General features: G+C 29.2%; 2 protein-coding genes across 2 annotated transcripts; both read right to left on the bottom strand.

The window, feature by feature from the left end:
* Positions 1-21,244: 21,244 nt before the first annotated feature.
* On the bottom strand, positions 21,245-28,434 carry LOC148302227 (phospholipase B1, membrane-associated-like). The gene is made up of 7 exons (XM_088271982.1): positions 28,306-28,434; positions 27,264-27,552; positions 25,165-25,391; positions 24,495-24,657; positions 23,064-23,215; positions 21,512-21,668; positions 21,245-21,402 (listed from the first exon to the last, which is right to left on the bottom strand). The coding sequence occupies exons 1-7, from the start codon at positions 28,432-28,434 to the stop codon at positions 21,245-21,247; spliced, it is 1,275 nt and encodes a 424-aa protein (XP_088128108.1).
* A 6,917-nt stretch (positions 28,435-35,351) lies between these two features.
* LOC148302226 (phospholipase B1, membrane-associated-like) lies at positions 35,352-64,946 on the bottom strand. Its single transcript, XM_088271976.1, has 8 exons — positions 64,642-64,946; positions 44,476-44,646; positions 43,269-43,551; positions 42,176-42,402; positions 40,736-40,898; positions 38,903-39,054; positions 36,435-36,591; positions 35,352-35,570 (listed from the first exon to the last, which is right to left on the bottom strand). Exons 1-8 carry the CDS (start codon positions 64,642-64,644, stop codon positions 35,395-35,397), a joined length of 1,332 nt encoding a protein of 443 aa, XP_088128102.1. The 5' UTR covers positions 64,645-64,946; the 3' UTR covers positions 35,352-35,394.
* Positions 64,947-72,089: the final 7,143 nt, after the last annotated feature.

Raw genomic sequence — 72,089 nt, 5'->3', positions numbered from 1 at the left:
CGTTAAATATTATGCAGTGCTGTTATTTAAATAACCTTTATAACTTAACAAAACAGGCCTATTTTTATTCTTTATTAATGTCTCTTTCAAACCCTTATCCGCACCCTAATGGTGCATAAGGGACTGCATCATATAAAAGCAGTGTTATCTTGATCGTTAAATGAAGGAAAGATGATCAGCCCTCCGCTTCAGGGACCAGTCCAAGCAAATATTGAATAAATATTAGAGTGGAAAAATCACTTATAATAAGACCCACACCTGGGGATCGAACCCGGGACCTTTAGAATGGTAGCCGAGCGTGCTGACCATTACACTATGAGGCGGAATAATGTACAATAAATATCAATTCCCAACTTATACTTTATTTAAGTTAAGTTATTATTTTTACTTAATTTAAGAACGTTACAACAATAATACAATACTGAATATAACTCACGAAATATAGTTGTTGTCACTTAGTTTTTTAATGTTTATTTTTAATGTTTCATTTTTTTTTAAATATTTTTATTGCTACACAAACACTAGGAAATCAAACATATTTGAAATGTGTTTTCTATTTTCTTTTTTTTCTATTTAACCTGACTGAATTACAGCAACTGATACGGTTACAGATAATTAAAAATAAAATTGAATTTTTTAACGTATTAACGGGAGTATATTCTATTCAAAGAGGAGTTTTCATATTCATAACCAGAATCATAGAATTATAAGTTGAATATACCAGCCGTGATTTACATGTTGCTATCATGACGTATTGAATGAACTTCAACATTCACCAATTAACATCTTTCTCTTAACATAAAATTAAGCAATCCTGAGAAATCTCTTAAAAGAGCATCGCACACAAAAGACTACCACGGAATTCATTCCATTGGATCGTTCCTAATAACCCAATCGATAACCAAATCATTTGCTTATTTATTGTTACTGCAGAAAGATGGTAGAATTCCATGTTGAATTGTTGGGTAATATATGAAAAATTAAACACTGTTATTGGATTGAATTCTACTTTTATTTACATACATATCACTCACTCCTTTCAACAACATCATATATCAAAAATCGTCAAATTTCAGTTGTGCATGTTTTCGGAATGCCCAGATTTTGTAACATTTTGAGTGTGTCCAAATACTTGTTCACAAAATCTGGATTATCTCCAATTACAGGAGTTATTTTCATATTATTTTTTGACATCTCATCATAGATGACGAAAAATATGGAAGTCTGGGCATTTACGGGGCTGACGACCGTCATCGGCTGGTTTAAGTGATCACTTTACACACGTGTAACATTCACCAATTCTATCCATTATTGACAACCACACTACTGAAATTCTTGGAAGTTCTATATATATGAACCAATTTCCAAGAAACCTTTTTCTTGAATCACTAGAACTTCACTAGAGACATCTATTGGTGAGATGTAAAGAAGCTTTTTACTAAGCAGAAACTCTTTTTTAAACCCAGATTTTGTACTATATCCCAGTAAAAGTGGCATATTTTAAACTTAATATTTACCCGCTGCAGGGCAAAAAGTGTTGTTTTTGCATTTTGAAGAAAGGGTATTGTATAATTATTTTTTTTAATAAACTAAATATTTTTCAAATAGACAAAAAAACTTCAGGTTTTACCTAAAAAGATCTGTTGCACATTAAAAAGTTCAATAAGTGGCTTGATATCTAGGCACTATCGATCAAATTTAGAAATGTGTGGTGAGATGGTTTGTGCGTGTATGAGGTATGCATGAAAATAAAATTAAAATAACATAAAATAAAAATATAATATCATAAGTAAAAGATCTAAGATTATTATGTAATATTTGCATAAAATGAAGCCGAATGCAAATGAAAAGTGTATAATATTTCATATACCGTTACGATTACGTTTTAAAATGTCTGACCAAGGGCATTGTATCTAGTTCTACCAATTTATATCCACCTACCTAGATAAACGGGTATTAATGAGAATATTGTGAAATGTGTATTAGAATGCTGATTAAATTATTTTACCTTGGGCCTTAAGTTTTTAAAATAGGGTTTTAAAATGTTTTTTTTCTTCTTCGAGTATCTTCCGGATGAATCCATAGAATTTAACTAACATTGTAATACATGAAGGCTCTATTATTCATTCTTCTCTATTCTTCTATTTTTCACGATTTATATGTTTAAACATAGTAAAAACAGACAATAAATGAATCCTTGATATATCACACTGTTTTGACTTGCTTTGTGTCGTTTATTTTTCACAATTTAGTTTACATATGGCATATGTTTGACGTTTTTAGAGAATTAAACAACGTTTATCCATCGTATATTGATGAAAAATCATAAAAATTTTAATAAGTATCAATCGTTTGCTCTAGTAACAAAATTTAACTGTGACCAAAGGAAACATTCTTTCGTACAAAAAATGTCATTTTTAAACATAATTCATAAAACATAGAGCAATCATAGAAATTAATTACTTCTTTCATATTTTTTACTTATTGTCGTTGAAAATTTCGAAAAATATACCGAAACTGGTTCCGTTTACGTTGATTTTTTTTAACAACATTTTGAGTGTGTCCAAATACTTGTTCACAAAATCTGGATTATTTCCAATTACAGGAGTTATTTTCATATTATTTTTTAACATCTCATTAAAGATGAAGAAGAATATGGAAGTCTGGGCATTTACGGGGCTAACGACCATCATAGGCTGGTTAAAGTGATCACTCAAACCAGCCTATGATGGTCGTCAGCCCCGTAAATGCCCAGACTTCCATATTCTTCTTCATCTTTTAGGAGATGTTAAAAAATAATTTTTTTTTATACAACATTGGGTACGAAGCAAAGGTTATTTAGTAGGCAAAGTTAATTTTAAAAAAATATCTAAGGGGAGGATAAAGGGGATGAAAATCTGATCAATATTTTTTTGAATGGACTTATCGTTACAAAGCCAAACTTTTAACAAAAACACGGAATCGCACCATATTTATGATATCAGATAAATTATTTCAATTGAAAAACATTCTGCATTTTTAAAAATGAATAAACATTTCTGATCGATCAATCTCACATATATATTTTAATTACTGATGACATCGGTAACGACTAAGCCCGGTCACTGGTCAAATAAAATAATTATGAAAATACTAAAAAGTAGTTTTTATGTTTATAATTACTGTTTCATAAATTGATTTGACAGTCACCTTGTGGTAAAATCTATCCATTTTTAATTTTAGTTTTACTTAGTAATTAACTTAACATCCATTTATCTACATTTAATTCGTAATGCAACGTCTAATAAACGATTTACAAACTTCTTTGTTGTCATAGTTTACCACTGAAATTATGCTGAAATACTATATCCTTAATTCACTGTCATTACATACTACTCCTATTTTTTTAAAATAAAATAGCATTAAAAAATTCATGTGCTGTCCCCATTTTTTCGCATAAGTAGATTACAAATCACTGTTAATCATGCATCAGGCATTTTTGAAATTGTCACTTTTGTGATTTGAGAAATATGACGTTCACATAAAACTTGTACAATAATAAAAATGAACTAATACGTTTTTTTAATACAAACCTTTTTTACCGGTCATCTTTAAACATTAAAATTAATTTTAATAATAATAAAACCCTTATCCGCACCCCAATGGTGCATAGGGCACTGTGTCTTATAAACGCAGTGTTATTATGATCGTTTTACACATGAAGGAAAGGTGATCAGCCCTCCGCTTCAGGTACCAGTCCATGGTAATATTGAATAAACATTACAGTGAAAAAATTACTTATATTTATTTTTACCCCCCTTGGGAATCGAACCCGGGACCTCCAGAACGGTAGCCGAGCGTGCTGACCATTACACTACGGAGGCGGACAAAAATTAATTTTAAATCAAGGTTTTTTATTGGTATCATAACAAAGATGAAGAAAAATATAGACGTCTGGGTATTCACAAGGCTCACGACCTGTCAACAAATAAAAAATAATAATAAAAATAAACCTGTTAATACTTAGACTCCCATAATTACCTTCATCTGTATTTATATATCAATAAATAAAAATCTTGATTTAAATAGCTCCTTCGTGGATAAAAATCCAGAATTAGAGTATAAACATTTTGACACACTTAAAATGTAGTAATGAGCATTATTTAGTAAAAACATTTTAACCTTTGGTCTCCAAAAGTCAAATTCAATTCTAAATTATGTATTGATGCATTCATTGATTGCCTTAAATATATTTTCCAGATGTAAATACCTTTTTTATAAATTAAAAAAAAAACTGAACACGGAAATAAAAACACGGCCTTAATATTTTGTTCAATTTACTATAATTTATTGTAAAAAAATATTGTCTTTCTTATATTAAAGAATTTCGTAACTTCACTGCTAACTTAAAATCAATGAAATGTATAAAATCATGCCTCTAGTGAGATGGCGAGTGATTTGCCTAGAATTTTCACTCATGAATTAAATGAAATTATAGTAACTTTAAACATAAAGAGTATATCCACTCACGAGTAGGCATAGGCTATGAAACTTAAAAAGTTAAAGCCTGGGTAGGGTCATGATAAGCGGTGTTCCATAAGCCGTCGCTAGATTTCAGAGTCACTTGGACGTTGGGTAGTTAAAAAAAACAATTGTTGCAAATTATTTGTTATTTTAATGTTTCTTTGATGCACATTTTAGCAGTGTTAAGATTATTTAAAAACGTTTTTTTAATTAATTTCAAAATGTTATTTTATTGCAGTTCACTTTATATATAGATATATAAATGTTGGTCATAATTCTAAATACTTAACTAATGTACATCATTTTAAGTGTGTCCAAATACTTGTTCAAAAACCTGGATTATCTCTTATTTATTTATTAGTTGTTCTCGAGTTATTTTTTACATTATTTTTTGACATCTCATTAGAGATGATGAAGAATATGGAAGTCTGGGCATTTACGGGGCTATGACCGTCATCGACTGGTTTAAGTAACCACTTTACACACGTGTAGCATTCACTAATTCTACCCATGATAACTTTTTTACTGTTTAAAAACTTTTTAAATAAAGGTGTCATTTATTGAAATTAATAATAATTGACTGCTCATGTAATAAATCATGTTAGTACATTATTTCAACGAGTGGTTGTAGAAAACCTTTCATGCTGAATTATTTTTACTTACTTTATCCACATTATTTATTTAAAAAATAATTAATAATAAAACAAATTATGAGGTGAACATTATGAAATGTAATAGAAGCAGAGGAAGACCAAAGGAAACTGGGCATGATCAAGTATTCCAAAAGTGGTCAAGATCAGGAGTCGGAATAATCGGCGAGTATGTATGAGGAGATGTATTACATATATTTACATATATCGCTCACTCCTTTCAAGAACGTCATAAATCAAAAATCGTCAATTTTCAGTTTAGCATATTTTCGGAATGCCCAGAAAATATGCTATATCCCAGAAAAAAAGGCATATTTTTAACTTAATATTTACCCGCTACATGGCAGAAAGTGTTGTTTTTGCATTTTGAAGAAAAGGTATTGTTTAATTATTTTTTTAAATAAACTAAATATTTTTCAAATGGAGAAAAAACCTTCAGGTTTTATCTAAAAAGATCTGTTGCACAGTAAAAAGTTCAATAAGTGGCTTGATATTTATTTTTAATACATTGTAATATATTTTTAAACTTTAAAAACGTTCTCCTGAAAAATCAAGTTTTTTGATTTATGACGTTCTTGAAAGGAGTGAGCGATATATGTAATATATCTAATAATACTACAAATATGTAAAACATGTAATACATCAAATACTTATATATGTGGAAAAACTGGAGATTGTTTTCAAAGAAAGATTGATAATGCGTTTTTCCTATGCCTACCGCTGCGGGGAAGCGGTGTAATGGTTAGTGAGATAGTTGTTATTGTATAATTTATATTTGAAGCACTAACATTGTGATTTTCTATTTTATAATTAAAATGTAACTTTTTAAAACCAAGTTAAATTTTATTTATAGTTATTGCTTTAAACACTGAATTGTAATTAATTTTCTAGACATTTCTACTTTTACGATCTTAAAATTAATAACGCATTTCTCTCCAATTAAGAGATTAAGCTCTTGTTCTTGTAAAAGGGCTTTGACTTATTAATTTTTGTGTATGTTTGTTGGTAACATAATACAAAAATCTTGAATTAACATGTATTTAATTCAATTAATTTATTTTTTTAGCATTATAATGCCTTCAATTTTTTTTTATATCTGTAGGAAGGTTATTTAAGTACCTGGTTCCCAAATAGTTCTATTGGAATCATTAAGTATTGTTATGACATGTTGATATCTCGAAGATGAAATTTTATTTAGACTAAGTATATTTCACCGTTAAATAGTTGGAGAGTAGCTGTTTTTTTTTTTTTGAAAATGGTTTCTACTTTTGGGACTTGGAATATTGAAAATAAGAAAATTACTGCATAGGTTTTTTTAAATGAATGTATAAAAACGGTGATTCATCTTATAATAATATGAGTCGATAAACTATTTAGTTCACCTCGTAATATATTTTAATACATAATACCTATTACTATATTCTATGAATTATGTAATATTTGCAGTGTTACAACTTTAAGTTACATAGTAGTAAACCCGTTAAAATTACTTTTATGAGGATTACCCTATTCGTCTAAGGATAGTGGATCATATTTGCGCAACATTTTATTTTAATCACCTACTTTTCAGTTCATATTATGGAAGTACTGCTGCATTATTCTATCCAAGAACTGGTCCTGTAAAATATTAATGTCACCTGCGAGTTGCTCGCTTAACGAGCAAAGATAAAATTAAAGTTTTTCTTAAAATAGTTTTATAGAAATTAGGTAAACGATTGCATAATGCTAAATTACAAATTATTCAAGGCTGAAAATACAGTAAGAAGTTTTAACGTTAAACGTGATTCAGATATACATGTATTATTTATCGATTCGGCATTAACTTTGTGGAATGATACGTTGATTTTTTTTTTTTAAATTAACACTTGAATAATACTACTTAATGAGTTTTATTTCATTACACACGTCTAGTTTCGAAAACTAACAGATGTTTTCGTCTACAGTTTTACTTTTCACCTGTAGATGAAAACATCTGTTAGTTTTCAAAACTAGTCGTGTGTAATGGAAATAAAACAGATTAAGTGGTGTTATATGTCAAATTTGTTTTAAATAGTCGGATATATACGCTTTTAAATTTTTGTTAATAAATTCAATATTTTCTCTACCTATTTTTTTGTATTTCAAAGTATATAAAGAATTGTAAAATAAATAACAAAGCTTTAATATTTTATTAGTAGGGCTTTTAACTTAACGTAGCTCGAAAAACGTGGTTTTTAATCAAGAATAGAATGTTAAATGTCACAAGTGTGTAAAAAGGTGATAATTTTAAATAGCGATTGGTAACTACCTCAAATATCCATTTTTCCAATAATTGATTCGCCAATTCCTTTCAAATCTATCAAAACCTTAATTAAATTTTAAATATATATTGACTTTTCCTTTGACATTTTGAGATTTTGAAACCGTCGATTGATATTATGTTAATGATATCGAAAAGCAAACTGCCTAGTATTTTTATGGAATATAAGTTAAGTGTCAAAGTTAATATTATCGTTATCATTCATCGATCACTTTGTGTAAGATTATTTTTTAAACGCTTTCATGACTACCGGTTTCGGAATAATCATTCCATCATCAGGTCACATGTAGACCTGATGATGAAATAATTATTCCAAAACTGACTGCCGTCATGAAGTAGTGTTTTTTTCTAAAACTGCTATAACACAAAGTGAATGATGAATGATAAAGAGAGTGTTATATTACCATACCACAAAGTCAACAATGCTTTAATATATTTTACAAAAAATACTGTTAAAAATATCCACATTAGATAGTCAATATTAACTTTTCACGACAATTCTCAATAATACATAATAATAAATATTTATATTTATATATGTATTTAAATATAAATATTTATTATTTATACACACACACAAATAACATGGCAGTTACATCTTGTTACAATACATTTTTGCTTTTAAAACAACCGCAGAAAAAGAAATACATAAAAAAAATTAAGTAACACATAATATGAAATTTTAAATAAAAAAAAACTATACGACATCATTTTATAAAATAAAGAAGTTTTGAACAAAGGTTTTAGTTAATAGAATTTTTTATTGAGATTTCTATACTTTTAATAAAAACAAAAGCTTGAACTAACAATTAGATCTTTTGTATTATCAATTGTATTATCTCATATTGATCAGAAGGAAAAAAGTGACACTTACCGTAAAATGAACGCCGTTAACAATTTGACACAGCTTTAAGCTCATAAAAATAAAGCACTCCTTGCAGTTAAAATTGCAATATATTTAAACACCGTCTTTTCATAAATTTTAGTACATTTTGTATTTTTAATAATTTTTATACTAATTTCAGTAATCCATTTTTTTCACACAAACACAAAGTTTTTATTTTTTACTTTTTTTTATTTTATTTCTATGAAATGTTTTGTAACGTTAACTTAACTTGCCGTTGTTACTAGCATATATGCGTCCAGTATGTCACCTCGGAGGAAACAGGTGACTGGTCCGACATACATGCGGCGTTTGAATGCGCGTTGGCCGACGTCTATACAAGTCGAGCTAACACTAGGTTAGTATCAAAAATATTTCATTCAGGTAACCTTCCGTGCATACAGATGGGGGTAAACATCACACACTTAGCTTCTAGTGACGAAATCCTTCATTCCGCTTGATTCTGGTAATCCCATGAAATAAAATTCAACGCACCGATAATTCAGGGAATTTGTAAACTCTTATACGCAATTAATTTAAAAACTTTAAGTTAAATCTGTATGCCCTCACATACTTGAACTTTTTTCAATATGCCTTTGTGTAAATATATTAAATTAAAAAATTATAACATAAATAATTACACGTTAATAATTCAACAATTTAAATTTAAAGTTAAAATGTTTTTTTTTAAGAATGGGAAATTTATTGAGAATAAAGCAATGTTTTAATTGGGATATTTTATATATATGATTGTTGAATTACTTACTTATGTTATTAATTTATAAATTTATTTTAAACTATAAAATCAACGACAAACGTTGTTGTAAAGTCCTTTTTTTAAATCAATTATTTGAAATGACAACTTTCACTCACACACATATATATATATATATATATATATATATATATATATATATATATATATATATATATATATATATATATATATATATATATATATATATATATATATATATATATATATATATATATATATATATATATATATATATATATATATATATATATATATATATATATATATATATATATATATATATATATATATATATATATATATATATATATATATATATATATATATATATATATATTTATATATATATATATATATATATATATATATATATATATATATATATATATAATATATATATATATATATATATATATATATATATATATATATATATATATATATATATATATATATTTATATATATATATATATATATATATATAAATATATATATATATATATATATATATATATATATATATATATATATATATATATATATATATATATATATATATATATATATATATATATATATACATATAAATATATTTATATATCTATATATATATATATATATATATATATATATATATATATATATATATATATATATATATATATATATACTTATAAATTTATTTATGTAAATAAATATACATATATGCCCTTGGGGTAGTATTTACGAAAATGGCGCTTTATAAATTATCCAAATTTATTATTACTAGATTATAATAGACTTTTCATCAGCAGGTGAATACATACAAATATTCACATTCAAATATTGATTAGAACATCTGTAGATCCCAAAACTAGTTGTGTTACCATTAAAAAACTGTCTTATACAAATATTAAATTTTTATACTTACATCATCATGTTATTCCACAAAGTTCATCCTCAATCAATAAATAATTATATATTTTTTTATTTTCAATCTCCAGACTGCCCCACTGCAATTCGTGGCTAGATACAGTATTTTGAAATAAATAAATTTGATGCACATAAATCAATGGTAAGTTCAGTCCACCTCCGGTTGAAACTCGCCAAGTGATCGTTCTGATTTATAATATTTCACTATCCTTAGCTGGATGATTTTATTACTATGCACGCGCTTTATGGAAACGTGTAAGTGTTGATAAGTCAATGATGGTTCGGTAATAGCTACCAAGTCTCGGCGAAAGTGGTACGTTATTTGGTATTGGAAATGAGGGACGCACAATAAATTATAATTACCGAATTACGAAAGGTTTAGCTTTGAACGAGCGTGGTTAGTTTAACAATCGTAGGTTATAAAACACTCGTGACGGCCCTGTGCTGTTGTGGTAATTATATAATTTTAACAATAATTCAACACCTGATTAACAATTAATAGTATATTATATTTATGACATCTCATCAAAGATGAAGAAGAATATGGAGGTCTGGGCATTTACGGGGCTGACTTTACACGCGTGTAACATTCACCAATTCTACCCATTATTGGCAACCACACTACTCAAATTCTTGGAAGTTCTACTCGTATATATGAACCAATTTTGAAACATTATCCTTGAATCACTGGAACTTCACTAGAGACATCTATTAGTTACATGAAAAGAAGCTTTTTTGAGCAGAAACTCTTATATTAGTATGTGAGGTAAGGTGAGAAAACATATATGTTTGGGGTTATTCATTGATAAAAATCCATTGTATAATATATTAAGATACTCTGTATCAAAAATTAATTATTGTTAAAGTATCGATGATATTGAAGCAACAACCTGTAACCATTCTGAAGATGCCTTCTTAGGCGAAAGCGCTCGGTGCTTGAATTTATTTTACATTATTTTAGACTGTTCATTTGATTTGATACTTTCATATCTCATCTTAATTAATTTTTTTATCTATGTCAATATACCAATAAATAAAATAATTGAAGCTTTATCTATATTCGCATAAACATGAAATACTATGACGCAAAATATAATTTATTTGACAATGTAAAATATGGGATAAACAAGATCATAAAATTAGCAGTTTTTATGTTAAATAAAAACCTTTGGTTCTATGACATTTATGTTATATTTCGTAATTATAGAAAATAAAATAAACTCTTATGGCAAAATAATATCATGTATAATATTCAAAAAATATAAAAATAATTAATTGGACAAGAGAATAAAGAAATTAACCTGAAATAAAATTTTGATTCAAAAATTTAAACGATTACAACAGAGCCTTTTAATCATGTTTATTTTATTATCTTATTTCCTTCTATTCTCATGAAGGTTTCTGATAATTAAAACTTTGTCAACTCAACCATAGATGTTGCTGGGAACTCATATGAAAAAGAATGGTCAATCATAGGATTTTTTCTTTTTTTAAAAAGATAAATATTTGTGTTTTTATTATTTACACAAATATTTCAATTTCATACTATTTCTGTGAGCCATAGATATCAAATTGTGTCAGAGTGGGTTCGAACCAAGAAACTGAGTTAAGAGTCCGCGACACTAACCACGGGACCACAACCCGACAATGAATTTTAATAAAACATCAATGAATTTGAGTGGTGTAGTTGTCAATCGTGGGTGAATGATGAATGAACCCAATGGTGAATGTAACACGTGTATAAAAAAAGCACTTTAACCAGCCTATGATAGGTCTTAAGTCCTGTAAATTTCAATGTGTACAGATGTTAACAGAAAATTCTACCTTGAAATTTATGTAAGTTAATGGAAAATATTTTTATATCTTTAAATATAATACAAACAACTTTTGAAATCAAAGTACTATGGTTGTAAATCATAAGTAGAATGATAAATGAAGGATGATGAAAGAATGATGAATGAAAGATGAAAGTAGACTGAATGCAGTCGAAACACGATCTCTCAGAAGAATGTGTGACAAAACGATGTATGATAGATGTACGAATAGTGAAATAAGGAAGGAATGCAAAGCTGAGATAAGCATTATCGATAAAATTAAGAAAGGTGTGTTGAGATGGTTTGGACATGTAGAACGAATGATTGAGGAAAAAACCCTAAAACAAATTTATGAGGCGAATGTTAGCGGGAAAAGAAGCAGAGGAAGACCGAGAAAAACATGACACGATCAGGTATGCCAAATACTTGAAAGTGGTCAGGTTAGGAGTCGTAACAATCGGCGGGTATGTATGAGGAGATACATGAACGTGGAAGAGGCAAAGAATGTTTGCAAGGACAGAGTGGTGTGGCGCTCTATTCTCTCTGCCTACCCCTGCGGGGAAGCGGCGTGATGGTTAGTTAGTTAGTAAGAATGATAAATGTTTCATATTTTATAAAATGATCACTAAAGCAAGCCAATATACTGGTCGAAAGCACTGTAATTATTTTAACTCACTTATTCCACTCAATAACTCGTTCGTCTATGTTTAGGAAATCAATAAAAATCTTTATCTGATAAATTTTATATATTTTTCAGATTTGTGTATATTTTATGATTTTTATAAAAATTGTGCAAGATTTTTTAACTTATCCTAAAGTCTTGCAAAAATATTAAATATTATAAACCATAAGATTTTAACATAACCTAAAAAAATTGTGAAACTGGCATAATTTTAGTTGCGTGAATTCACATATATTTAAACATTCATAGGCACCCAATTTCTCCCGCGACGAATTTCAGAAATCGCTCTTACAGAATCTTATTTTAAAATTTATGTCAAAAACATAAGAATAACACTATAAATTTGTAACAAAAATAATCAAAAGGACTCAAGTATATAATAAAAAAATTATAAGAAGGATTTTTTTTTAAATCAATGAGCGTGGCGAAATTAATTTAGCATTTTACAAGTGTTATATGGATGGTTGAATATCTTATTGGGTCATTAAAATTTGCAAATTCTATCATAATTCGAAGGTCATATTTCAAGCAAAACTTCTCTTGAACTCTTTACGTAATCAATAAAGACAAAAGATTTTATAGGCGCAAAAAATAGTAGTTATTCAAAATATAATTATTCATCAAATTGCAAGACTTATTTTCTCACAAATCAAAGTGTGTATTATCCATTTTTACTTATGTATATAAAAAAACCTTTTTGGTTCTTATAGTATATTATTTTACTCCTATCTGGTTAAAATAGAAAATAAATGATGATATTAATAAAACTTTCTGACTTAAGTTTTGAAATGTGGTTTAATAAATAAAAATCACAAGAAAAAATGTCTTGACGTTGGTAAAAGGAATCAACATTAAAGCAATCAAATTTCTTTCGTAGGTAATCTCGGCCCTAGAAAAATTATTAAAGTATAAAGGAATCAAATCAATTAATTAAATAAATTTCGTTCGTTATCTTGGTCCTAGATCCTCTTCAAACAGGAGTGTTCCTTCCAAATTAGTTTATTCAAAAGTTTTATTTTATATTTCATTTAATTTCAATACTGATATCACAATTTGGCCTAAGCAATAGATAGACATTATTTTATCTTTAAGAAGATTTAAAACAATATAATTTTTTTTGCACGTGCCTTAAAAATAAGGGCAGTTTTATATGAATTTGTGTATAAAAAGATTATGTATTCATAAATGTTTTTGAAAAAAAAAACAACAGTCGCAGTTCATTGACTTTCACATGTCTACAATATTTATTTCCACCACACGAACTACTTTTTGAATAGTATTAAAAGGGTGGAAGACAAATATTTCATGCTGAGATTAATTTTAATTTTAGTAACAAGGAGATGAACGATAGTCAAATTGAGTATTTTGAAGGTAAATGCAAATATTTCTATATTTTCGAGCACATCTTCTTTTCACCAACGGACCTTATCACGATGTAACGAATAATTTAATTGCGTAACGCATTTAAAGCCAATTATTTTATTATTTCCACGACGGTTGTGTAAGACCAATCAATATTAACTGAATTGTACTTAGAAGATACCATTTTATTAATAAATCACGAAATATTTCAAAACATACAAGACACGGCCGGATATAAATGGCGTGATTAGTTTTAGAGAATATACTTTTGCTTATTGACAGGATAAAAATATTATTATTAGATGCATATATACATATACTTGACATGTTATAATCCCTCTGTATAATGATCTTAATTATTTCATTGATATCTTAACATACAAGAAGTGTATATACATATATAACCATTACTATACATATATAACCTAACATCATCTCTTTTTATTTCCATACAATATGTCTTTGAAAACACTATAGTAAATAATCAAAAAATCTGTTACAACATTTTGAGTGTGTCCAAATACTTGTTCACAAAATCTGGATTATCTCCAATTGCAGGAGTTATTTTCATATTATTTTTTAACATCTCATCAAAGATGAAGAAGAATATGGAAGTCTGGGCATTTACGAAGCTGACGACCGTCATCGGCTGGTTTAAGTGATCACTTAACACACGTGTAACATTCACCAATTCTACCCATTATTGACAACCGTACTAATTACATTCTTGAAAGTTCAATATATACATATGAACCTATTTAGAAACCTTGTTCTTGAATCACTAGAACTTCACAAGAGACATCTATTGGTGAGATGTAAAGAAGCTTTTAACTAAGTTCTAGTGATTAAAGAACAAGGTTTCTAAATTGGTTCATATATATAGAACTTCCAAGAATTTGAGTAGTGTGGTTGTCAATAATGGGTAGAATTGGTGAATGTTACACGTGTGTAAAGTGATCACTTAAACCAGCCGATGACGGTCGTCAGCCCCGTAAATGCCCAGACTTCCATATTCTTCTTCATCTTTGATGAGATGTTAAAAAATAATAAAAAAAAATCTCTTATTTGTAAATTTACCTTGTATTTATTTTATAAGCACAGTACAGATTATAAAGGAAATGAAACAAATTAAAATTAAACTCAAAAGCATCACCCCCTTTATTATAATTTTTATTATTGACGTCAATAGTTTTGAGATGAATTAAACCTGCATTAAAAAAATAAGTTTCTTCTAAAAACAAGTTTCTATCTTCTCCTGTTACGCAGTATACGAATTGATCACTTAAACCTGCCAATGGCAGGTTGTAAGTCTTGACTTTTTCCCATATTTTTCCTTGATGAAGATTTGACATGAATCTGAAAAAAATCCTTACTAAGACTATGTGATGCTTATAATTTTTCTAAAAAATGTATGACATATAAACTAGGTTAAATCAAATGTTGGTTGACCTTCAAATAGATACCGTTTTCATAGAACATGAATCGTAAAATGAATGTTTGGGAATAAGTTTCAAAATTATCAACCATAAACCATATTCTCAACATTTTGAGTCTGTCCAAATACTTGTTCACAAAATCTGGATTATCTCCAATTACGGGAGTTATTTTCATATTATTTTTGACATCTCATCAAAGATGAAGAAGAATATGGAAGTCTAATGTGTTACACGTGTGTAAAGTGGTCACTTAAACCAGCTTATGACGGTCGTCAGCCACGTAGATGCCCAGACTTATCCCAATGGTGCATAGGGCACTGCATCATATAAATGCAGTATTATCTTGATCGTTAATACATGAAGGAAAGGTGATCAGCCCACCGCTTCCGGGGAGAGAGAAAAGAGTGAAAAATCACTTTTATTTATTTGACCCTCCCTGGGAATCGAACCCGGGACCTCCAGTACGGTAGCCGAGCGTGCTGACCATTATTACACTACTACCTTTATATCGCTAACTCCCTTCAAAAACGTCATAAATCAAAAGTAGTTAATTTTTAGCTGTGCATATTTTCAGAATGCCCAGAAAATGTACTATATTCCAGCAAAAAAGGCATATTTTTAACTTAATATTTACCCGCTACAGTGCATAAAGTGTTGTTTTTGCATTTTGAAGAAAAGGTATTGTTTAATTTTTTGTTCAAATAAACTAAAGATTTTTTAAAATGGAGAAAAAACCTTCAAGTTTTACCTAAAAAGATCTGTTGCACAGTAAAAAGTCCAGTAAGGGGCTTGATATGTATTTTTAATACATTGTGTCATATTTTTAAACTTTAAAAACGTTCTCCTGAAAAATCAAGATTTTTTTATTCATGACGTTCTTGAAAGGAGTGAGCGATATGTACACACTAACCTACCTTCGTTTTGACTGGATTCTACGTAATTCGCTGAAATGGCATTCCATTCTGTAACTTCTGTTAATATTTTAACAGATGTTAAAATAATCGAAAGTAAGAGGCTATTTTATACAATCTCTTTAACATTGACCTGGCTTAGATTATTAAACTAGATAACTACCAATACATTTATACATTTGACCACATTTTCATAAAATTAAAATACAGGTAGATTCCATTAAAAAAATGAAATGCTGGTTCTCCATTTTAATAAAATTTAAATTCAGGTAATCCATTTTATGACATTTTAAATGCAGGTAATCTATTTTGAGAAAATTGGTACGAGAGAAAAAGTTCAATATTTGGAATAGTCAATAATCCATAGAAGTATTATACCCTTATCCTTATCCACTCCCGAATGGTGCATAGGGCACTGCATCATATAAACGCAGTGTTATCTTGATTGTTTTTACACATGAAGGAAAGGTGATTAGCCCTCCGCTTCAGGTACCAGTCCATGGTAATATTAAATAAATATTACAGTGAAAAAATCACTTATATTTATTTTACCCCCCTTGGGAATCGAACCCGGGACCTCCAGAACGGTAGCCGAGCGTGCTAACCATTACACTACGGAGGCGGACAAAAATATTTATGATAGACACTAATCCATATTTATGATAGACACTAATTATTTAAATTTGTTTCAATTTAAGATTTTGCTGATTTTTTTTATACAGAAATATTAAATATAATATAAGAGTGAAAAAATCACTTATATTTATTTGACCCTCCCCCCTTGAGAATCGAACCCGAAAATACAAATACAAAGAAATATCCTTAAATAACAATTAAACCCACTCTTTTGACTTTTATTTTATCTTTATGCAAATTCGATTGAAATCATTATTTTTATGACCACTTATTACAAAATGCACAGTATATTAAAGAATTGTTTTTGATATTCTGCAAAATTTAGGTCACGATTTTCTCACTAGAGAATTTAAAATTTATTTCCCAAACTTGACAATTAAATTAACGATTTTATATTCTCATTCAAATGTTAACATGTTCTCAAAACAAATCTTGATTCAGATCCATGTTTTTTCTTAAAGATTTGGTTAAAATTAATTTTTATTTTTAAAAACGTTTTTCCTCAATCAAAAAATATACAACTTTAATTTTTGATTATTGATATTAGATCACATCACTGTAAAGTGATAACTTAACTAGCCTATGACAGGTCGTAAGCCCTTTAATATCCAGACATCCTTTTTCTTCTTCATTTATGTTGAGATGTCAAAAATGTTAAAATAACTCCTCAGCGTAGAAACCCAGATTTGTGAACAAATATTTGGACACACTCAAAATGTTGTGAATGAAATAATAAAAAATCTAATCGTGTTTTCAGACGTTTCCCAGTATGTAGGGATGAAAGGATTAATAATGATATAGTAGAGTGAATGCTGGGTACAGTGAATGGTGCTCTTAGTTTGTTATCAAAGACAGATTGGCGTGGCGTTCTATTCCCTCAGCCTTCCCCTGCGGAGAAGCGTCGTAATAGTTAGTAACTTTTTAGTATTAATAAAAATAAAACTTAAAATCAAAAGAAAAAAATCAGAAAATATTATAATAATACTAAGTTTATTAGACAACTATACTCAAAAGTTCGTAATAAAATTATCAGCAAAGAAAAACGATGTATTTTTTGCCCAATATAACGCCTTTAAAAAATACTAGTTTTCAATAAATTTATTAATTATGTATTATAAATATTAATATATTGTATTATGATACACTTTTATATAATTTTTTGACATCTAATCAAAGATGGAGAAGAATATGGAAGTCTGGGCATTTACGGGGCTGGCGACCGTCATAAGCTGTTTTAAGTGATCACTTTACACACGTGTAACATTCACCAATTCTACCCATTATTGACAACCACACTACTCAAATTCTTGGATTTTCTATATATATGAGCCAATTTAGAAACGTTGTTCATGAATCACTAGAACTTCACTAGAGACATCTATTGGTGAGATGAAGAAAAGCTTTTATTAACTAGAAACTCTTATAGTAGTATGTGAGGCCCGAATCCTGGATTATGATCACACACGTGAGAAACGTCAGAAAATATCATTTAAATTTTTTATATTTATAAGTTAATTTATTTACAACATTTTGAGTGTGTCCAAATACTTGTTCATAAATCTGGATTATCTCCAATTACAGGAGTTATTTTTCATATTATGTTTTGACATCTATGTCAAAAAATAATATCAAAAATAACTCCTGTAATTGGAGATAATCCAGATTTGTAAACAAGTATTTGGACACACTCAAAATGTTATAAATGATTCACTTTGTAACAATCCACTTCTCGAAATTTATGACGAATGTTTTTTTTTATGGTCACATTGTAATTTCGTATGAACGGAGATCCAAATGACTTGGCTGTATAATTCTGACCAATAGTGTTTTTCCATATTGCGAAATGGTGCAGGCATATTACTATATTTTCCTCATATTGCTTAAGATTTTACAAGTTACCAACAACTTTTAGAATAACCTTTAATTATTTGTTTTTTATATGTATCTGAGAAATAGATTTGAGAAATATATTTAGATGATAACGACCCCGAAAGAACTTAACTTTTAACTTAACGTTTATTTATTGTTTCGGCATTAACTTTGTGGTAAGACATGTTACAATGATTAAAGAAAACACTTGTTTTTTACCACTTGATGGAAGTTTAACTTCTGAAACATGTAGTCTATAATAAAACTCAAGTGGTAAAAAACAAGTGTTTTCTTTAATCATTGTAACTTAACAAAGTACTAGCAATGCATACATTATATATATTACAGGTAACATTTTGCTGAGATGAGATTTGATAAGATGTAAAGAATAATTTGAAAAATAACTCCTATAATTGGAGATAATCCATATCTGTGAACAAGTATTTGGACACACTCAAAATGTTGTAAATAAATTAATTGGTCAAATGATAAATTAAAATTTAAAAAAATTAAAATGATATTATCTGGCGTTTCTCATGTATGTGATTATAATACAGGATTCGGACCTCACATACTAATATAAGAGTTGCTGCTTAGTAAAAAACTTCTTTACATCTCACCAATAGATGTCTCTGGTGAAGTTCTAGTGATTCAAGAACAAGATTCTAAATTGGTTCTCATATTTATTGATTTGGCATTCAATTTGTAGAACTCCATTTTAATTTATGCATTCATTTTAAATCAAACACAGATTTTTTGAGTCTACTAAGTGTTAACAACTAGTAACAACTGAGTAGACTCAAAAATCTGTGATTGATTTAAAATTAATACATAAATTGGTTCATATATATAGAACTTCTAAGAATTTGAGAAGTGTGGTTGTCAATAATGGGTAGAATTGGTGAATGTTACACGTGTGTAAAGTGATCACTAAAACCAGCCTATGACGGTCGTCAGCCCCGTAAATGCCCACACTTCCATATTCTTCTTCATCTTTGATTAGATGTCAAAAAATAATATGAGTATGTTAAATTGGATATTCCTGCCCAGTGATACACCCTATTAGTATGCTGACAATATTTCATGCATTTGTTTTTTAGATTCGGATTAATGAAATATTCCTCAGGTCATTGATCGACTGTTCCACTATCTGATGAATTATAATTTATAGCCTTGGAGTTCTCATAGACGCAGCGAGAATTTCTGTACCATAACTGGCTTATTTCGTAATATCGTGGATAGCTGCATTTTTATTACCCGCCTAATAGCAGAGTATCTCGCATAACCTCCATGACTTTATTTTTATTTATCAATATTTGTACATTCCACAATATTAGTGGTTGCACATGCCCATTAATGTAACCTCTTCGAATTCTGTTGCATAATTTATATAGTAGGCAATGTTTTATGATTAAATCCATTTCTGTGAATCGAATGGTAAAGAAAGGATCATTTTTTTAGATGGGAACTGCATTTATTATGTACATGGTTTATAGATCATTAAGTGGATTTTTGTTTCTTCTAGCTAATTCAAAATGTTTTTATATGAATCTGTTTTGGGAACACGAGGAATAATCTAGTGTGGACCAATCAGGAACTTCTCAGCATTTGCTCATTGCTGGGAGGAAACCACGTTGCACTCCTCAGGAGAAGATGGACTGTTGACTGTCATCAGCAGACCCTCCGTTGACTAGAAGAAGGTTCAGCATTTTGTGAAAAATCGAATAAAGGATAGTTTAACAAATTTACTAGGCGATATTATTGGTAATAGATGCAGAAAAAGACCAAAGCATGCATGATTAAATATTTCAAATACTTAAAAGTGGTCAGGTCAGGAGAATAATCGGCTTGTATGTATGAGAAGATGTATGATTGTGGAAGAGGCAAAGATTGTGTGCAAAAACAGATTGGTGTGGTATTCTATACTCTCTGCCTACTTCTACAGAAAAGAGGAATTCTATGTTTTATGTACAATATTACCCTGGACTGGTTCCTGAAGCGGAGGGCTGATCACCTTTCCTTCATGTGTAAAAACGATCAAGATAACATTGCGTTTATATGACGCAGTGCCCTATGCACCATTGGGGTGCGGATAATGGTTTCATTATTTTTATTATATACAATGAGGCAGGGATTGAAAACGATGATTAGGTATATTTAATTTTTTGAAAAATAAATATTTTTAAAAGAATGAATTTAATTTATGTATTACATTAACAATTACATTTTAGCTATGGTAAGTGTTTGTTTTTATGTTATCTTATAACAGAAATAGATTTTTGTATAAATTCAAATCATCAGACGGATTATGCCAGCAACGATGAAACCCGGTGTATGGTGAAATAAGATTAAAGCGTAAAAAAAAATTAATGTTATATAAGTCATTTTGTCAAATATTTTTCTTGTAATAAAGACAGGGAAAACGTGTATTTGATAAATTCGGGTAAAACAAAGAAATTATCTTATATAAATGTATTCTACATAAGCAATATTTTTACTATCCTTATTTTAAGATTCTAAATTTTTAATAATTCTTTTAGAATTTTTCAACGTATAAATATAGGGAAAATCGACAGTCGGGCACATGAAACTGTTGAATAAATCTCCCCAATCCCGTTGTTTGACGCCCGGTGGTTGAAGCATGTTGTTCCATAAAGCGTTAGCAGCTAAGAAAAATATCAACATTAACATATGATAAAATTATTATTTATTGTTAACGTTTACTTATTAAAGACTTTTTTAAGAAATGGTATTGTATAAATATTTTATATTTACCCCGTGAATGCGTCTTCTGACTAAAGTGAAAACAGTCTGTAGAAAAGTAAGAATAGTCTGTGTGGCCATATCTGTGGGGGAACATTATATCCAATATAAATGGCTGGACCACAACAGCAAAATCATCTTGATCATTCAATTCAGGTGCGTTTTCCATCTAAAATAATATGTTATTGATTCCACACTGTCAACCATATAAAAATATTTTCTTTTGCAATAAACGATACATGTTTCATCTCAAGTTGAGATACTTTAAACATGAGATAAATCCTATTATTTGATATCTCATCAAAGATGAAGAAGAATATGGAAGTCTGGGCATTTACGGGGCTGACGACCGTCATAGGCTGGTTTAAGTGATCACTTTACACACGAGTAACATTCACAAATTCTACCCATTATTGACAACCACACTACTCAAATTCTTGGAAGTTCTATATATATGAACCAATTTGGAAACCTTGTTCTTAAATCACTAGAACTTCACTAGAGACATCTATTGGTGAGATGTAAAGAAGCTTTTTTACTAAGCAGAAACTCTTATATTAGTATGCTCTTGTATGTATATTTCACTTATAGTAGATGTAAATCATTTTCTCTCAACAGAAAAATAAAATAAAAGAATGTGGGGTTTGAATTATTAGTTCTAATATTCATAATACAACAATTCTTCAACTTCAAGGATGATAAATATTTGATTCTTTGATAAAAAATAGTTCGTTGTTGAGATTTTAAAATGATTATACAAAAGCAAAATGCTTATTCTTCCTGGCTACATCTCAGCTTATTGTCCTTGTAGACTGCCGGAGTCAGCTCTCTTCGTCCTCAGGTTATAGGTCCTTCTGTCTTGGACAACGTTACCTAGGCCATGCAATGGCAAAATGCAATCCAAACAATTCCAACAGAACTTAAAATATTTGGGAACTAAATATTTCAATAAGCTCCCTACAGATAAAAAAATAGAAGATATTAAAACTAAATTAAATGCCTTTTATACATGTTTATCAAAAAAACACAAAAAAAAACGAAGAAAAAAACTGTTTTATCATTAATTAAGTATGAACAATATTGAGTGTAAGTTCCTCTCCAAGTACAAGAGCTTAATCTTTTAATTGGAGAGGCACAGCGTAACTAGTATAAGACATGTTAAAAGAAGAAATGTTTAAAAAATAAATAAAATAAAATTGCAACTTAAGAAAATAAAATAAAAATATTTATTTTAGTAAAAAATAAAAATCATTCTAATTTTTATGTTCGTAAATTGAAAGTATGGGAGATTTGTAAAACATAAATCTTCACTTATAACATTTTGAGTGTGTCCAAATACTTGTTCACGAAATCTGGATTATCTCCTTTCTACTATCTCCAATTACAGGAATTAATTAAATAATTCTTCATCTTTGATGAGACGTCAAAATATTATATAAATCTTCAGTTGTTATTGAAACTGGATGATATTCCAGATTATTCTCAAATAAGCTGGTAAATGGTTGTAGGCAGATTAAGTGTACTTTATTTTTGATAATTTTGCTCGTTAATACTGAATTATTACCTCAACATCAATTTGCTGCCACCTCAGCATAATTTCACTGAACTCATCATATTGTTTCTCAAACGACTCTCTGACGATACACGGGCACTCTGCTAAGTGAAACAAATGGCACAATAATGGTGTTCCAGTGTGATTTTTCAGAATCTGCATATCTTAAATCAAATATTATAGGATTTTTTTTTAAAAGTACCACACAATTCATTTATTGATTTATCGTTAAATTTGTAGAAATCCATATTAATTTATGGATAAATTGTTTGACCAAACGCAGATTTTTTTAAGTCTACTGAGTTGTATTTTTTGTCCGCCTCCGTAGTGTAATGGTCAGCACGCTCGGCTACCGTTCTGGAGGTCCCGGGTTCGATTCCCAGGGGGGGTCAAATAAATAAAAGTGATTTTTTCACTCTAATATTTATTCAATATTACCCTGGACTGGTACCTGAAACGGAGGGCTGATCACCTTTCCTTCGTGTTAACGATCAAGATAACACTGTGTTTTTTTTAAATGCAGTGCCCTATGCACCATTGGGGTGCGGATAAGGGTTTTAATTAAAAAGTTGTATTTTATTGTTTAAAAAAACGTTAAAATTTATATTGTGACAATTATTTTACCTAGTTATGGCATTTTCAAACGAATGTCTGAAAATGAGAAAATGTAGGCGAAACAACCGTCACAATATTAATTTTTAATAGTTTTTTGTGTTTTCGGTGTAAATGGAAAGAAGGGGAATAGGCCTATATTCAGCAGTAGAGGTCAGAGGGCTCGTAAAGAAGAAGAAGAAGATGTGTTTTGTAACAATAAAATACAACTTAGTAGATTTAAAAAATCTGTATTTGATTTAACGATTAATACATAAATATCAAATCGCTGAGTTTTATCCAGCATTTGAAAACAAAAAATTGAACACATACAAAATATTGTTTAAAAAAAAACTCAGGTTTATACAGGTGGTACAGAATTAATAGCCCTATCGGAATCGTTATAATTTTTGCAAATGGCGTCATACGTCAAACATATTTGACATTAGTGAACTAGACAGGTGCAGCATATAAGCAGATTGATAAAACGGGCACAAATGTGTATCAGCGCTGGCAGCAGCCACTTGACAGGTGTCATCTTTTCTACTTAACAGAAAAAATTTAAGGTCCAAATCAAGATTTTCACAAAGCAAAATATTTTTTTAATGTAGTAAAAAAGTTATAAAAAGTCTTAACTGGATGATTAATTTTGCGCCACTATAAATCTGTTTGTAAACTGCAGCTTTATGCTTTATAAATGTCAAATATTATTGACGTATGACGCCATTTGCAAAATTTCTAACCTCTTCTAATAAAATTATTAATTTTGTGCCACCCTGTACACTTGATAAAATCTCATGTAAAACAAATAAAAAATCAATTGATAAAACACGTTATATTTTTAGTACGTACGTGGTGCAGGTACCAAATTCACGATAGTTCTCGGCAATCGTTCCTTTATTAATAAAAGCGCTTCCAAAAGCTCTCGGCGATGAATTTCTGGTTCCTTTTTAGCATCTTCCAGATAACAGATATTCCGACAAAAATCATTGGAACCGATCAGTATGGTGACAAGCTACAACAAATAAATGTGTTTTTTTCTGATAATGTGTCTTTAGGGGTGCTTTATGCTGAAAGTAAAAGAGAATTGGTATTACATTCATATGCTGATAGATGTCTCTAGTGAAGTTCTAGTGATTCAAGAATAATGTTTTATAATTGGTACATATATACTTATAGAACTTCCGAGAATTTGAAAAGTGTGATTGTCAATAATGGGTACTATTCGTGAATGTTACACGTGTGTAAAGTGATCACTTAAACCAGGCTATGACGGTCGTCAGCCTCTAAATGTACAGATTCCATATTCTTCTTTATCTTTGAAGAGATGTCAAAAAATAATTCTATATTATTTCGAGAAATAAAAATTATTTGTGTTTTTAACCACTCACATTATGTGTGAGTGGATCAAAACACATAAAAAAGTATTTTTATTTCTCGAAATAATATATCAATATGATCTACAAAGTTAATGCTTTCAATATTCAAAACAAAAAATAATTCGACTAAACTATTTATTTACCTTCCAGTCCATCTGCATGTTAACTCTAGGATCTCTGGTCATCCTCTTCACAAGTTTTTTGACCATGGACACCAAATCGTGGGACATGGCGCCAGGCTCGGCCACGTTGAACTGGGCAGCCTTGTGAAATACTAGAGCGTCGTTTGAAGAGTAGCCGATCATATTTGGATTGAAAACTTTTAATATGTTTGGCAACGTTAAATACTCTCTCCAAGTGCCTTGACCCCCTGAAAATTTCGAATCAATCATGTCAACAAACTGTTAACTCTTTTTATGTTAGTTTTGTGCATTTATTGAATTGGCATATCCTTCTAAATTGTTTAGGTAGGAATATCAATAGCCTGCAAGTTAAGGTCCAGTAATCGAACAGTCGTAACTTAATTTTGTCTAAATCCAGGTAACATTTTATACAATATTTTTTTTCTAAAAAAAAAAATCCTTTATGTAATCCGTTATTTGCATAGCAATATAAGTTTTTCTTTGAAATAATTATATAGTTTTAAGAAGAAAAGAGTTATTGAATGACTTAAAAAAATAAGTCGCTAAATTGCAAAATGAATTTTAAAAAAATGTACGCTGACAACATGTGGGGCTTCTTTGGCAGCCTTTTGCGCACTGGCTTTGTTTATTTCAGAGTACACACTTAATAAATAATTTAGCAAACATTCCTAGGTTCTAATAATTATTACATGTTACTTTGTTGAGACACCTTTAAGAGCCTTGGGGTAAAATTCATATAAAAATATACATATTAAAATATAATAAGTAATTTTATATTATTTTTTGACATCTCATCAAAGATGAAGAAGAATATGGAAGTCTAGGCCATTTACGGGGCTGACGACCGTCATAGGTTGGTTTAAGTGATCACTTTACTCACGTGTCACATTCACCAATTCTATTTTTCATATTATTCAAAATAATATGAAAAATAACTCCCATAATTAAAGATAATCCAGATTTGTGAAGAAGTATTTGGACACACTCAAAATGTTGGAAGTAATTTTATTATTTTGCATGTATCATAGTTTTTTTTGTATTAAAAATATAAAATTTCTTTCCAAATTTAATATTGAATATGACTGCAAAATTATTTATTTTCAATCGTCTAATCTATTGCTATGGCTATTGGTGATGAAATAAAGATGAATAATATACGAACTTAACGTAATGCATTCGTGCAATCTTGATTTTTGCAATAACCAAAGTGCAAATATAAAAAATTAGGTTATGATTATTAATATGCGCTCGTCATCTTACGATATCTTCATTTATGGCTTATAAAAGTCATCTAATTTAATGTAAGTTGAATCATTGTTTTAAATATATGTATAATTATTCATAAAAGTTCTGAGGAAAAAGTGACGAAGCTTTTGTAGAATGTATTTCAATCTAACCTCCATTTTCATATTATTAGTAACTATTACATATCGCTCACTCCTTTCAACAACGTCATAAATCAAAAAACTTGATTTTTCAGGAGATCGTTTTAAAAGTTTTAAAATATAATAAAATATTTTTAAAATAAATATCATGCCACTTTTTGAACTTTTTACTGTGCAAGAGATCTTTTTAGGTAAAACCTAAATGTTTTTTCTCCATTTGAAAAATATTGGGGTTTTTTTTTATTAAACAATACCCTTTCTTCAAAATGCAAAAACAACACTTGTCCACAACAACTATCCTGTAGAGCGTAAATATATTTTTTTTGACATCTCATCAAAGATGAAGAAGAATATGGAAGTCTGGGCATTTACGGGGCTGACGACCGTCATAGGCTGGTTTAAGTGATCACTTTACTCACGTGTAACATTCACCAATTCTACCCATTATTGACAACCACACTACTCAAATTCTTGGAAGTTCTATATATATGAACCAATTTAGAAACCTTGTTCTTGACCAAACATCCATATTCTTCTTCATCTTTGATGAGATGTCAAAAATAATAATAATAATAATAATAATATGAAAATAACTCCTGTAATTGGAGATAATCCAGATTTTGTGAACAAGTATTTGGACACACTCAAAATGTTGTAAATAAATATAAAACTTTTATTTCCTATTTAAGCATTATTTAGATGTTTTTAACTTACCAATGGACCAAGATACTCCTCGGTTTTCTGTTCCTAGATGTAAAATATTGGAAGCAGCCAATCCATTCCCCGCCGTGATAGAGTCTCCTACGGCGGCTATGACGTCAATGTCCCCTGGCCTCAAGGCATGGACCGAACTTGGTCTCTCTTCAGACCTTGCCAATGGCAATTTTTTCTCGACCACTTCATTCGACATCTGTCCATCTTTCGACATGTTTTTGTCATTATTGTCAAACGTGATGAAACGGCAGGGAAATTCGGTTATGTCTGGCACAATGTGTTGCAGCCTCTTCAAAAAAAAATACATCAGTAGATACATATAACAAAACAATTAATATTGACAACTTGTTTAAGAAAAATATATTTTTTTGGGTATTTTAAACTTTCTTTGCCTGTACTTGAAAAAGCTCTGTTAAATCTAATTAAATTTGATTTCAATCATAAAACAAACTTAAAATTTAATTTCGCACAAATTAATATTGGATTTCATTGTTATGCATAAAAGAATTAGAATTAATGAATAAAGGGTGAAAAAATCACAGCTTTTTGGGTGTATTAAAATTTTTCTTCACTAATTTGAGTTTCTCCACGTAAGCGGTTAATTTTACATTTTGACATCTGAACATATGTATGGTACATGTAGACAAAAAATAATATTGAAATAAGAATATTTACAGTATTTATGTATTAATTTTAAATCACACACAGATTTTTTGAGTCTACTAAGTTATATTTTATTTACAAAAACACACAAAAATTTAAAGTGTGACAATTGTTTCGCCTAGTTATGGCATTATCAAACGAACATTCGTTTCAGACTCCAAAAAATCTGTGTTTGATTTAAAATAAATACATAAATTAAAATGGAGTTCTACAAATTAAACGCCAAATCAATATGTAAAATAATCTTGTTAAATACATCTAAATAAAAAAGTATGTGCTAAATAAAAGCTTTCTCAAACTAACCATAGGTCTTGCTGAGATTTTCTTATTAAATACATATTTTTTTAAATTAAGATATAATATGTATAAGTTGTCTTACATCGTATTTAGCAGCTTCTTGCAAAAGATTCGGATCATCCACAGTTTTTCCCGTTAGGTCAGTATAAAGCTCCCTCAGATACTGAGTCCAATTCAGAGTTCTCCCTTCAGAATTGCTGAATGTCACCATAATTAACATATTCCATACGAAACACGCATTTCCAAACTGAAGAAACATTTCATCTGACCATAATTGAATTGTGTAATGCAATTTAAATTTATTTAAATATTATAAACGTAGCTTACTCACCTTCATAATATTAAACGTATATTATTATGGCTTCTACAGGTTTTCCAATAGGTTTCAATAATGATTTTTACCTTGGTCTTGTTATAACACGGATTGTGCTTCTTTGATTTTAAACATGTGTTCTTTACATCCCAAAAGGTTTTGCTTTTATAATAATACTTAGATATAAGTAAAAACTAAACTAACTATCACATTCACGCATCTCCTCATACACACCCACTGATTTTTCCGAATACTAACCTGACCATTTTAAAGTATTTTCATTAATTGATTCGGTAGTCACTCTACCATATGTTAATATCTATTATTTTTTTGATTAAGTTTTATTAGGTAAATACTTCTTTTTCTTAAAAACTATTGTGACACATGTGTCGATGCATTTCACGTCATATACCAACACCGGTATACCGTATTTGAAAATAATGCGGAATGCATCGCCATGCCTAGATTTCCTCGGTCTTCTTCTGCTTCTATTGGCAAACACATCAGCCTTATAAATTTATTTTTATATCCTTTCTTTATTTATCAATAATGCTTATCTCAACCTTGCATTCTTTCCTTATATCACCATTCGAACATTTATCATTCAACGTGTTGTTGCACATTAATTTGAGAGATAGCATATACCTTTATCCTTATTTTGCCAATTCCATGCTTCACCTCCATACATTTAGGTTGGAAGTGAAGTATGGAGTTAAATTTATTTCGTTCACAAGTAAAGAAATAGGCCTTTTTTGAGCCTGATTAATAAAAATATTGTAGATAGTTGTTTTAGAGTATATTTTTCTGTTACAACTACTACAGTGGGTGTAGAGTATTGTAGAGTATATTTTTTGTAGAGTATATTGTGTTTGTAGAGTATATTGTGTTTTAGAGAATATTTTTTAGAGTATATTTTTTGTAGAGTATATTGTATTTGTAGAGTATATTGTGTTTGTAGAGTATATTTTTCTAGCTATTTTTTAATCGATTGGTGATTTAACGAGCTTAATGCAACTAGAACTTGAACTGGTATTTTATAATTGACATTTCCATAACCGTGAACACCATCTACCTCGTACATAGATAAATTATATTAACGACTTTTAAGTAAGGCCCATTACTGTTTCAGTTACAACATAACTTAAAATAAATTAAGCAAAACTTGGAATGGATCTGGAGTAAATCGGAATGCTGCTTCTCCAGTTAGTAAGATTCTTTTAAATGTTTAAAATTTAAAATGGACCTATATAAATGAGTAGATTGCCATTTTTGTAATCTTCAATATCAAATTGTATGAAGAACAATAAAAATAAACAGAAACAGCTACTACCACCTCTTCAACCTTCACGCCCAAGGACCCAACTCTAAAATTTAGAATAAGCTTCACATACGGTTTTTGAAAATGATGCGGAACGCATCGAAACACGTGTCACAGTAGATTTTATGAAATAGTGGTATTTACTAAGTAAAATATTAATTTAAAAAACATATATATATATATTTTAAGGCCCTACATACGTTAAATAGCAATTAAACTTTCTTTAAATCCAGCTTACATTTCACTTGATTGATTTTTTTTGTTGAAACATAGTTTCTATATTGAAAAAAAGTTTTTCTTCGAAAAAAAATACATATCGCTCACTCCTTTCAAATTAAAAAACTTGATTTTTCAGGAGAACGTTTTTAAAGTTTAAAAATAAAATACAATATATTAAAAATAAATACCAAGCCACTTATTGAACTTTTTACTGTGCAACAGATCTTTTTAGGTAAAACCTGAAGGTTTTTTCTCCATTTGAAAAATATTTTGTAAATTTAAAAAAAAAAAATTAACAATACCTTTTCTTCAAAATGCAAAAAACTACACTTTTTGCCCTGTAGCGGGTAAATATTAAGTTAAAAATATGATTCTTTTGCTGGGATTTAGTACATTATCTGGGCATTCCGAAAACATGCACAACCGAAAATCGTAAATTTTTTATTTATGACGTTCTTGAAAGGAGTGAGCGATATGTGGTTTGAAAAGAAAAGAACAATTGAAACGTAAGGAGTTGAAAAAAATTAAAAAATATTTTTTCAATGTATATTCTTAAAAATCCAATATTTATATACACTCGTATATATTTTTGTCCGCCTCCGTAGTATAATGGTCAATACGCTCGGCTAACGTTCTGGAGGTCCCGGGCTCGATTCCCAAGGGGGGTAAAATAAATATAAGTGATTTTTTCACTGTTACATATATTCAATACTACCCTGGACTGGTACCTGAAGTGGAGGGCTGATCACCTTACCTTCATGTGTAAACGATCAAGATAACACTGCGTTTATATAACGCAGTGCCCTATGTACCATTGGGGTGCGGATAAGGGTTTTATTATTATTATATATTTTTTAATCGGCCGTGAAATATCGTGTGGCTTCTACTGTTGCCGAACGCTGAATGAGATCTGTTATTGCGACTATCCCTTTAGTAAAAATGCCTTTAGCCGGCGTTAACGACTTGAATGATTTTTAAAAAAAATGAAAATTCGTATTGAATCATTATAAATTTGATGAAAAACTGAAATTTACGAATTAAATAAATAAAAATGGATATGTATTATCGACTCTGAAACAAAAAAAATTAAGTTAGAAGGACACATTAGTTCTTCTCAACTAGCTAACTATCACGCCGTTTTCTCGCAGAGGTAAGCAGAGAGAACAGAACGCCACATCACACTGCCTTGTATGATTTTATAACGTTTTCATGTTACATGGTTTATCAAAAATTTAAATGTATGAAAAAAACAAACACAAAGGAAAACAAAAAATATACAAAGAAATTCACCAACTGTATATCAGAACAAGAAAAAACTGAACTTATGCAAATCTTCGTTAATCACAAATATTTTTTTAAACTTTTTTTTTATTTTTTTCCATTCACCGCACCGTCACAATTTTCGACGAAACTTTTTTTCATTTATATTTATAATTCACCCTGAAATTTGTTTACAGACTGTTATCTCTTCAACGGGTGACGTAAGAATGAAAACAAGATAAACTTGACCTGAGAAGAAAAATCGATTTTCCTACCATATCTGCAATATACGTTTGTACGTATGAAAAATGTACTGCTCGCTCGATAGATGAAATAAACCTTTTAAATGTAAAAACTGGTCTGTGAATGTTGTATCATATGTATGCAGTGGAACCTCTCATAACGAGCATTTCTCATAACGAGTAATCCGCAGATTTATTCCCGCACCTTACTGGGAGATGCCTGAAATATGTATTAATATACTTCATGAAATGTATGTAAGATTCATTCCCGCAACCTACTAGCAGATGCCTGAAATACGTATTAATATACTTCATGAAATGTATGTAAGATTCATTCCCGCAAAACACTAGGAGATGCCTGAAATATATATATTAATATACTTCATGAAATGTATGCAAGATTCATTCCCGCAAAATACTAGGAGATGCCTGAAATATATATATTAATATACTTCATGAAATGTATGCAAGATTCATTCCCGCAACCTACTAGCAGATGCCTGAAATACGTATTAATATACTTCATGAAATGTATGTAAGATTCATTGCCGCAAAACACTAGGAGATGCCTGAAATATATATATTAATATACTTCATGAAATGTATGCAAGATTCATTCCCGCAAAATACTAGGAGATGCCTGAAATATATATATTAATATACTTCATGAAATGTATGCAAGATTCATTCCCGCAACCTACTAGCAGATGCCTGAAATACGTATTAATATACTTCATGAAATGTATGTAAGATTCATTCCCGCAACATACTAGCAGATGCCTGAAATACGTATTGATATACTTCATGAAATGTATGTAAAATTCATTCCCGCAAAATACTAGGAGATGCCTGAAATACGTATTAATTTACTTCATGAAATGTACGTAAGATTCATTCCCGCAACATACTATGAGATGCCTGAAATATGTATTAATATACTTTTTATGAAAAGTAATAAAATATGTTTTAATATTTTAATGTGTAATATTTACTTGAAATAAGTATTAATAACTTAATTATTATAACTTATTTAAAATAACTCCAAAGTGAAGCAAATTAATCACTCATACAAAAAATACCATGAATGTTTAAACCTTCAAACTTTTATCAAATACTGTATGTCTATTTATAGCGCCATCTATCGTTTAGGTTTAAAATTTATTGTCTGTATTATTCTTTGAATAAAAACTCCTTGGGTAGTGAAGTTTATGTAACCATTAATATATTCATATTTATTATGTGAGCTCTGCACAGATGTCTCTACACTCTTAAAACGCCTTAATATCGTCATAAACGAAAAAACCGTTGCATTCGTTAATTTTTATCTAGGTTTAATGACTTAAATTTTATTCTATGACGGTGTAACATTTTTTTATACTGTTTTTTAAATTTTAATTTACGTTGCATACAGATGAAAAAAAAATACATAAAGTAAAGTAATAAAAATTAAATAAATTTTGTTAATTTTTAAAGAAAATGAAGGTGATAAAATAATACTGCTTTGGCTAGTAAAATGACGAACGAACGAGGTGTTTTTTTTAAAGAAACCGGCACTAAACCAATTGTTTAATATTTGTATTATTATTGCCATACCAGAATCATCGTAGTATAGTAAAAATAAACTTTGAATATCATTTCAAAACATTGAATAAAACTCATATAATTTGTAGTCTTAATTTATTTATTACTACAAATTTAAAGAATTATATCTTATTTTGTACATTGCATTGTTAAACTAAAGCATACTATGCTGCGAATTAAAAGAATACAATTTTACAAATTAACAGAAAAAAATCAGTAACAAAACTGTACATTTTTCACTATCAATTTGATCAATATTTTTTAATAATTGTTTTATTTTATAATTAAAATGTAAGTTTGTTGTAAAATCACTGTAAATATTTCATTATAACTTAATTATAATGTCTACCGGTTTCGAAGCTAACCGCTTCTTTAGCTTCGAAACCGGTAGATATTATAATTAAGTTATAATAAAACATTTATAGTGATTTTAAAACAAAGTTACATTTTAACTACAAAACGGATAAAATCACAAAGTTAGTTCATCAAATATAAATTGTATAAATGTTTTATTGTTTTACACAGATGCCTTTTTATTTTTTTAAGAGAATAAACAATTAAATTCGCCACTTTTTGGTTAAAAATATTCATTTTTGAAATAATACTTTTAAACCTACTATTTTAAGAGGTAATTTCCAAGTAAAAACATTACAAAAAAGGTAAAAATACTAATAAAATGTGAATATTTTATTTTCATTTTACGTATATTACAGCTTCATGCGAATTCAAATGTATTGTTTATCCTAAAATTAAAAATTTAATACAAACTTCAAAAAGGATAATATTTATTTTAACGACAAAAATGAAGAAGCCATTCTGAAATATTTTATAGTTTATCCATTGTAGTTCAATTCGCAGCAGATTAAATAAATATTTCCATACAAAATTTAAATTACAAGTCTTATTTCCTTAAATTAATGATTAATCATTCATCGTCAAAATTTGCAAAAAATGGCAATGAAAAATTAATTTACACGAAAGTGATCATGAATGAACTTAACATTCGTACCTTTCTCCTCTCCTAAAAAATCATAAGAATATACAGTATAAATTGTATCCGCAAAAAAATTGTTTAGTTAATACAAAAATTATTTCGGAATTCGATTGAATCACACTCTGAGTTTTTCACCCTACTATTATAGGTGTCTCAAATGAAACGAAGCATATTTCGTTTTTATACATAAAAAGACGTTGAGCGGTCACTTAATCCAGCCAAATGCAAAGTCGTAAGCCCCGAAATGCTCAGGCTTTCTTTTTTTGTGATATACTACTATTCTTTCTATACATCTTATGACCAGATAAAATAATAAAAGTACCCTATCTCAGTCACTCAGAACATATGTACAATCGTGACACCCATCTCACTGTTAGCAAAATAAACAAATGTATTTTCTCACTATCTATACCTACTATCCTTGCTTTACATCTTTTAGCCAGATAACATTACTATAAGTACCCCCTCTCATTCACTCAGAATACACAATCTTGACACCCATTTCGCTCAAAGTGAGGTAAACAAATGTATTTTCTCACTTTGTAATATACTATCCTTGCTTTACATCTTATGGCCATATAAAAATACTAAAAGTACCCTATCTCAGTCACTCAGAACGTACAAACTTGACACCCATCTCGCTCAAAGTGAAATAAACTTATATATTTTCTCATTTTAAATTCAACACCATACAACATTACAAATGCGACCAATAATTTATCACAGCTCTGATATAATTTACGTAAAGTCTGCATATGATTCATTTGCAAATATTGATCCATTATTTGGGACTGACAAACATAACGTTATCATAAATCATAATTATGGACCAAATCTGGCAAGAGACTACGAGATAGGATAAGTAACACCAGGACAAGAAAAATATGCGAGATCGAAGATGCTGTTAGGTGGGGAAGACAACGAAGAATACAATAGTATGCGCATGTGAGGAGAATGGAACCATCCAGACTTCCAACATTGCACCGCACTACCAACTCTAAGGCAGACCACCAAAGAAACGGATTGACAGCTGGGAATCGACATCACAGAATCCCTCTTAAAAACAGACAAGGTCTATACCAAGAAGACGTTATATTTCCAAAAGTAAGTACTGGCAATACATATTATTTATCTCGAAGCTTTCAAATTTATTATTGATTAAGCGTTTTCATTTTAAAAGCCCTAGACCAGGCTTTTCTCGTTTTTAATTTCGTTTACGTTCATTATGTTTTGCTTAAATCTTTTCAATAAGAAACGCTGTTTGAAATATCTGAAGTATTTTGAAAGGCTTTGGCGTTCTTCAAAGTATAGATGAAGGGAAATTCTTGAGTCGGGCATTCAAATTTCTTAAATGCCTCATTCCAATTCGTTTGCTTTCTTCCAGGCGGCTGCAGCATATTATTCCAAAGAGCATTAGCGGCTGAAAATATAAGTCATAATTAAAAACATAAATTCGGATGATTAAACACGACTAGTTTCGAAAACTACCAATGTTCTCGAAACCAGTCGTGTTTACATTAAAAAAATGATCACAATTGATTGAACACAAAAGTGGTCTTATGCAAATGTTTTACTTTTTTATATTATATTTATTTTTATTTATAGCATTCGATACAACCAAACGTATAGAGTAAAGCATGGAATTGTAAAATATGGTAGATGCGATCTCTCAAACGAATGTGCGGCAGCGCAATGTACGATAGGTGTTCGAATGGTGATTTAAGAAATGCATGCTAGGCTGAGATAAGCATAATAGATATAATTAAGAAAGGTGTGTTGAGTTGGTCTGGGCATGTGAATCGAATAAAAGAAGAAAGAACAATACAATAAATAACAACAGTACAATAAATTTATGAGCCGAATGTAATTGGGAATAAAAGTAAATGAAGACTGAAGAAAACTTGGCATGATGAAATATTTCAAATACTAAAATGAAGGTAGTCAGATTCGAAACACAATTTTGTACTCAAATTTGGTTGAATCGTATATTTTCTTAATTTATAACTGCATTTTTTCCGTGCAATTTCGTCCGCGATATCAAATGTTGAAATCAGTATTTTTTGTACGGAAAACCTTTGTGAAATGTATGTCAATACTTTCCCCATACAAAGATTTTCCCTCTCAACAGACTTCTTCATCTATGCAGAGCTATCAATAAAATATGTAAATGTTAATATCTCCAAAGTATAGAATATCTAGCATTTGTGAAAATACCATTTGGACTCACTCACAACATTGTGATAAAAATATGTATTTTTAAAAATAAAAATAAAAGTTGTCTTACTCCAAGAATATGCCTTTTGACTGAAATGGAAGCAATCGGTTGATAGGTAGGAAAAATCGGTAACACCATTTTTTAATGGAAATTTAATATTCACATCAAATGGTTGGACAACTACTGCAAAATCGTCACGATCATTTAGCTCTGGCGCATTTTCCAGCTGAAAAAATATTACAGTTTGTTTACATCATATTGTGCAAATTTTTACTAAGATTTTTGGTTATAAAAAAATATATATAATAATCAAGACAATTGACGATATTCTTAACACTCAAAAGCGTTCACATTGTGTAATACAACTTTAAAATACTATTTCATGACTATCGGTCTCAGAATAACCATTCCATCAAAAGGTCAAATGTAGACTAAAATAAAATTGCTACGGCCTATTTTTTATATAAGGCAAATAAAATGTTCAATAAACAACCGATTAAATTTAATTTCAAGTCTGCTTTTAAAAATATTCCCATTGTGATTTCTTTCTTTCAAACAACAATTTAAATACTAAAATACTGAATTTCATATCAAATATATTTTTTTTAATTTTTGGGATTTTTATATAAAAAACCTAGGAGAGTATGTTGACTCTTGTACTTCTCATATTACCCTTACACAGAACGTACATACCTAACTGGATTCCCTGGAAAATTTAAGGGGAATCTGCGAAATGCAGATATATAACATAATAATAAATTTAGATTTAATAATAAAATTAAAATAAAGTGTTATTTTTCGTCGACAGATTCGAAATTCTAATTTGAAATTTGACGTAAAATTACGCCTTACTTTATGGATTTTTTTATTTTCGTCATTACTGTACAATATTTTGGAATTCGTATTTTATTCAATTTGCAAAACACATACATACCATGTCACATTATTTAATGATTGATGTATGTATCCTTCGTGGCACCCACAAACAAATAAATTAATGGTGATGTAGGCAAGGTTAAAAAATTACCATAACAAAATAACATTAGAAAATTTGTATATTGATTTAAATATAAAGAGTAATGAACAGGAAGTTTGCAAAATTTTGTTTTGATTAAACAAGACTGAGATGACATACGGAAGTTCATATTTTTGTTGCGAAGTGTAGATGATAACTTATACTTTTCTGCTATTTGGTAAAAAATATAAAACAATTCAATATATTTAAATATACATTTCTATCAAGCTTTCTTTCTTTTACGAGTGATTAAAACAGTATATTGATTATACATTTTTTTTAAATAATAATCGTTAAGTCCTTGCATTATGTCACGATTCATGCATATTTATCGCTCTTTTTTTAAACTACCTAACGTCCAAGTGAAATCTAGAAACAGCTTATGCAACACCGCCATGTATTATGAAAATCACACTAATTTAATGTAATATTTAGAAGCTAAATGGTCCTAGACATACGACAACCGTTCATTAAAGAAGTATTGATGCACTTATGGAATAAAATGGATAAGTTAAGAACTCAACAAAATATTCGAACCCGGTCAGCATTAAATATAAACTATGTTGGCCCATCCATCAATACAAGTTTTGCATAAAAAAGCTTTTTATTCCTTGTTCCAAATATATTCAATTTGCTGCCCGTAACCATTAATAATTCCAAAAGTGATCATGTTATTAAGAACAGTCTCCGTCGATGGTTGCTCCTCATTGGTAGGGACAAGGTGGAAACAGACTTAATTAGAGTCCAGGTTCAATACTTGTGATTATTTTATTGTATTATATCTTGTAATGTATAAAATCTGGCAATTAAAAAACCATTTATTTTACTACCTATATTGTAAACCCTATATTGTATTAACATATAAGTATTTCGGCTCAACACAGGCTATGTCTAAAGAGCAATAATACATATGATTAATAAAATATAAAAAAATGTATCTTTGTACCTAAAATAAAATATATAAAATGAATATTTAAATAATATTATCATGGCCTCACTTAGGCTCCAACTTTTAATTTAAGTTATTTGTATATATAGCCCAGGGGTTCCCAATCTTGTTCATCCCGCGGTGCACTTACAAGTTTAGTATTTTTTGACGGCGTTCTACTTTAGTAAGCTATTTGGAATAGATAATGTGACTTTATTTGTACGTACATATATTAAAGTCGAAAGAAATAGGTACTTGTACCTATAATAATAGTAGTTGGGTGGAAAGATGCTAGCTCTCAAAAAGGAAATTGTTGCTTTATATAGATACCCGAGAATAGTTGTGGTTTTGGATAATGATAGAGGATCGACTCACGGCGCCCTCTTTACTTTCTACGGCGCACACTTTAGGAACCCCTGATAAAGCCTTTTCCTACTTTTGATACCCTTTATCTTTAAAGTTCATATATTTCCATGTGATTCATGAGTGAAAATTCTATCCAAAAACTCCCATTTTATTCGCACATAAATCTATGGTTTCTATTAAACTAAATTACAGTAACTTTGTAATAATTTTTCAAAAAGAATTGCTTACGTCTATGTCAATATTTTGCCATCTTCTCATAATTTCACTCATCTCTCCGTATCTGTGTTTGTTTGGTTCTCCAAACAGACAAGGACACTCCACCAAGTGAGTCAAGTCGCACAGAGGAGGCTTTCCCGTGAAGTCCTTGAGAATCTGAAGATCTGAAACACAATACAGATCTAAAAAAAACCGCCTTAAAGAATACTCTAAATTGGGTAGATATGAAGGAAAACAATATTTTTTGACATTTCATCAAAGATGAAGAAGAATTTGGAAGTCTGGGCATTCGCGGGGCTGACGACTGACATATGCTGGTTTAAGTGATCACTTTCCACACGTGTAACATTCACCAGTTCTATTGACAACCCATGACCCATTATTGACAACCACACTACTCAAATTCATGTATTTGGAAAAAACGAGTATTTGGACACACTCAAAATGTTTTAAGGAAAATAATAACGGCATGAAATAATATATAATAACGGCATGAAAATAATAACGGCATACTTGAGGTTTGAATAAAGTTCTCTTTATTCAAACCTCAAGTATGTATCTACCATTTATTGTAGTCTAAATAGCCACCTAACAATCAAGCCGCTTTGCCACAGTGGGAAGCGAACAGAATAGAACGCCACACTTATCAATCTTTGCAAACATCTTCATACTTTTTCATATAAAAGTTCTCTTAATTCAAACCTCGAGCCTCTATCTATAATTTATTTTGGCCTATATGATGATGAATGTAGATCTGAGTGTGAAATATTGGTAAATGGGGAGATTTTGGAACAGGTAGATGATTTCATATATTTGGGTAGTATGTTTTCTAGGGATGGAAAGATAGATAAAGACATAGAAAGGAGAGTGAATGCTGGGAACAGAGTGAATGGTGCACTAAAATCAGTTTTAGCAAATAAAAATCTATCAGCGGAAGCTAAACTGGCAGTACACAATGGAGTTCTGGTTCCAACCCTTATGTATGGAAGCGAAGCATGGAGTTGGCAAAAGAAGGATGAAAGCAGACTGAATGCAGTCGAAATGCGATCCCTCAGAAGAATGTGTGGCAAAACGATGTTTGATAGATGTTCGAATGATGAAATAAGGAAAGAATGTAAGGCTGAGATAAGCATTATCGATAAAATTAAGAAAGGTGTGTTGAGATGGTTTGGACATGTGGAGCGTATGAGTGAAGAAAGAACGGTTAAACAAATTTATGGAGCGAATGTAGTTGGAAAAAGAAGCAGAGGACGACCGAGGAAAACTTGGCACAATCAGGTATGTCAAATACTTGAAAGCGGCCGGGTCAGGAGTCGTAATAATCGTCGGGTATGTATGAGGAGATGCATGAATGTAGAAGAGGCAAAGAATGTTTGCAAAGACAGAGTGGTGTGGCGTTCGATTCTCTCTGCCTACCCCTGCGGGGAAGCGGCGTGATGGTTAGTTAGTTAGTTAAATACTAGCTAACTAACTATCTCGCCGCTTTGCAAACAATCTTCGCCTCTTCCACATTCAAGCATTTTCTCATACATACCAGTCGAATCTTCCGACCAGTATTTGAATACTTGATCATGCCAAGTTTTCTTCGGTCTTCCTCTGATCTATTTGCAACTACATTTGCCTTATAAAATTGTTTCACACGCCCAAATCATCTTCGATTGCATCAATTGCATCATGCATTAATTTTCAATTTCTTTAAAAAAAAAAATATCACCTAAATCTAAGACTTAGATGATGAAAATTGTTAATTTTTCCTTAGTGCATGTTTGCCCAAAACACTATTTTTCTTATCCTTATCTGCATCCAGTGGTGCATAGAGACATAAACTTTGCAAATTATACATACGTGGTGCCGGAACTAGGTTCACTAAAGTTCTTGGCAGATTATTTTTGAGTATGAGAAGCGCTTCCAAAAGCTCGCGCCGATGTCTCTCGGGTGCTTTTTTAGGGTTTTCTAAATAACAGACGTCAAGACAAAAGTCGTTTGGTCCTATCATAACTGTAACAAGCTGGAACAGAAATACATACAGGGTGTTTAATATATGTAGGTCAAATTAGAAATAATAAAAAACAGAAATTTTCAAGGAGTGACCCTTCAGTCATTATGAAAACCAGTCTAACATACTATCTCTATTTTATATTGAAATTGTAAAAGAAAAACACTCGTTTTTTACAACTTGAGTTTATTTTATTATGACGACCAGTTTCAGAAGCTATGCTTCCATCTTCAAGTCTAAATATAAACTGATATCAGTTTAGAATTTAGACCTGAAGATGGAAGCATAGCTTCCTAAACTAGTTGTCATAATAAAATAAACTCAAGTGGTCAAAAAGAGGCTTTTTCTTTTACAATTACTATCTGTATTATGCAAAATATAACGGTTTTGAAATATCGGATTTTTTTAAACATCATTATTATAAATTATCATTTTTATAATAATGTCTAAATGAAAAGTTTGAATTTGAAATGATAAACTGTTATTTTAGGTAAAAACGATTAAATGAGGAAATAATGGATGGCTGAGATAAACAGTTTAGATAAAACCAAGGTAGGTGTATTGAGATGGTTTAGACATGTGGAACACATAAGTGATGTAATAACAGTAAGGTAATGAGGCGGATGTAGTTAATAGGAGGAGGGGAAAACCGAGGAAATCTTGGCATGATCAAACATATCAAATACTTGAAAGTGGCCAGATCAAGAGTCGGAATTAATTAAGTAGATTCATGAATGTAGAAGACGCGAAGAATATTTTGCAAAGGCAGAGTGGTGTGGCGTTCTATTCTCGCTTCCTAAGGCATTATACGTAAGCTTTTTAAATTAAAATAAAACAAAAAAGCACACATTTTCATGCATCTCCTAATACATACTCGCCGATCATTTCCTGACCTGACCGCTTTCAAGTATTTGACAAATGCCAAATTTTTCTTAGTCTTCCTCTGATCGTTTTTCCAACTAAATTTATTAAAACATTCTTTACACATCCATTCATTCGACATGTCCAAACCATCTCAAAACACTTTTCATAATTTTATCGATAATGTTTATTTTAGATATATTAACCATAATTCCTTATTGTTCACCATTCGAACATCTATCATACATTTTTGCCGCATTTTCATCAAATTTTCACTGTATTGAGGGATCAAATTTCGACTGTATTTAGTCTACTTTTATCCTTCTTTTGCTAAATCCACGCTTTACTTCCAAACATTAGAGTTGGAAATAGGACTCCATTGTGACTTATATTGTATAATCTATGAGACAATGATTGGGTTATATCACCTTCCAATCCTTTTTGACGTTCACTCTCGGGTCTCTGGTGATTCTCTTGACCAATAGGTTAGCCATGTAGATTATGTCCTGCGACATAGCGCCTATTTCGGCCACGTTGAACTGTGCAGATCTGTGGAACCCGTAACCATCGCTCAGGGAGTAGCCTATCAGGTTTGGATTGAATACTTTGAATATGTTTGGGAGGGTTAAGTATTCCCTCCAGGTACCTTGGCCACCTAGAAAATTAAACATCTTTAAAAAACTGATATAATCGATGATTCCAATGCTATTGAAATTAGACCTTCTGTCTACCACAAAGAAAACCTTCCATAACTACTGTTTTGTACCGTTTTTTTTAACTTATATAAAGTATTTTTTTTTACTTGTGGGTCATAAGTGTACATTAATTATAGTTTTAATTTTATGGTGTTCTCAAGTAAATTACCGACACTTTAAACCCATGTATCAAAAACACAGGATATTTGATAGCCCGCAACTTATCTTCAAACCTAGGTTAAATTTATCGTAATTATGATTTTGTTTTATTAAAACAGCGTTTTTCATTCTTAAAAAAAAAATTCTTCAACATAAATATATGGTTTTGAAAAGCAAAGAGTTATTGAAAAGATAAGGAGTTATAATTTTTTTTAAATATACATTTTTCAATATATATTCTAAAGAAGAATGATTTTGAAGACACGTCTGGCACCTCACGCAGCCGGTCGCTTACTGAATTGAATGTTTGCTAGTACCCCCCCTTAAAGACGATTTTTACTTAAAATCTACTTCATATATTATATTAAATGATATCCGCTCCCTTTGTGAAGCAAATGGAGTCCACAAACTGTCTCCAGGGTTTTCTGTCGGCTGCCAGCTTCCTTGCATCCTTTCAAGTCAGGTCCGCATTCCGATGTTCTGACGAGAACTGCCGACGAATTGTCAACAGTGGTCGTCCTGGGCGGTGCGAACCTGATGCGGCTCTGATTAAGGATCTCAGGAGGCATGCGGAGTACATGGCCAAGCCAACTGAATCGCCTTTTCTTGACAACAGTTGTGACATTGCACTGGAAAAATCTACTACACATACTCTATTATATCATACCAATGGACCAAGAAATCCCTCTGTTCTCCGACCCCACTTGTAGAAGATTAGTGGCAGCTGCTCCATTACCAGCTGTTAGAGAGTCTCCCATTGCTGCTATGACGTCAATATCTCCTGGTCTTAAGGCATGTACTGATGTTGGTCTGACTTTGGATCTGGCTTTGGGTAGCCTTTGGTCAAGCACTTCATCAGACATTTTATTCCAATCATTGCCTTTGCTCTTATCAGACCCAACGAATCGACAAGGAAAATCAGTTGACAGTGGAATCACTTCCTGAATTTTCTGTTAAAAATACACAAAATTTAATTTATTAATTATGAATATATTGAATATTAAGAATTTCATAAATTGATTCGGCAGTCACTTTGTGGTAAAATCTATCCATTTTTAATTAAAATTTTACTTAGTTAATACCACTATTTCTTTAAATCTACTGCGACGCGTGTTTAACTATTTTTATGATCTTAATATAAAAAATTAATTTCATTAATTGATTCAATTTTGGGGAACTGATGAAATTTGGAAACATATTTCACAATAAATTTTAAGAAATGGTAGTTCGAGTAAAACATATATTTAAAATAAAAATTAAACAATAAGACTATATTTGGGCAAGATATATATTTAAAATAAAGATTAAACAATAAAACCGTAGAATTTAAACTGCATTTTCTCTACTCTCAATTTTATTTTAAATCAATTGTTTTTTTAAATATGTATGTACAAACATAACGCTGGTTAAATGCCAAAGGGCTATAACGCAAAAAATAAACTCTTTATTCGAAAAATGGTATCTAAATCGTTAACATTTTCATATTCGAAAAAGACTCCATGATTCTAGCATTAGAAATGTCCAATCATGGGTGCCTTTCAAATATGAAAATGTTAACGAATAGATATTATTTTTGGAATAAAGAGTTTTTTTGCGTTGTGGCCCTTTGGCATTTTACCAGCGATATATACATTTATTTATGAATTCAAATACACATTTAACAATTTCATGGAAGACACCCTAATCATGTATTAAAACTGTAATAATCAATAGTCATTTTAATAATCTTAACAAACGTATATTTTTAAAAATCTAAAATTATAGATGTCAATATTTTTTTCCTCGTTAGTTCAGGTATACTCTTATCATATATTTTTTTTTGCTGCAACTAGTCAAACTACATTAATAAAAAATAAAAGTTTACTTTAACTCACGTCATTATTTATCGCTTGCTGTAGCAGTCTGGGTTCATTTGAAGTTCTTCCAATTAATTTCAACGTCCAGTCTCTGAAGATATGGAATAAATCCAAATTTCTTCCATCTCCGCCCCTCAATGTACTGATGATAATCAAAACCAGCATCCATTTCAAATTACCAATATTTACCTGAAAAAATTTATATTAAAATCTCACTACAAAAGTAAGCAATTTTGACCTACTGCCTTAAATATGTAAGATATATCGTTAAAAAAACATGAAAATGAAATAACATAATTTCAAAAAAAGATGTTTCTATTAATTTATTCAATATTTTAAAAATAAAGGATTAAAATTTTATAATATTCATTTAGATTTTTCGTCAAATCACTAAACAAAATATGCATTTAATATATTTCGTACATATTTTGTTTTGTGATTTAAGTTTCATTTCAGGTATCGATATTTTTGATGATATTTTACTATATTATTTATTGATTCGACAACCTTTGTGGAATGAAATGTTGTTTTTTTTTTAATAAACACTCGTATAATACCACTTTATGAGTTTTATTTAATTACACACGACTAGTTTTGAAAACTACAGATACTATAGATTTTTTTTATCTGTAGATGAAAATATCTCTAGTTTTCGTAACTAGTCGAATGTAATTAAATAAAACTCATTATGTGCTATTTATTATATGAGAGTAATATTCTAAAACAATATTTTCATTTGATTTAAACAACATAGATCGAATAATATTACACATATATATCGAATATATATATATATATATATATATATATATATATATATATATATATATATATATATATATATATATATATATATATATATATATATATATATATATATATATATATATATATTTATATATAAAGGGTCCGCCAAATAACTTTTTTTTTTTGAAAATGCTATAAAAAAAAAACTAAAAAAACTTCGGCTGTGTGGCACGTAGCGCCGTCCTGTTGAAACCAAATGTTGCCAATATCCTCCTCTTCAATTTTTGTGAACAAAAATCCGTTCAACATGGCCCGATAACGATCGCCATTGACTGTAACGGCCACTCCTTGCTCATTTTCAAAGAAAAATGGCCCAATTATGCCTCTGGACCAAAATCCGCACCAAACAGTGACTCGTTTTGGGTGTACCGGCTTTTCAATGTATGCGTGCGGGTTTTCTGTGCCCCAAATACGACAATTTTGCTTGTTTACATACCCGCCAAGATCAAAATGAGCTTCATCCGAAAAGATGATTTTTTTGGCAAAATCGGCATCTTCTGTAAGTCGATCGCAGGCCCACTCATCGAAGCGAAAACGCATTGGATGGTCAGTTGGCTTCAACTCCTGAACCAATTGGACTTTGTATGGCGTCATACCAAGGTCTTTATGCAAAATTCGTCTCAATGATGTCTCCGAAATGTTCAATTGTTGAGAACGACGGTGAATTGATGTTGATGGCGCTTCACGCACACTTTCTGCCACAACATCGATATTCTCGGGTGTACGCACTGTTTTTGGCTTTTCACGCTTTGGTTTATCGATGAGGATGCCAGTTTCTTTCACTTTTTTCACAAGATAACGAACATACGGAGCTGACGGTGCTTCTCTTCTTCCAAAAACCGTACGCAATTTTCGCACACATTCTGCAACATTACCATGATTTTCAAAGTAATGTCGCAATATTTCCCAGCGTTGTTCAAGCGTATACACAACCATATTCGCTTAGCGGAAAGATAAAACTAATTATCTGTCAAATCAGACATGAGCTAAGTGTTACCATTCACGAAATAAGCACTAGTTGAAAAAAAAAACTTTAGATGGCGGACCCTATATATATACAGTATCTACTCAATGAATTAGGGCCACGCAGAATTTCGCGCAATTTCTCAATTCAAACAGGAATAACTCAGAGAAAACCTTGAATAAAACAACCTTGAATTTTATTTACACATGAACACTTTATTACGCTTAAATTATGCATACACTTTCATATAAATATAGTTAGTATTTAGTATTTCCACCTTTGGCAGAAATAACTGCCTCAATTCTTTTTGGAATACTTAAAATGCACTGTTTTATCATGTTTTTTATTTCTTCGTCTTCTGACCAAATTTTTTGAATATTTTTTTTTAGACAGTCTACTGTCAGATTTGGAAATGAGTATACCTTATTTTTTAACATGCTCCATACGTTTTCTATAGGATTAAGGTCCGGAGAATTTCCAGGCCAGGGGAGCAAAGGCAGATTTTTGTTAGAAAAAAAATTATTATTGATTTAGCCCGGTGGCAAGGTGCCCCATCCTGCATGAAGGTGTATGGACCTTCTGTTGGGTCGAGTGTATGGTAGAAGGGCAATAAAATTCGTTCGAGGACCTGCTTATAGGAATTTTGGTTCATTGTTCCTTCCACGAAAAACAACGGCCCAGGTAAATTGTTAATAATACATGGCCATATCATTGTTGCAGGGGGTGTTTGATAACTTTTACCACACAGGCCTCATTGTAACGTTCCATTGGTGTTCTCCTGACGAATCGACGGCTCTCTGTCACGGCTTCTAACCGGCACTCATCACTAAAGATGACCTGAAAAATAATGAAAATTTAAGTTTAATTCAAATATATAAGTTTATTTACTAAAATGATATGTTGAAAATTACATTTAAATAAATACCTTTTTCCAATCATCTACCGAGTAATTTCGATGTAGCCTGGCCCATTTTAATCGATCCGCTTTCATTCGTGGTGTCAATTTTGGTACTTTTACAGGGCGCCTGCATTTCAGATTTACTTCGTAAAGACGTCGCCTCAGTGTTGATACCGATATATTTATACCCTCTTCTTCCAATTTTATTTTTAATGTTTTTGCTGATGCACTACGGTTTTCTAAGGCACTTTGAACGATTTTTCGATCAGTCCTCGGTGTTGTTTTTCTAATCCTACGACAGTTCTTTCGACGATTGCTGGTGGCGGGTGACTGATTTTTTATTGATTTTGAAATTCTGTCCACTGTTTGACGAGAAACGTTTTCTTTTTTTGAAATTTCTCTATTAGATAGTATTCTTAATTTCAGTAGCACTATAACACTAGACTTTTTTTCCTCAGAAATGTCTTTACTTTTTCCCATTTTGTCCTTTTCAAAAAAAACACTTGTGTTTACAAAAAAAAATTATAATTTATGAACTAAAATTAAAAATTAAGTTTTTTTCACAAGACACGATAACTATATAACCTCTCTAAACAAAGCAACAACCAGAACTGAAGAAACTTCACTAATAAATGAGATAGGACTATTTTTTGAACTTTCAACTATCTGTCTACCTGTGCTAATTAGGGACCTTTCTCAGAAAAAGGGTTTGAAATTTTATAAAGGCTTAAATTATCCAGGTATATTTTACATATTATTGAAGGTAATATACATGATATTAGATGTCAATAGAAAACTTAAAGTATTTATGTAAAATAAATATAATAATCCAAAAGATTTCAGAGTATTCAAAAAAATAATGGGTGGCCCTAATTCATTGAGTAGATACTGTATATATATATATATATATATATATATATATATATATATATATATATATATATATATATATATATATATATATATATATATATATATACATAAATAAATATTAATTAAAATATTGTAACTGTTTAAATATTTTATCTATCTTCTTTTAAATCTTTTTTTTAATTACAATGTACTTAGTTTGTAAGAACCCAAATCACTCGCAAACGAGTGAAGGCCTCAAAAATAAATAACAATAAAAAAAACGAATTTGTCACATTTTTTTAAAGTACCTACCTACAATATGAAATGGTTTCAAACGGAACTGAATACACAGTAAAACAATGTGAAGGTGCGGTTCATATTTTATCACTATTATATACATATCTTATCAATCAAGAACTGACAGGTTTTAAACTGGTTTCCTCATAATTCCGTTCGACCATGACTTCGACCCTGTCCCCAACGCACGGGTGATTACTTACGTTCAATCATATTAAATAAAAAATACATACGTAAAATGACTTTTCATAACACGCTTAAAGTGATATATCATATTTATATCACCGTTGAAAATTCATCTTTAAAATAAACACCGATGAAACATTGTTCAGACAAATAAGTATTTTTTGTAATGACATACATAATATAGTATGCAGAAATCTACAATCTCAACAAAGATGAAGAAGAATACTGAAATCTAGGTACTTATAAGACTTACGTCCTGCCATAGGATCGTTAAGTGGTCACTTTACACACGTGTAACATTCACCTTTCTACCAATGATTTTATTAAATATCCTTAGCTTATTTTACATTTAATATAAACTATTTTCTACACTTAATTTACATCATGTACTTATGTATATAAACATATTTACATCTTCTTACAGTACCTATACAAAAAATTTCGTTTTAAAATTATTTCAGACTCTTTTCATTATTCATACGTTCAGGCATCTCATCATACATTTTGAAACCCTTGTCCCTTTGTTTTTTTTTCAAAAATGGCTGTCTTATTTTATCCTATTTTTAGTACTATGTTCAAGAACATTTTTACTTAAAATAATTTATCCTTAAAATATTTGGGCAAGTAATTGTGACCATGGACATCAACAAATAGAGCCGCCAATAATTTAGCAATGACACTAACATTAAAATAATTCCACTATTTCTGTGACGTCATTAGTTGCCAACTTACGAAAATAACGTTTTTTCGAAAGCGAATTCTCCAAAAGAAAATGATGAATGAAAATATTAATTATACCGGCTGTTATAAACACAAAGCGAGTCGAATACAATATTTTATAGGTTGAGTTTGTTAAATTAGATATTCCTCCCGTCTGACAAAGATCCTTTGACACGTGCGAGATATTATTCATAACATTTATGATAAAATAGGAGGAGCTTTTTATTAATTAGAAACTCTTTCATTTATATGTGAGGTCCGAATCCCGGATTATATTCACATACTCGAGAAACGCTAGAAAAAAAATCCATTTATTTTTTATTTTTAGTTTATAATTAGACCAGTTTATTTATATAAAAAATACTTTTACATAATAAATGCCATATTTCATAGATGGCAAATATCTTGTTTGCATTCTTATGATTAGAATTCAAATTACGTAAAATCAACAATACAATTATACAACCGAAAGTAAAAACCACGCAGTGTTATTTAGAAATCAAGGTTTTTCTTTGCAAATCTAATGCACTCAGAAATTCACTATACGAGTATACATCAATAAGAGGTAAGCGAAAAAACAAGTTTCTGAAAGAAAGAAAAAACAGTTCCTGGCTTGATTTCTTTTGCCAAGGATGAACATTGTGTATTTTTAGTTTTAAGGAGGTCAATCACCTTTAACGCAAATTCATATTCACATGTCGATAAAAATCGTTTTGTCAAGGTCGATCAATTTTATGTACGTATGTAAAATGACCAAGATGTACGGATATTATAATATATTGAGTCTATATAACTGCCTAATTGAATACAGTTTATTACTAATTGAAATAATGACAAAAAATATTGTATCACTTTATTATTGTAATGGTTACAATCTTTTAAATGTTTAAGCTGAGTGATTGAAAGCATTAACTTTGTGGATTATAGTGATATATTATTATGAGAAATAAATAAACTTTGTTTTTTGATCTACTCACTTTTTTTATTAACAACCAACTAGTTTCGGCAACAACCTGTTGCCCTCTTCAGGGTTTATTTTTTGACTAAAATAATATATTTATAATTATAGTCATAGAATAAACCCCGAAGAGAGCAACAGTTTGTTGCTGAAACTAGTTGGTTGTTAATAAAAATGTGAGTGGATAAAAAAAAAGTATTTTTATATCTTAAAATAAAATGAGTTCATTTAAACCAGGAATTTACTTTCTATTCTTTATAATAAAATAACAACTCTATGGTTCTTAATTTAAGTTTTAGTTGGTAAATACTACTTCTTCTTAAAATCGATTGCGACAAGTAATTCGATGCATGCCACTTCATTTTCAAACACCATAGTTTTTACACATTTATTATCTTTGACGTGAAGCGAAATTTAACAATTTAATCATTAATTTCAATTATCAATCTTGTATCTTGATTTCCTTGAGTTAAAGTAGTGATAATTTCCTTAATACCATCCTTGCAATGTCTTTTCTATATTAAATACCATACCTTTCATTATTCTTCAAGATAAAATCCTTTCAATTTATTTCATGATAAAATACCATCGTTTCATGTCAATTTACCCTTTTAATGTTTCTTCAAGATAAAATATTATCCTTGTAGGGAATTATTTATCATAATATACGTTTTGTTTGTAAATTCTACAACGCTTACTTATAAAATCATACAAAGTACACTGCCCTTGCTCACTCGTTATCCTTGATCATCCTTAGCAGGTAGAATCCTTAAATGGTCTGGCTTCCAACTTATCGGTCAATAAACTCGAAACATGATCCAACAGAGTATTCCATATTATTTTGTACCTAATAAAAATGAAATGCACGTTTTCATCTACATTCACTAGTACCATGATTGGGTTTTCGATGCCTTTTTTATACGCACAACAGTAAAGATTTTTCTTTCTATAGTGAATTCTCGACTTACGCGGTAATTTCACTACAAAAAAAAACGAAAATTGTTTTAGTAGAGTGATATGAGGAGTTTATTCATATTAAATACATATTGAATTTTATTTGAATTTGAATTCTATTTTCGTTAATTGATTCGGCAGTCACTTTAAAGTAATATTTTAATTTAAGTTTTACTTGGTAAATACAGCTATTTCTTAAAATCTATTGTGACGCGCGTTTCAAAAAATGACGAGGAACGCATTTTTAGGCAAATTAGTATTTTCATAAATAATAATACCTATTTTTTTTAATCACAATTTTTGAAATCATTTTACATTAATCATGGTTATTTGAATTTAAAATTTGCTAATTTGTCTGGCTTATTGTATTTTGGCTTGACTAAACGGTGGATGCAATGGTAGGTTAGCTCAGTCTTTATTTTCAACTACAAAGTTTTATAAAAATAAAACAAAAACTAATAAATTATTTTTTTAAATATAAAAAAATAAAATAATGTAAGAACGTAAATAAATAAACGAACAAAAAATCTTGCTTTTTACAATAATGTCAGTAAAATACTGAAAAAATTATATTGTTGATTTCTCCGATCGTAATTCAACAAGGACATTTTTCTGTGATTAATTTTTCCCCCCACTACATCTCATTTCTAGAATTTATTTCCAATTGATGTCAGCAATGCTTCACAAAACTATAGTTAAAAAATAGTTATAAAAAATGTTATAGTCAGTTGGTGGTCGGATCTATCGTCAGCAGAGGGTGAATGAGAGGGGTTCTAGGTTAAATGAAAAAAAAAAAATTGTAATCAAACTGGATTTTCCAGTTTCTGCGTCGACTGGTTCCCTACGTCTTTGCTCAGAGCATGTCTTGTGGTTTACCCGAGATGAGAGTATACTACGTCACAGTTATTTTACACTCATTGTCACGATGTATTTTACTTTTCCGTTCCAACATGTTCAGTAGTGAGACTTGTTAGGAATATGTATCCAGTGATTTTGTACTGTGGATCTTTTTTCGCATTATGAATTTAAACCTTTTTATAATCTTTTATGACTTAAAATTAATTCTTTTGTTTGTAAAAGTTAAAATAAAAGAGTAAGTCCAAGAAAAAAAATAAAGAAAAAAATTAAAAAATGCATTTTTAAATAATAAAAAAACAATGTACCAGTAATCTAAGGTTTTTCTAATTACTATTCTTATGCATAATTTTTTCTAAATAACTTTTATGTCGTTGGAAATTTGACTAAGTGTAACAAAATAGGATGCATTCCTTGAATGTTTTTCGCAGATACTTTGTGGCACATTTTGTAAACTATTTAAAATAAAACAACTTTGTTATAACCACTTTTTATTGGTACATTTTTTCCAACCGGTTTCGACAAGAACCTTGTCATCCTAAGGGTTTATGTACTAATTCTAAAACATTGAAAAACGTTAAAATAGGATGCATTTACATTGATTTTAATTGACACAGGGTCACAATAATTTGACGGAAATATTATGATTTTTCTATACATTTAAAAAGTTATTACTTTTTACTTAATTTTTATGGACTTTTTGTTACAGGCCAAATTTTAACATTATTGTTAATTACGAATTAACGTTATTCCATTATTTTAACAAATAAGGAAAAAAACAAAATTGTGTAAAAATATGTGAGATCAACAACAGTGCGAATTAAAATATTTATCAATTTATAAATCAACCAGTGGTACAAAATAAATTTATAGACGGAAGTATAATCAAGGACAGCAAACCGGAAAATTAATAAGTATTGTGTATTTTAAATCAAATTAGACACCTACCTCGTTAATTGTCTAAGTAATTTCTTCATCTTATGTCACATCATTAAATTTTTGCATAAGTAGCCAATCCTCTTTTTATGTACTAATATAAACATATCACACATTTGAGGTGTTGAGTCACACTAAAAAAATATATTTATTTTTTTGTATTATTTATTTGGCAGTCACCCAGTGAAAGAATGTTTCTGCCAGTGTCAAGTTTAATTTTTATTTACAAAAAAAAAACTTTAAATTTTATTTTGGTTTTAGTTTACACGTGTAACGTATAAAACAATTATTATTATATTATTATAACCCTTATCCGCACCTAATGGTGCATAGGGCACTGTATCAAATTGACGCAGTGTTATCTTGATCATTACTTACATGAAGGCAAGGTGATCACTCTTGCGCTTCAGGAACCAGTCCAGGGTAATATTAAATAAATATTACAGTGTTAAATCGCTAATATTTATTTTTCACCCCCCCCCCTGGGAATCGAACCCGGGACCTCCAGCATGGTAGCTAAACACGCTTACCATTACACCACGGAGGCATGCACAGATATAAAATCACTTGCCAAAAACATGACAAAAAACCCGATAAAAATAAAGACAGCGAAATTGTTTCATGGCTGCAAATTAAATGCTTGCTAAAATCCTGTCAGTATTTGGGTGAGGATTTTCAGTAAGTTTTCCTCCATTAAATTATTTATACAAAGAAACACTAAGAAAAAGAAGAAAGATAAGAACGGTAGCTAAACACGCTGACCATTACACCGCGGAGGCGGACAAACATAACAATACGATGTATAAAAAAATATATGTCCCACAGACGAATGTGTGGCAAAACAATGTTTGATAGATGTTCGAATGATGAAATAAGGAAATAATGCAAGGCTGAGATAAGCATTATCGATAAGATTAAGAAAGGTGTGTTGAGATGGTTTGGACATGTGGAACGTATGAGTGAGGAAAGAACGGCTCAACAAATTTACGAGGCGAATGTAGTTGGAAATAGAAGCAGAGGAAGACCGAGGAAAACTTGGCACAATCAGATATGTCAAATACTTGAAACCGGCCGGGTCAGGAGTCGTAATAATCGTCGGGTATGTGGAAGAGGCGAATAATGTTTGTGTTGTGGCGTTCGATTCTCTCTGCTTACCCCTTCGAGGAAGCAACGTGGTGGTTAGTTGTATAAAAAAACAAATGACAATATGAAAATAAAAAAAAATAAAAAATTAAAATACTATAACATGCACGTTATCACAGGAGAATTTTTTCCGAAAGGTTATATCATTATCTGTAGTGTAATTAGGGTGTTTTCAATTTCACAATTCCATCGTTAGGAACCGGATGTGATCTTGATACCCATAACTTTATTATTTTCTCTCTCTCTCTCTCTCTCTCTCTCTCTCTCTCTCTTGTTTGATTCTAAATGTAAAGCATGTTCAATGTTGTCAATTGACTGATATTTGATTTAATAACAGAAGGACGAATATTATTTTAATTACAAATACAAAACTATATAACGCTATCAGTACATTTAGCCACAAAATTGTATCGCTAATAATTTAGCGTAATAGGTTTTTCAAAGTCTTATATAGTACAGGGTCAAAATGTTTAGTTCTTTGTTTCAAATTCCCGATATTATGGAACCACAAGCACGTAGCAATTTAATATGAATAAGTTACAGAGCTTAAATATAAATATAAAACACTAGTATTAGACCGTTGTTGAGTTTATTAATGTAAACACGACTAGTTTTGAGAATTACAGAGAATTCATCAACAGGTAAAAATACAATTTTAACCTTTTGATTCTAAGGTAGACGTGTTTACAACATTTTGAGTATGCCCGAATACTTTTTATCAAATCTGGATTATCTCCAATTAGGAGTTATTTTTTCATGTTGTTTTTTGGCATCTCGACATATTGAACATAATCCAGGATTCGGACCTCACATACAAATGAAAGAGTTTCTGCTTAGTAGAAAACTTCTTTCATCACACCTTAGATGTCTCTAGTGAAATTCAAGTGAATTCAAACTGAATTTTCTGCATGGGAAAAACATTAACTACGCTAGTCTCATTGTATGTGCATCACGCGATAGTACATTGCCTTAAATGAGCAGCTACTAAGATGCATATACCAATTAAGGTACAAGTGTAAAATTTATTTATTTTTGTATTCAATGAAAATTAGAACGGATGGCAAAATTTTAAATGAACACAATTTTCTTATTATCGCACATAACTAGTTATATACCTTCGTTATATAACATCTGCTACTAGTGTAAGGTACAGTTCACCTTGGTCTAGTTTCAATCTATCCACATACACGCAGACACATATATATATATATATATATATATATATATATATATATATATATATATATATATATATATATATATATATATATATATATATATATATATTATAAATATATATATATATGTATATATATATATATATATATATATATATATATATATATATATATATATATATATATATATATATATATATATATATATATATTTATATATATATATATATATATATATATATATATATATATATATATATATATATATAAATATATATATATATATATTATATATATATATATATATATATATATATATATATATATATATATATATATATATATATATATATATATATATTTATATTTATATATATATATATATTTATATATATATATATATATATATATATATATATATATATATATATATATATATATATATATATATATATATATATATATATATATATATATATATATATATTTATATTTATATATATATATATATTTATATATATATATATATATATATATATATATATATATATATATATATATATATATATATATATATATATATATATATATATATATATATATATATATATATATATATATATATATTATATATATATATATATATATATATATATACAAATATATATTTATATATATATATATATATATTTATGTATATATATATATATATATATATATATATATATATATATATATATATATATATATATATATATATATATATACATATATATATATATATATATATATATATATATATATATATATATACATATATATATATATATATATATATATATATATATATATATATATATATATATATATATATATATATGTATATATATATATATATATATATATATATATATATATATATATATATATATATATATATATATATATATATATATATATATATATATATATATATATATATATATATATATATATATATATATATATATATATATATATATATATATGTGTATATGGAATTTCTAATCTAATTGGAACAGAATGTGCAAATGTGACATATTGACTAAATATGTTTTAAACTAATAATTAAAATAAAAAGTAAATTTGAATAGATGTGAAAGTCCAAAAAAATATGATTTTATAATATCCACAAAATACGTGTGTAAAATAATTAATCTTAAGGTAGGAAAATATATGAAAAATGCTCTTAGCATTTTTCATATATTTTCCTACCTTATCAATATTTCTATCGTGAATATTTCGTTATATTATTTATTTAAATTCCATTTCATAAATACCAATTTTTCTCTTAATCGATTTTGACACGTTTTTCGATGCATTAGGTAGTTATTTAACCCGTATTTTTTCCACAAAATTGTTTAAAGACTTCTGATGATACAAATACATATAATATGTAAATTCATTCATTTCTGCCGTAAATTCATTCATTTTGCCCTAATAAGACCAGTATTTTTTCCATGAATTTATAAAACTTCTGATGATACAAAATTGATCTCATTTTTTCATGTAATTTGACTCGTATTTTTTCCACAAATTTGTTTGAAGACTTTTGATGATACAAACATATCCATCTCATCCTTTCATGAGGTAGTTATTCGACCCGATTATTTTACACAAAATTGTTTAAGACTTCTGATGATACAAACATATCCATCTCATCCTTTCATGAGGTAGTTATTTGACCCGTTTATTTTACACAAAATTGTTTAAAGACTTCTGATGATACAAACATATCCATCTCATCCTTTCATGAGGTCGTTATTTGACCCGTTTATTTTACACAAAATTGTTTAAAGACTTCTGATGATACAAACATATCCATCTCATCCTTTCATGAGGTAGTTATTTGACCCGTTTATTTTACACAAAATTGTTTAAAGACTTCTGATGATACAAACATATCCATCTCATCCTTTCATGAGGTAGTTATTTGCCCCGTTTATTTTACACAAAATTGTTTAAAGACTTCTGATGATACAAACATATCCATCTCATCCTTTTATGAGTTTGACCCGTTTATTTTACACAAAATGGTTTAAAGACTTCTGATGATACAAACATATCCATCTCATCCTTTCATGAGGTAGTTATTTGACCCGTTTATTTTACACAAAATGGTTTAAAGACTTCTGATGATACAAACATATCCATCTCATCCTTTTATGAGGTAGTTATTTGCCCGTATATTTCACACAAATTTGTTTAAGACTTCTGATGATACAAACATATCCATCGCATTCTTTCATTAGGTAGTTATTTGACCCGTATTTACTGTGGTTTCTCGCGTGGACTATTGTCTTAGTAGTGCTTTACATCGCTTAGTTATCGCAATGCATTTAACAAAGTAACTATCCTAAATGCACTCTGGACGTATAATGCACTGTACATCGCATAATTTAACTCTGTAACTAGCCGATAACATGCAAGTAAACCAAATATTTTAAGTGCATTTCTAAATCATCTATTTTTATATACTCGTACCTACATACACAAATTAAAGAAATAAACAATGATTCACATATAATTCAAATGGTTTAAATAGGAGGTTATATACATTTATCCGATTAGTAATCTGGTGTATGAATAAATTTTCTATCTTATTTTTTTTATTACGTATTTTATAATACTTTCAATTTGTTTGCTATAATTTGGTATATTACACATTCAATATGACGAGTCATATTCTAAAAATATTATTTTGGTTCAGGTTCTAAAAAATATCGTTTATAACAATACAATATAATTTCCAGTAGTGATCAGATCTTTAAGAACAGTGTCCGTCGATGGTTGCTTCTCGTTGGAAGGGACAAGGTAGAAAGTGATTTAATTAAAGTCGAGTTGTAATTATTTTATTGTAAAACCTTTATACTAAAAATTATAATTGTATCTCCTGTATGCAATGTGTTTAATCTAATAATTAAAAAAAAAACAAATAATATTAAAAAAATTTAAAAAATATAAAAATTGTATTAACATGTTAGTATTCGGCTCAACACAGTCCATGCCTAAAGAGCCGTAATACATATAGTAAATGTATATATGAAATAAATATGTATCTATGAATGTATATTTGTATTTATGAAATAAATAAAATAAATATTTTTTTTTTTTTAAATTTAAAAAATGTATATATGAATGAGAAGGTCATAAACATTTGTCCGTTGAGTAATCCGGTGTGTAAATGAATTTCTGGTTTAACTTTTTTTCAATAATTTGGTGTAAAATACTTTAATCAACCGATCAAATATAGTTGAAAAGCAGGATTCGTAAATCAGACATCTTCTGTGGTTTATTAACCCTTTGAACGCGTTAAGCAGAAAATAAAAGTTGATTCGAAAAAGCAAATTTTCCATAAAAAATAAAGTATTCCATAAAATTCCTTTTATTTTTGTTCACAAATCTGGGTTTCTGAACCCTGATTAACCCAGTTTTGTAAGTCCTATAAATGCCCAGACTTCAATATTCTTCTTCATCTATGTACGAGTATGTTGAGATATCAAAAATTTAAAATAACACCTAAGTGGAGAAACCCAGATTTGTGTACAAGTATTTGGACACACTCAAAATCTTGTAAAAAATATTAATGTCTCGGTATTTACAGAGCTTATGACCTGTCAGAGGCTGGTTTAGGTAATCTCTTTACACATATGTATTTAATAAATAACATATCATGTTATCTGGATATGCCCGTTTAGACAGCCGAGGTGTGAATGGTCAAAAATTAATCATTCACACTTTTTTATGATTTTTAACCCTTTGGCTACCACATTCCGATATATTGGCTTTCGATTGTCTTGCGAAAAATACCTGATCGATCTAACGGATCGCCGGATCTAACATCATGATTTATAAAAATGTCAGATTTATTTTGGACAGTATGTAAGGGATTTGATTTTAAAAAAAATAAACAATAAGTAACATTGATATTAAGAATTAAATGATAATTAATATCTATTGATCATTTTATCGTGTGTAGTATTGTAACAATAAGTTATAATATTACAAAAAGATTACAAAGAAGTTACAAAAATACTTACTTTAAATAAAAATAAAAACGAGACAAACACAGTACTACATACCAATTTTGTTTCCGCAAAAAGAAAGTTGGGATATTTTCCAAATAGATATTTTTTTCGTGTTAGTTTTAATCTATAATATGCAATGAATTAATACAAATATTGCACAACTACAAAAAAATAACAAAAAATCTTCGTTAATTACTCACACCCCTACTCTATTCTTTTTAATACCGGATATCGTCAATTAAGTCGGGAAATCGTTTGATTTGTATTGTTATGCTCACGGCATAAAAAGGAGGTGGACACTAAGCGAGTAGCGATTACTTGTTCCAAGATTTTGTATAAGGCTGCATACATTTAGTAACTCCATATCATAAACCTAAATGCATTTAAACCGTGAAAATTTTATTGATTGTTATTATTATTTTTATTTTAAAAAAATAAGACTTGACACAGAAACATCCTCTCACTGGGTGAAAATAAAACTGCCAAATAAAATAAAAATAATAAAAATTAAAAATTTAAATATTTGTGAAACTCCGGCGGTTTTGTCTCGCTGAATGACGTATATCAAAAAAGATAAATTTTTCCATACTAAAATTATTAATTATAAATTAATAACATAATAAACAATAATATTATAAATTATTGAACACATTGTAGTACTTAATTATGTATGTTTAAATCGCGGTATTTTTTGCATAGTAACTCCGAAAGTCATAGTACCCAAAAGGTTAATACGAGTACGTTAATATATTTTCTACATAGCAATATTTAATAAAAATGTTTTTTTCCCTGTAAAACAAGTTTCGTTCACAAACAGGTTATGTTTTAATAAAAGTATTTTTTATCGAAAACCAGGTGTTTGTAGTACTTATTGATTAACACATTTTGGATATTATATGAATATTTTTTTTCTATATCTGATGATGTGAAACATTAATATTAATGTGAATTATAAAATCCTGAAAAAATTTTCGTAGACTTGAACAAATAAATTGTTTCAATGGAAAAGGTTTTTATATTCTAAAAAAGTAGACCTTTCAATGGTCAAATAAAATAATACTAGATGAATTAATATAAGTTTTGTTTAATTATTTGATATCATTAAGACAACCCATGCCACAATGATTTTTTTTTCTTTTTTTTTTCACGCTGTATATTATGATTATAAGTCCAAAAATATCATATTATATTCATCCAAAAAAAGATAATACAAAGGCATGAACTGAAATAAAGGGGTCTGTAAAGAATCCGATACATAACAATAATATGAATAGATTAAAAGTGCGAATATAAACAACATATATTTGTATTATTTTTTGACATCTCATCAAAGATGAAGAAGAATATGGAAGTCTGGGCATTTACGGGGCTGACGACCGTCATAGGCTGGTTTAAGTGATCACTTTACACACGTGTAACATTCACCAATTCTACCCATTATTGACAACCACACCACTCAAATTCTTGGAAGTTCTATATATATGAATTAATTTAAAAACCTTGTTCTTGAATCACTAGAACTTCACTAGAGACATCTATTGGTGAGATGTAAAGAAGCTTTTTACTAAGCAGAAACTCTTATGTTAGTATGTGAGGTCCGAATCCTAGATTATAATCACAGAACTTCCATGAATTTGAGTGGTGTGGTTGTCAATAATGGGTAGAATTGGTGAATGTTACACGTGTGTAAAGTGATCACTTAAACCAGCCTATGACGGTCGTCAGCCCCGTAAATGCCCAGACTTCCATATTCTTCTTCATCTTTGATGAGATGTCAAAAAATAGTATTTGGACACACTCAAAATGTTGTAAACAAATATTTAATAAAACAAAATATCAAAATGATAAAAATAAATAACGTTAATATAATAATAAGTTAACAAGTACATTATGAGTTATAAATTTAAAAGAAGAAGCTACTTAGATTTTTGTTTAAATAAATAAATTCAGCAAAATTCTAAAACAATATTTTTATTTGTTGATACTTTGATATGCTATTAGCTTGTATAGTATATGAGTCCGAAGAAACGGAACACTTTTTAATCAATAAGTACTAGTTCACTTATTAATACCCGCGACCATGATGTATTTAAACTTCAAGGAAATAATTATTTTGCCATTAATATAAAATTGATCACACGTAAGCAAAATTATAAATATATTATAATATCTCACATTTGATAAACCTGTTTTTATTACGTACCAATGCAGTTTTGTGCATTCAAAAACACTTACTTGACATCAATATTTATGACGATGTGAAACAAAGTAGTCCCCAAAATTATTTACACATTTTTTCTCATATGTAAGGAAAACTAAAAATGCCAATATATATATATAAATATAAATAAGTAAAAACAAATTAAAAAAAAAAAAAAAAAAAAAATATATATATATATATATATATATATATATATATATATATATATATATATATATATATATATATATATATATATATATATATATATTTATAAATATATATATATATATATATATATATATATATATATATATATATATATATATATATATATATATATATATATATATATATATATATATATATATATATATATATATATATATATATATATATATATATATATATATATATATATATATATATATTATATGTATATGAACGTAAACAAAGAACGTGGGACACATATGATATTGGTATCATGATGTCCATTCATGTGTCGGGTGAATAATTTAGTGTCTAAATAAATAATAATAATAAGTTTTTTATAAATTTCATGGTGGAACAGCATTTTACATAATAATATAATTTTTCGTTTGACCGAGTTTTATCGTTACCGGCATCATCAGACTGGTGACGTCGGTAACGAATAAAAATATATGTGGAAATAAATATTTATACTTCTTTTAATTATATTTGTGTTTTGTATATATTCCAAATATCGACATTGCATAAAAATTCACTGCCGAGGTCTTGTATTTGGTAAACAGTGGTGTAATATCCGGACACTAGCTATTGTTACGGTAAAATCTATTATGACTCTTTGATATATCGCTCACTTTTTTTCCACAAAATATATCAAAAATCGTCAATTTTCACTGTGCATGTTTTTGAAATGCTCAGAAAATGTTCTAAATCCCAGCAAAAGAGGCATATTTTTAACTTAACATTTACCCGCTACAGGGCAGAAAGTGTTATTTTAGCATTTCGAAGAAAAGATATTGTTTAATATTTTTTTTAAATATTCTAAATATTTTTCAAATGGAGAAAAAACATTCAGGTTTTACCTAAAAAGATCTGTTGCACAGTAAAAATTTTAATAAGTGGCTTGATATTTATTTTTAAAACATTATATTTTATTTTTAAACTTTTAAAACGATCTCTTGAAAAATTATGTTTCTTGATATTTTACGTTGTTGAACGGAGTAAGCGATATATTTAAAAATCGTAATGAAAGAATATATTTAAAAATCGTGATTTTTGGACTATAAAGTTTATTTAAAGTATTTGTTACATTTATATAGGCATGGCATCTGTGTTTGTAATAAACTTCCTCCTTTTCACACGTGTACCTAGGTATGTACTAAAACAAATGATGATTGAAAACAAAATTCTTGAATCAACCTTGAACATTACAACAATTAAAGTGATGATTATTTTCCTATAAATTCAAAGTAAGTATAAATCATGCACATTTGCAACATTTTAGTGTGTCCAAATACTGTTCACAAAATCTGGATTATCTCCAATTACAGGAGTAATTTTCATATTATTTTTTAACATCTCATGAGATGTTAAAAAATAATGTGAAAATAACTCCTGTAATTGGAGATAATCCGGATTTTGTGAACAAGTATTTGGACACACCGAAAATGTTGTAAATAAATTATCTGGTCAAATTATAAGCTTGATAATAAAAATGAAAATGGTATTTTCTGGCGTTTCTCACGTGTGTGATTATAATCCAGGATTCGGACCTCACATACTGATATAAGAGTTTCTGCTTAGTAAAGCTTCTTTACATCTCACCAATAGATGTCTCTAGTGAAGTTCTAGTGATTCAAGAACAAGGTTTCTAAATTGGTTCATAAATATAGAACTTCCAAGAATTTGAGTACTGTGGTTGTCAATCGTGGGTAGAATTGGTGAATGTTACATGTGTGTAAAGTGATCACTTAAACTAGCCTATGACGGTCGTCAGCCCCGTAAATGTCCAGACTTCCATATTCTTCTTCATCTTTGATGAGATGTTAAAAAGTAATACTTGCACATTTGCATATATTCAAGTAATAAAAGGTTTAAAACATAAAATCATTCATGCTCAATGGTTTTGCATATTAAAACACAGTTAAATACGGCTGTAACTCAAATTTATATCTCTATAATTCATAATTAATAGGGCATCACTGTTCAGAAGACGCACGTATGTATATCATAAAACATTTGTGGGTGTTAAAAGCAAACTAATAGTAAAATGATGTATTAGTTACAACATTTTGAATGCGACCAATTACCTGTTCACAAATCTGGATTATCTCCAATTATAGGAGTTTATTTTTCATTTCGTTTCTGGACATCTCATCAAAGATAAAGAAGAATATGGTCTAAGAAGTCTGGGCATTTACGGGGCTGACGACCGTCATAGGCTGGTTCAAATGATCATAAATTTTCATCTCACCAACAGATGTCTCTAGTAAAGTTCTAGTGATTCAAGAACAATGTTTCCAAGTTGGTTTATCTATATATATATATATATATATATATATATATATATATATATATATATATATATATATATATATATATATATATATATATATATATATATATATATATATATATATATATATATATATATATATATATATATATATATATATATATATATATATATATATATATATATATATATATATATATTTATATTTATGTATATATATATATATATATATATATATATATATATATATATATATATATATATATATATATATATATATATATATATATATATATATATTTATATATATACATGTACATATAGAACTAAGAATGTCAGTGTGGTTGTCAATAATGGGTAGAATTGGTGAATGTAACACGTATGTATAATGATGACATAAACCAGCCTATGATGGTCGTCAGACCCGTAAATGCCCAGACTTCCATATTCTTCTTCATTTTTGATGAGATGTCAAAAAATATTATAAATATCTACTTATGTTGAGATATCGAAAAAAAGTAACTCTGTAGTGGAAATAATCTAGATTTATGACCAAGTATTTGGCCACATTCAAAATATTGTAACCTTTATTATATATAGTAAATATTGTAACCTTTATTAAATTATACATAATAACTATTGAAAAAATAAAAAAGAGGTAATTACCATTTTTTTGGAACAGGATTAATTCCCTGAACAGATATCAGAAAGATCACAATTGTAGAAAAAACAAACTTTTTTTTAAATAATAAAATCCCTTCAATCACTTAAATGGCACAAATTATAACACGGGACGCTATTATTATTCGCCAAAATACTGAAAACTTTGATTTCGTAAATTCACCCCTCAGAGTACAGCTCGGATTGCTACCTCTCTAGCTGGTGATATACGAATGATATAACACGCTAAACTTGACCCAGGCAAGAAAACATTACCCTGACCATATCAAGTGGACGCCTGAGCAAACTACATCTATTTCACGTATAGTCTGTTCGGTAACACAAGGCGAATAAAATAATTTTAAGGTAAATAGAAAAACAAATGACTGGGTAATAGAAATTTATGTATATAATCGCGGAGGAATGTTAAAACTTTTTCTTAAATTTTTTTTAAATGTGTGTATATTTCAAAAGTAAAGTTTTCTTTTTTACACGTACAATAACTGATAAAATCAATAATTTAGATAAATATGCGGCAAACTTAGATAAAGAGCGAAATATGCATATTACAACGATTACAATTTTTCTTAAGAGCCAAATCTGTTTGCAATTCTAGTACACCTTAAGGTGAAGACTGACCGGAGAATTTCGTCGTAACATCGCTCGCGGCGAGCATCAGTGAGCATCCGAAACTATGGATGGATTGCTCGGCTCGGTGTATTGACTGCCTGAATGCTTGCATCGGAACGTGTTAAGTTACGATGGAATGCTCCGGTCAGTCTCCACCTTAAATTTCAATTTTGGACTCTTATTAAATTACGGGTACACTCGATAAATTTAATTTGACACTTAACAACGTCTTTATTTATTGATATATTTTCGTCTGCCTCCATAGTGTAATGGTCAGCACGCTCGGCTACCGTTCTGGAGGTCCCGGGTTCGATTCCCAGGGGGGTCGAATAAATATAAGTGATTTTTTCACTGTAATATTTATTGAATATTACCCTGGACTGGTACCTAAAGCGGAGGGCTGATCACCTTTCCTTCGTGTGTAAACGATCAAGATAACACTGTGTTCACATAAAGCAGTGCCCTATGCACCATTGGGGTGCGGATAAGGGTTTTATTATTTTTTATTATTATTTATTGATAAAAAAAATCTTTCAAAAGTAAGGTATCCATGAGAACACTACTTATTGCGAAAAATGTACTTGCATCTCCTTTGAAAGTTTGATCAAGTCAGGTTGTATGTCATTATTTTTAGCACGTTTCCATGTTCTTATCAATAAGACGTTTATCTTCTTTTTTTACTTTTAATAAGGTTCATGCTTCAAAACAATTGCTCGTATGAATATGTAAAGTCAAAGAGTCTTCCCGCTGATATTTGTGCCGGATCGGCGCTTAAAAGACTCACATGTGGCTCCCGAGCCACACTTTGCGACCAATGAGTCAGATCAGTCAGATTAGTGGGAATCGGAAAGAACGTCATGAATGTGGAAGAACCGAAGATTGTTTCCGAATATAAAGCGGTGTGGCGTTCTATTCCTTCTGCCTACCCCAGCGACCCCAGCGGGGAAACAGTGAGATATATTTGAAAACAATACTTTGATAAGGTTTTTTTCACATTTATCAAATTTGTGTACAAAAGTGAAAATTAAAATTACCACGCAGTCCAGAAGTTCAAGTAAGAAGTCATTGCTCACTTTTATAAGTGAAAAGTAAATTAAAAGTTATATTATCGCATTCATTTTATTGATGGCATATTTTAAACGGAACGGACTATATCCACGCATGCGGTTGTCAGAGTAGAGAATAAAATATACCAGTAATCCTTGGGTGCTTCAGAAGCTGTTATATGTATTCCAGGTGATCAGTATGCAAGTATAACCTAGCACAAGAATGTAGGTACTTTTCAGTACTTAGAATACCTTCCACTGCATATGGGAACATACTTTTTTTCGTTTGAATAAATTTTAAGATATAAAATTGAGTGATTATATAATTGAAATAACAGTCAAGACAAACATTAACCTGTCCGGCAGTGAATTTCTGCAGACAAACTGTATCTGAGGTGTGAGTTTTACTTTTAATTAAAAAAATATCTATAAATTTTAAAAAGTAGTAATAATATATATATATATATATATATATATATATATATATATATATATATATATATATATATATATATATATATATATATATATATATATATATATATATATATATATATATATATATATATATATATACCACCACGCCGCTTCCTAGCAGGGGTAGGCAGAGAGAATAGAGCGCCACACCACTCTGTCCTTGCAAACATTCTTCGCCTCTTCCACGTTCATGCATCTCCTCATACATACCCGCCGATTATTACGACTCCTAACCTGACCACTTTCAAGTATTTGGCATACCCGATCGTGCCATGTTTTTCTCGGTCTTCCTCTGCTTTTTTTTGGTGGTTTTATATAAACATATATATTTATTCGCTTTCCCATTATCACAATGTTATTTTTAAAGTTGGCTTTGTGTCGGGTTGTGGTCCCGTGGTTAGTGTCACTGATTCTTACGTCAGAGTTTCCCGGTTTGAACCCACTCTACCACAATTTGAAACCTATTTCTAACAATGAGCCGCTTAGGCTCAAAGAAATAGTATGAATTAAAAAATTATGAGAGTGTTAAAATCTTTACACACGTAAACAAGAATTATAAAATTGTATATATCATGCTGTAAAACTCGTTATTAGGATATATCGCTCACTCCTTTCAAGAACGTCATAAAGCAAAAATCGTGAATTTTCTGTCCTACATGTTTTCAGAATGCTCAGAAAATGTACTTTATCCCAGCAAAAGAGTATTTTTTACTTAATTTACCCGCTACAGGGCAGAAAGTGTTGTTTTTGCATTTTGAGGAAAAGGTATTGTTTCATATTTTTTTTAAATATACTAAATATTTTTCAAATGTAGAAAAAACCTTCGGGTTTTACCTAAAAAGATCTGTTGCATAGTAATAGGTTCAATAAGTGGCTTGATATTTATTTTTAATGCATGGGATAATATTTAAAAAAATTAAAAACGTTCTCGTGAAAAATCAAGTTTTTTGATTTATGACGTTCTTGAATGGAGTGAGCGATATGTTAAGATATTTAAGATATTTAAATAAGATAGACATTAATAAGGAAAACGTAAATGTGGTTTATTAAGCACGTAAATAATAAAACCAGCATTGTTCTGAGGAAGACATTAAATTTGAAAATACCTGATTCTGTTTAACGACCTCGGACTCATATGTTTATGCTAATAAAATCTTTTCGAATTATTTCCTGATTCAATAAATCTTTTTATCTTCGAAATAATTTGACTTTGACTGCGTAATAAATACGAAAATAATCGGTTGACAAAAACATATATTTAATATTATTTGTTGTAGCTAATCAGGAATAAATAAATTTTTGTAAATAAATTATCTGGTCAAATTATAAGCTTAATAATAAAAATGAAAATGGTATTTTCTGGCATTTCTCATGTGTGTGATTATAATCCAGGATTCGGATCTCACATACTAATATAAGAGTTTCTGCTTAATAAAAAAAGCTTCTTTACATCTCACCAATAGATGTCTCTAGTGAAGTTCTAGTGATTCAAGAACAAAGTTTCTAAATTGGTTCATATATATAGAACTTTCAAGAATTTGAGTAGTGTGGTTGTCAATAATGGGTAAAATTGGTGAATGTTACACGTGTGTAAAGTGATCACTTAAACCAGCCTATGACGGTCGTAAGCCCCGTAAATGCCCAGACTTCCATATTCTTCTTCATCTTTGATGAGATGTCAAAAAATAATAGGAATAAATACATCGGAATATAAATATTGTAAGATGATCTATAGGGAAAGGTAACTAACGCATGTGAATCCTGAACCCTTAATAAATTTATTTAAAAGGGTATGAAAACGTGTTTCTGTAAAAGTATGTTGCGTATTTTTTCGTATCCAGTTGTATTTTCAGGTTTTCTGAATTCTTTCAGAATCAAAACATAAATATTTTGACATCTCAATAAAGATGAAGAAGAATATAGAATATTATTTTGAGAAATAAAAAGATTTCACTATGATCCACAAAGTAAATGGTTTCAATATTCAAAATATAAAGAATATGAAAGTATGGGTTATGACCTATCATAAGCTGATTAAGTGATAACTTGACCAGGCTATGATGGGTCATAAGCCCTGTAAATACCCAGACTTCCATATTCTCCTTCACCTTTATTAAGATGTTAAATTTTAAAAATAACTGTGTGTCGGGTATGGTCCCGTGGTTAGCTTCGCGAATTTTTGAGTCAGAGTGTATATATGTACCTAAAAATGTATCTTTGTACCTAAAATAATTTTTCTCTTTTTAAAAATAAAATAAAACAAAGTGGAGATAATCCATGTTTATGAACAAGTAATTTGGACATACCTAAAATGTTAAAAAATCTATATTATTTATTGATTCGGCATTAACTTTGTGGACTGACATGATTTTTTTTTTTTTTTGTGTTATAAAAATAAAAATAATTATAAAATCTTATTATAAAAGTCCAATAGACAGATTTAGACACAAAGATTTTTTTATTTTGTTTCAATTGCTCGAGATCAAGATATTCCAATCAATTTAGGTAGATCTACCTAAAAATCGTTACTTTTGACAACTCTTTGAGGACTATATTGTTTCTCCTTTTTGTTTTCATAGCTGGATCGTGTTTTCTGTTTAAAAATTCTACGATGCTTTATAAATTCCTAGAGCAATGCTATGTGAAGTCATTTTTACGAAACTTTCAACAACAGTTTAAGCTTAGTTTGATAATCTCTTTATAAAAGACGAGTCACATCAATCAACTCGTAAGCACACCTACTTAGTGCATTTCTACGCAGATTTAAAATTAAAATAAATTAATTTATTGCAGTCAAAATAAAATAATTCGTGGAATGTATGCATATATAAAATGATTACCATTTTAACAGGAAATTCGAATGTCAAGGTTTTTTTTAACGTAATAAAAAATGGAGATTTACTAAGAAAAACATCAGCTTAAGGTATGTTGACCAAATTGATGACAAAAATAATGACCACCGGATATATAACAACCTTAGAACAAATAAAAAAATAATAATTTTATTAAAATGTTTGATTTTCAAAATGTCAACTTTTTAGATAATCATCTTATGTTATTTTTTGACATCTCATCAAAGATGAAGAAGAATATGGAAGTCTAGGCATTTACGGGGCTTACGACCGTCATAGGCTGGTTTAAGTGATCACTTTACACACGTGTAACATTCACCAATTCTACCCATTATTGACAACCACACTTCTCAAATTCTTGGAAGTTCTATATATATGAACCAATTTAGAAACCTTGTTCATGAATCACTAGAACTTCACTAGAAGCATCTATTGGTGAGATGTAAAGAAGCTTTTTATTAAGCAGAAACTCTTATATTAGTATGTGAGATCCGAATCCTGGATTATAATCACACACATGAGAAACGCCAGAAAATACCATTTTCATTTTTATTATTAAGCTTATAATTTGACCAGATAATTTATTTACAACATTTTGAGTGTGTCCAAATACTTGTTCACAAAATCTGGATTATCTCCAATTACATGAGTTATTTTCATATTATTTTTTGACATCTCATCAAAGATGAAGAAGAATATGGAAGTCTGGGCATTTACGGCAGACTTCCATATTCTTCTTCATCTTTGATGAGATGTCAAAAAATAATATGAAAATAACTCCTGTAATTGGATATAATCCAGATTTTGTGAACAAGTATTTGGACACACTCAAAATGTTGTAATCATCTTATGTGTTTTTGAAAATCATTATTAAGGTAAATATATTGTTTATTTGTCACGTAAGAAATCTCTCGAATTCGATACATACATTAATTATGAATTTATATCAATCATTGGCCAGAAATGGACGAAAAATCATTTGAAAAAAGTATTTAAGTTTATATTTTAAAGCAAGTAGAAATAAAAAAGCTACCCACATAAATATTATGGGTAACGTTTTAATTTTTAAAGCGCTTATTTTTTTATTTATAAAATATTTTCCTGTATTTCAAACGCATTGAAGTTTCCTTCTTAATTAAACGTCAATTTGAAAATTACAACAGAAATCTCACTTTTCCCTTCAACAATAACTAATAAAAAATGCCATTGAAAACACATTTTATAGCACTGAAGTCTTTCAGTTATAACCAAATGTCTATTTAGTTTTTTTAATGGTGCATATTTTTAAACAGTAATTGGATAATAAGTATAATTCATTTTATTTGAATTAAAAAAAGGTTTTCCAAGAAAATTTTATAAAATAATTGGCATAAAAAAGTGGACAGTAACAATCACAAAAAAGTCAGTAACTAACATTAAAGTGGCCAGTAACTATGAACAAAAGTAGCCAGTAACTTTCACAAAAGTGACCAGTAACTATCGGAAAAATGAGTGCTAAACCAAAATTAGCAGTAAATCATAAAAGTGGCCAGCAACTAAACGAATGTAGCCAGTAACTATCACTAAAGTGGCTAGTAACTATACAATAGTGGCCAGTAACTATAGCTAAAGTGGCCAGTAACTATCACAAAAGTGGCCAGTAACTAACAGTAAATGGGCAGTAACTAAAATGTTACTCTACTAATTTCAAATGTGTCTTCTTATTCGCGACATTTACCAATGGATCGTAGCGACCGGTTAGTATCTATCTCGAGAACCAGATCACAATTCTCAAATTTGGTTACACTGTCTGCGAGGTTACCCGTTATTGCCCAGGCTAACGTAAATTGTATACATCTTACATGTGTATAAAGTAAATTCTGTTAATTAACATGCATACAAGAATGCAGTTCTTGCACATATACCTGTCCATCAATAATTAACACTTCCGTACTTTGTTTAAAGTAATATAATGTTGACGCTACTGAATTTAAATAATACAAACGTAGGAATTCATATCATGGCAGTATCAAGATGGATAATATTCATCACACCGTTTAAAATAATAATACTTATTATTCCGATCGTGCATGGAAGCTGTTGGAATATAAATTTGCCCGTCGTTTTCTGGTGCAGAAATTACAAGGGCATTTAAAAGCACTTAAAAAATATACGCTTTTTTATTTAATGGCGAATGATATCAAGGAAGTAACAATCATTCACGATTATTGTTATATAAATTTAATAATCAACATACAAAATATACTGAACGAAAAAATGTATCAAAAACAGTAATTAAAAATTAATGATTTGTTCAATTCTTTGCGTCGCCTTTGTTTGAAAATCAGGAAATTGACGGTTTAGTATGTTATACACCTAATACAAAAGTAAACACATACTTATGTAAACTTACCAGTAAAATCATAGGACTTAAATCATTTACAAAAGTAACTTCATTGCTGAATTAGAA

The sequence above is a fragment of the Brachycentrus maculatus genome, unplaced genomic scaffold, assembly GCF_059751285.1.
Source record: "Brachycentrus maculatus isolate JH-2025_06_01 unplaced genomic scaffold, ASM5975128v1 h1tg000472l, whole genome shotgun sequence".
NCBI classification, from domain to species: domain Eukaryota; kingdom Metazoa; phylum Arthropoda; class Insecta; order Trichoptera; family Brachycentridae; genus Brachycentrus; species Brachycentrus maculatus.
This window is presented reverse-complemented; position numbering and strand designations above follow the sequence as displayed.

Excerpts from the sequence above, each read along its gene's own strand:
- LOC148302227 (XM_088271982.1), bottom strand. The coding sequence starts at position 28,434 with ATGGTGACATTCAGCAATTCTGAAGGGAGAACTCTGAATTGGACTCAG. Across the intron at positions 24,658-25,164 it reads ACATGCAGATGGACTGGAAG|CTTGTCACCATACTGATCGG; the intron begins GTAAATAAATAG and ends TATTTGTTGTAG. Across the intron at positions 23,216-24,494 it reads GAATTTGGTACCTGCACCAC|ATATGCAGATTCTGAAAAAT; the intron begins GTACGTACTAAA and ends ATTTGATTTAAG.
- LOC148302226 (XM_088271976.1), bottom strand. Across the intron at positions 42,403-43,268 it reads AGGGATTTCTTGGTCCATTG|GTGGCCAAGGTACCTGGAGG; the intron begins GTATGATATAAT and ends TTAATTTTCTAG. Across the intron at positions 35,571-36,434 it reads TCAAAAGGCATATTCTTGGA|CCGCTAATGCTCTTTGGAAT; the intron begins GTAAGACAACTT and ends TTATATTTTCAG.